Genomic DNA, 72,089 nt, shown 5'->3' on the forward strand with positions numbered 1-72,089 from the left:
GGTTCTGCCCTCCTTAGTAATCATAAGGGACTTTGAAATGGGTTGTAGTATTTTAAAATCTATTATGTGATGAGGTGAAAACCAAATAAACACCAAATTCGCATTCTTTCCTTTGGTTTCTTGCTCACTCCATCTCCTATTATCTTGCTTGGGGTCCAAGGTTTTTTTCGTGTTTTTTCAGTTATACTGCATTAGTTTATATACAGGTAAAAGCTTAGACTTAAAACAAGTTTCAAATTATTCGTGGCTGTCAGTATCAAGGGTAACTTTTACCTTCTTTTGTCCCTTTTTTAATTTATGTTTTTGGTCCTCCTTTTGTTGTTCTCCACCTGGACAATATTCTCAAGTTTTTAGGTTTCATTCTCTACTCATATAATTTCTATTGATTTTATGTCCTTTATTACAAAATTAAAGTTATCCAATTTTGGTCTTTCGAACACATTCTTCAGTCGGGATCAATGGTTGGGCAATTATTCGTGATTAAAGCATCGAAGAATCCTCTAATTCCTATCTATTATTTTCATTGAAATTTAATGTTGGTGCAAATGTTGTTAAACTATTTAGCTTGCTTATTGTTTCTTTGAAGTTAAAGTGCTATTTTTAATTTTTGTTCCGGGAAAGTGCTCTCATCATAATAATCCATGCTCTGTTGCAGTTCAATCTCATACCTTTTGGTGTATCTCTGATGCAATCAGTTGATGAATGAGAAGAGAAATTCGAAGCGTCCAAAATCACTACCTTACAACATGCCTGTGACAGACTCAAATGAGCCGCAGAATTTTGACGATAACATTCTTTTCCCCGTTGAAGAGATTGTACAATACCCATTGCCGGGATACGTGTCGCCAACTTCAATAAGTTTTAGTCCTGATGATAGTTTAATCTCTTACTTGTTTAGTCCTGATCACTCTTTAAACAGAAAGGTTTATGCTTTTGATCTGAAGACCAATGCACAAGAATTGTTATTCAGTCCCCCGGATGGTGGACTAGATGAAAGTAATATTTCTCCAGAAGAAAAGTTGAGGAGGGAGAGGTTGAGGGAGCGTGGTTTAGGCGTGACACGATATGAATGGGTGAAGACAAGCTCGAAAAGGAAAGCAGTCGTGGTGCCATTGCCTGCTGGGGTTTGTTTCTTTATCCTGACATGCAATTGGTTGAAATTTTGTCTTATGTATTCAGTAGAGAAAAAGTGGTAACAGTTTTTAAGCATACATGTTAAACTTTAATTCCTAATGCTGGTAGTCACATCTCCCAGAAACACATGGACACACAGGCTTACATTACTCTAATAATTTCATCTTGATGCCACCAGAATATTATTTCTGCCCTGAAGTGTAACACCTGCTTGGAACTAGCTGTCAGTATTTAGGTGTTCTATACGAATAAATTGACTGAAGAAGCTTAGAATGCTGATTTTTATATATTTATCTTTTTTTTTAGGGTGGCCTGTCATTCTGCATGTGCTAACATAGTTGAAAGGAAGTATCTGGAATTATTACTAACCTCTGCAATTTCTTGGTGTACCTGAGTTTGAAAGTTCTTTTAACTTGAATGATTACTGTTGCATCATTGTCATTGGTATTGAGTAGGCTTAGACAAGGCTGACCTGATACTAGTATGGTAATCTTGTTTACATAACAATGTTATATCAAGCTGTTTATACACTGTTGTGCTTTGTATAGGTGTGTTTTAATTTTCTCTCCTTTTGTATTTTATGTTGAATTTGATATTGATTATTAAATTCAAATAGTCAAGTGTCTAATGGTTATTTCTTTTTTCCATATGAGCAGATTTATATTCAGGACCTTTCCCTTTCAAAACCAGAGCTCAAGCTTCCAAGTGTATCAGGTTCACCCATTATTGACCCACATCTCTCACCAGATGGATCAATGCTTGCCTATGTGAGAGACTGTGAGTTGCATGTTCTGAATCTCTTGTCAAATGAATCAAAGCAGTTGACCCATGGGGCAAAGGAACATGGTTTGGTAAGTTCAACACTTGGTTGTTCTTTACTGTATGTTACTAAATGCATTTGAGTTCAATCAAAAGCCGTTGATGATTCTTATATATTGTCACCTGGCTAATTAACCCAACCCTTTTAGATAAAATGTCTTTAAAGAAAAAAAAATAGCATTAAAAGATTGTATGTATGGTAATGTTTATTTTTGAAACATTCCAAGGGTTTCCTGCTTTAGATCAACTGCACATATTATATTTAGTTTTTTTTAACTCTATCATATGCTTTTGACTTGACATTATTTATGAGGCATTTTACTGCTGAATTTGGTTAAGCCTGGTCCTTCTGTCTTTGCTGCCATTGATCGTCCTGGATGATGGTAGTTTAGTGTGTAGTGTTGATTCTCTTCTAGTTCAATCTAGTACAACTTCAATGTTTTTCTTTTCTTTTTTTTCTTATGAAAATAAGCTAGACTGAATTTGAAAATTGGAACTTCAGAACAGTCAATTATCTTGATGATCCAGTAGGATTTAGGTTTGGACTTGTACATTTGTCATTCATATGATTGCATAAAGTTTTTAGTTTGTTTTTTAGTAGAAGAAATGTTTTTGTTTGACTTTTACATTATTTCAGTATGAGAAAATTTGACATTGGGTGTGGGTTTTGCAGATTCATGGGCTTGCAGAATATATAGCTCAGGTGAGATTTGCTTTACACTTTTTTTTTGTGTATACATCTTTAGACTAAATATAATGCTTTGCATTCCTTGTACAAATTAGTCCTTCATTCTAGTTGTGACTGAGCAAGTTGCATAATAAATAGGTTTTGAAATGATGGTATTGTTTTCTATATCATTGTTAGCCTGTTAAAATTTTGATTACCTTTGAAGTGCCAAAAATAAACTCTTTTTAAAGCTTAATATGTTATGTCTTGTGGGAATCATTTTTATATTTAACAATAACATGTATTTTTTGGATTTCAGGAGGAGATGGATAGAAAAACTGGATATTGGTGGTCACTGGACAGTAAATACATTGCTTTCACCGAAGTTGATTCTTCTGAAATACCACTTTTTAGAATTATGCACCAAGGGAAGAGCTCAGTTGGTTTAGAGGCACAGGAAGATCACCCTTATCCTTTTGCAGGAGCTTCAAATGTTAAAGTGCGCCTTGGGGTTGTTTCGGTAGCTGGAAACTCCATTACTTGGATGGATCTTCAATGTGGGGGCACAGAACAGCAAAACAACGAGGAGGAATATTTGGCAAGAGTCAATTGGATGCATGGAAACATTCTCACTGCTCAGATCTTGAACAGACACCACACTAAAATAAAGATTGTTAAATTTGACATCAAAACAGGCCAAAAGAAAAATTTGCTAGTGGAAGAAAACGGCAATTGGATCAATATACATGACTGTTTCACACCTCTTGATAAAGGAGTTACCAAATTTTCAGGTGGATTTATCTGGGCTAGTGAAAAAACAGGATTTAGGCATCTTTATCTTCATGATGCAAACGGGGTTTGTTTAGGACCCATCACTGAAGGTGAATGGATGGTTGAGCAAATTGCTGGCGTGAATGAAGCTACAGGTCTGATATACTTTACTGGGACCTTAGATGGTCCCCTGGAGTCCAATTTGTATTGTACTAAACTTTTCATTGATGGAAGTCAACCACTTCAGGTCCCTGTCAGACTTACACACAGCAAGGGGAAGCACATTGTGGTCCTTGATCATCATATGCGAAACTTTGTTGATATTCATGATTCTCTTGGTTGTCCTCCTAGGGTGTTACTGTGCTCATTGGAAGATGGAAGTGTAATCAAGCCTTTATATGAGCAGTCATTTACAGTTCCAAGGTTCAAAAAGCTTCAACTTGAGGCGCCGGAGATCGTTGAGATACAGGCTAATGATGGCACTACACTGTATGGAGCTTTATATAAGCCTGATGCTTCAAGGTTTGGACCTCCACCTTACAAAACTATGATCAATGTTTATGGTGGTCCAAGTGTACAGCTTGTTAGTAACTCTTGGCTCAGTACGGTTGATCTGAGAGCACAATATTTGAGAAACCAAGGCATATTAGTTTGGAAGGTCAGTTCTCTGAATTTTACATGATTATGCTTCACCTTGATTTTGTTTTGCTTACTATTAAATCTTTATGCATACACATTTTGATAACAAATGCATGATGAAACTCAAATGTGAGACATAATTACAATATATTGAATGTAATTTATGAACCACACTAACAGTACACATCTTTAATTATGCAAATCTGAAAATGTTTTCAGCCTTGCATTTCATATTTCCATTTGTGGCAGTACTCTAATGTTCCAAATGTATAGGTTCTTGTCCCTGATGTAACAAACAGGGAAGTTTGCCATTATTGTTACATGTAACATCAAAATACATAGTTTTTGCCTCTATCTTGTGCTTAAACATTAATGTCCTTGTTTACAGTTAGACAATAGAGGAACTGCAAGACGGGGGTTGAAATTCGAAAGCTATCTAAAACACAAACTGGGTCAAATCGACGCTGATGATCAGCTTACTGGAGCAGAGTGGCTTGTGAAACAAGGGCTTGCAAAAGCTGGTCACATAGGGTTGTATGGTTGGAGCTATGGCGGGTATCTCTCTGCAATGACACTGTCAAGATATCCAGATTTCTTCAAGTGTGCAATAGCCGGCGCCCCTGTTACATCATGGGATGGATATGACACGTTTTACACAGAGAAGTACATGGGGTTGCCATCTGAAAACAAGTCAGGCTATGAAAGTGGTTCTGTTATGAACCAAGTGCACCAGTTGAAAGGGAGGTTGTTGCTTGTGCATGGCATGATTGATGAGAATGTTCACTTCAGGCACACTGCAAGGCTTATCAATGCTCTTGTGGCAGCTGGAAAACCATATGAGCTCATAGTTTTCCCAGATGAACGCCACATGCCACGGCGTCACAGTGATCGAGTTTACATGGAAGGGAGGATGTGGGACTTCATTCAGAGGAATCTGTAACATAACTTTTTCTTTCACCTCTACTTTTTGTGTCTAGTTGAATGGACAGAGTAGTTTCTGAAGTTTTTTTTACCCAATAATTGGTTTTATTTCTTCTTGCCTTATACCTGGTACTTTGATGGCTATTTTTGCCCACTTCCCACCTAAAAAAAAACTCTTCTGGTATCAAAGAACTGAACGAGTCTTTAAAATTCAGATACTGTAGATCTTATCTTATATCCGGATGAGATATTATCAACAGACTAGTTTGATCTAAATTCTGAAATAGGTTGCTTTTCCTAGGCACAAAGAGTTTGATCTAGTACCAAATGAATGCTGTGTGATACTTGTAGCTGTCTACTAAGTATATTTTTGTTGCAAAATTAATAGCCTTCACATATATTAATATCTTTCATCAACTTACCATAACATGCAGATGATCTTTTTCTTCTACTTGAGGTTTAATAATTTGAAACACACATATATATGTGATAATTTTAAATTAAATTGGATACAAATATAGATAAGGGTCATAAGTCTAAATTGTTTCTTAAAGATGTTGTATATACTCTTTTTTTTCTTGTTGAATCCTTTCGGTTGAGGATCCCATTCTTGATGTTTACCTTGTGAATTTGTTGGTTGAAGATCAGTATAAATATGATACACAAACACTGTCAAATAACATAGAATCTAGTACACTATAATCATGAGTTTGAAATGAAGAATAATTTTTAGTATTTTTTTTTTGTGTATATAAAAAAACAAACTTACACTACCAAACAAGTATATAATCACAAATACATCAATATTAATCACATCAAACATTCATACATTAACCATATCAATGAATTGGGTGCTAGAATGGAGATGCAAAAATGATGATAAGTTGAGGATTACAAAAGTGTATGAAACATGACTAATAATATGAATAGTGTCTTTTTAAGGAAGTGATGTTTTAAAGAACTTCTCTGTAGTAAAGCGATGTCATAAAACTGACAATAGCACAAAAAAAAAAAAAAAATAAGGAATCAGAAAAGAACATGACAAAAATTTGAACTAAACTGTGCTTAAAAGACTCTTTACACGTCTCAAATTCCTGTACCCAAACATTACTTCAAAATTACAAATAAAATGCTAATATGTAAACACTTAGAATATTATGAAAAAATTGCTTTCTCGCATAGTCTAATTTTGTTAGAAAATGAGCGTAAATGGTAATGTGGTTAAGAAACAAATTCCTTTATTACTATGGTTTAAGCTTTAGTCCATTTTATCCTAAAATCAAATTTTTCTTATTTTTATTGATGGTGTATTTTTTAAGGAATTGAATAAATTATTGTTATACAAATGAGTTCATTCTCTAATTTAGTAATATAGTTCTCTTAATTGGAGGCATACCACGTTGACAGAATAATATAATACATGGATCCTAACAAATTTGGGATCCAAGAATTTGCACTTAGCCCCAATTGAGATTCTCCATGAATGAACTTTATTAGACCCACTCCACTTTTCTCTGCATAAACCTTTTCCAAACTCAAAGCATTTGGCACTTTAATAACTAATAGTAAAAGGTTCCATTTAACTACTTCCAATGAGAAATTTACTTTGACGTATCTTTAAAATAATGTTTGGTATGGATACTTTCTATTTCAATTAAGCAATTGTTTTATTTTTGGAATGAAATTCTTGAATAAACTTAATAAATTTTGGTGGTCAAAATGACTAAGTACATGTTGTTAAAGTTTAAAGATTAAATTTGACCAAAATTTTGAAGATGAATAATTCCAATTTTTATAAGATAAAAGACAAAAAACATGTTTAACCCTTACTAAAAATACGAGTTTTAACAAATTTATAATTAAAATTAGTTTAAATAATTTTGTAATTATAATTAACTAGTTTAAATGAATTTTAGTTTACGTAAAAAGAACCAACCTCTCTCTGCATAAATCTTTATGAAACAGAAGATACTATTTATGTGAAATGATTCTAATTTCAAATTCAAATCTAAAACAAATCCCACATAAATAAAGGCACCACCATAGGAATTCTTCATTATCAAAATTAAAATTAGGTAAATTTATGGGATGGGAATTATTATGCTTAGATTCGACAGAAGAAACATATTTAAAAAAATTAATAGATTTTTTCGTCTCAATATATGAGAAATCTATTTAATGTTACTTTTTAATTTCAATTTAATTTTTATTTTATTTAAAAAAGTCAATGTGATTCAACTTAGGCTTCTTCATTTTCTGTATTATGTCCATCATACTTTTACGGTCACCTCCAAAAAAGATTCACGTTTGTTTATGTTGGGTTTATATTTTATCATATGGTTTGGTTATAGTCATTGAGAGATTGTGATTCTATATATATGACATTTGCACTACATATATAAGGCATTTGACACCACTTTTACCCCAAAACCTTAATGGTGTGTTTGGATAAGGCAATTCAAGAGGGTGATTCATTTATTTGGAGAATTTGAAATTCTTTGCAATGAAATGCTTTGTTTGAATAGAGAAATTAAAAAGCATTTAAAATGCATGCATTTTTTTTGAAGTATTTCAATTAGTTAAATTAGAAGAAATTCAAATACCTTAAAAAAAGGTGGAATTTGAAATTCTTCTCACTTACGGCTTCAGAAAGGAGTTTCCAGCGACAACAAAAATATACGAATGAAAAAGGAAAGTAAGGAAAGAGCAAAGAAGCGCCGCAACGATGTGAGCTTTTAGGGATCTCAGATTGATTTATATAGCCGAGTAAGAGAGTTGTAAAAATTCTATCATTATTTAATTATTTTTAATAAATAATACCAATAATTCAATTTCTTAAAATATAAAAATCGATATAAATTAATATGTGCCATACACACTTAACGAGGAAAACTAAATATATTAATTAAAACATAAGGCATCTACCATATAAAGTTGTAGTAGTTGTTCATCATATATACTAGATTTTCACCTTTAAAACATACCTATCTAAGACAGAAAAAAAGATAATATTAAAACTAATTGTCTCAAACACTTGCTTCCTATGCACTTGAAGATTAGTTTGATTGGTACAATGTTGATTGGACTCAACCCCAAACAGACACAACAAACCCGACAATAATGACAGGTTGGGTTGGCCAAACGATCCAAATGGATCAGACCAATTTGATGACACAAACAGGTCGAGTAGGCCCGATGACCCAAACGGGTCAAGCGAGCCCGACAACCCATACGGGTTGAGCAGGCCCGATGACCCAGACGGGCCCGACGACCTAGATGGGTCAGGTGGACTTAACGAGTTGACGGGCTTGACGACTCAGACGGACGAGGTGACTTAATGACACATATGGGTTGGGTGGGCTTGACAACTCAAACAGGTCGGTCAAGCCCGAGAACCCACACCTCCCAAGTAGACCCGGCGACCAAGATGTGTCGGACTAGCCCAACGACCCATATAGACCTCACTGGCCCTACGACATAAATGGGTTAGGCGGGCCTAACGACCCAAACAGGACTGACGACCCAGACTAGCCGAGTGGACTCGAAGACAGAGACAGGCTGAACCGACTTGACAACCAAGATGGGTCAACGGGTCTGATGGCCCAAGCAGGACAGGCGAGCCCGACGAACCACATGGGTTTGGCGGGCTAGACAACCTAGAGGTGTCGAGCGGGCCTGACGACCCAGACGTGTCGAGCAGGCCCAACGACCCGACCGACCCATGACCCAACAAGCCTGACCGACCCGTTTCCAAATTTATCATGAACTCAAAACATAATTAAGCCTAAAATAAGTATTGATAAAATGAAATTTTATCTCTTAAGAAATTCAATTATTTTATCCAAACAAGAAATTGAAATGTAAGATATTTTAATTTTTTTATCCAAACAAGATAACATGATTTCACTTGAACCCAAACAAAGTTGTCTTTAAGTAACATGACTTCTATGCAATGAAGTTGTGTATGCATGTTTAATTTTCTAAACATTATATAGTTGTGTCAAATTCATGTCATTCAAAGATGACTTTGTTTAGGCTAATTTATTTTGACTCTTGTGTTTTTTCATGCAAAGTAAAATTGTGTTAAGGTGACATAACTTTAGTTTTGTTAGGTGAGTGTTAAAGTAGTGCATGGGCCATGACTTTATTGTCAAAATGATTTGTACCAGGGTTGTGTAAGTGTGACATGACTTTAATATTACTTTGGTTTAAATTAAAGTCATATCGAATTGGTGTAACTTGAAAGTTATAATGGTTTCTACTAAAGTCGTTTAGGATTAGTACGAGTTCAAATTTTTTTATGATTGGAGTTTGCATTTGTTAGATTAAATATTAACTATTAATTATTTATATAATATTATTTATAGAGTACAAAATTATTAATTTTTTATTAAAAACATATAAAAATATTTAATAAAAAAATTGACAATGATCAAAATAATAACAAATATAATGTTTAATTTCTTAAATAATAAAAAAATGCAATTATTAGAAAAATAACATTTATTAAAATATGAAAATTAATAAGGTTTGTTTAGAGTTAGCAAGGAAATTAAATATAAGTAAGGCGTGTGTTTAGGGTTCCAATGGAAATTAAATGGTTAGTTGTATGCATTATTATATTTTTTTAATTATTTTGTAGGATAGTGAGAAAAGATTAGTTTATAATTTTGACTTGAAAAAATTAAAAGGAAAGTTAAGAATGAAAAGTAAAATAAAATTTCAAAAATAACATTTGTTACATTAGATAAACAAATTATTTATAAGATGGTGTGTCACAGTGAGATATTCTTCTTCATTTTTTAGGTCTTTTTGGAGGTCATAATGGGAAGTAGCGAATCTTGACCAACAATTATATATTTAATCATTGTCACTAGTATAACAAAAAGTACATAATTTAGTATTGAAATATCTTTGGATTGGTTATTCCCACATTAGAGGACGTTTTCCTAGATTAGTGGTATGAGAGTTATTGGTTCGTCTTAGTGACTAACTTAGATCGTTTTGATGACAACAACAACACCATAACCACAACAATAGGGGTATAAGTAAAGGTTGTTGGACACTAGGAGATATACATATGAAAATGACTTATCTTTGTGGGAAAATTGTTATAAATAGATCAAGTGTGATTCTAAATCCCACATTAGGTAGAAATGACAAAATCAAATACCACATTAGAAAAAAAATTAACATAATGTCTTGAGGTCTTGGATTAAAAGTGATGTTAATTCCTTATGTGAGTTAGGCTCAATGTGGCAGATATATAATCCCTCCCTAATAATAACCCCTTCGAAAGAGAAAAAAAAAAGGTCACATTCAAAAAAATTAATTTGAAACTCCTCATATGTTATTTTTTGAATTTTAAAAAGACATTCTTTCCGAGTGAACAATTAAATGGTTACTATCATTAGATAATTAGTATCATACTTTAAAATAGATAAAAAAGTTGAATTTGTGTTGTTTTTATATTCGCATGTAACTTCCATTTTATCATTATTAAAAATAAATTTTTCTTTTTTTCTTCATCAATATGCTTATTTAAAAAAAATATCAAGATTCAAAAAATAAATTAACAGAATTAAAAATGAATAACATTTAACTTTTCTTCTTATATTTATAAAAAAATTATTATACAAAAAATTCATGAGATAAAAAAAATTAGTACTATAAAATTAATATTTTGGACAAGAAAAAGTTACTTTTTCACTTTTTTTTTCCTTTAACAATCAAACATAACAATTAAGAAATAAAATGAGATTGAATTTAACATTCTTTTCTTAAAAAGAAGAGGATATATAAAAGAGTGTTCAATGATAATTTGTAAGAATTTCAAAAGACAAAAAAAAACTAACTATTTTATTCTTTATTATTTATTAATATTAAATGACGTAATTTATAAAAAATAAAAGTAAATCGAACTTAATTTCAATAAAGAAAGAAATAAAAATAAAATAAAAATAAAGGAAATTTTTTAAGATTTTAAAACTAATAAGTAAATAGAATATTAATTAATATAATTAATATAAAATAAAAATATGTTTTTTTACTTTTTTAAAATTTATCTTTACTGGACTAAAATCCGCTATGAACCCTTCTAAATTCTATTTTTATAAGTATCAGTTTGAAAAATTCTATACAACTGAAATTTATAACAAACTTTGAATTTTATTTGGTTGTAATTGAATATTAAACGTGTTTGATGTAACTGGATGACCAAAGTTTTATGACCTATCATTTTCCAAAAGTATCACAAAGAACTGTGGTAGAACTTTTACTCTTAATTTAAAAATCCATTAGCAATAAACATTATTATTAAAGCATTTTGTTTAATTTACTAGCTTCATTTATTAGAGTACACTTAAAAAACTATAAAGGAAATTGGATGGTTAATTTGTACATTGAGTTGGGATATGTAATTTGAATTTTAATTACATATAAAAAATAATTTTAATTCAAACTATTAAACATATATTAATTTGTTACATTTTTTTAATCAAAAGATCATAAATAATTTTATTATAAAAATAGTATTTGGACATAAGTCTATATTACTATTTCTAAACCTAAAAATTAGATCAAACAATATAATAATTACAAAACTTACTAATTGAAATCTTTGTCACATGAAAAAGAAAAACAGAAAGTCATGTTTTATAAAAAAATAAACTTTTAACGAAAAGCAAATAAATTTTATTTTTTCATAAACCTTAATCTAGATACTTCTAATGCGTAAGTTATGTACGCATTCAAGAGTTCTTTTCCTAACATTAAAAAGATGATAATGACAAATAATGTATCACTACTGTCTGTTTTAGACACACGTAAGAATAGTACATAAACGCGTAAATAATGACTGATACATTAAATTTGTTATATATAAAATCAAAATAACAAAATAAAAAACTTTTATAAATATTTATTAAAATAAAATGAAATATTATATTTATTGCGTTTTCTAGGAAAAATGTTAAAAGACATATAAGAAAACAATAAGCACAACTAAAAGAAGTAATTATTGATATAGAACCTCTCCTTGAAATAAATACTATACTAATTTTTACATGTAATTAATTCTTTATTCATTCCACCAAAGCAAAGTAATTAATATTTACCTAATCTACATGAAAATTATTGTTAATTATTTTTCAACTGTATTTTTTTTATCTCTTTATTACTTATTAATATTGATTTTTAAGAGATTAGTTATTAGACAGGAATTTGTTTTTAATTATTTATTTTTATAAATCACACAATCACCTTTCAAAATAGAATAAAATCTGATATTACTTACAATAACATTTTTATGATAATTAAAATAAGAAAATAAGGTTATTTAAAAATAAAATAGTGTTATCTGTTATGGTATCAAAATATAAATCCCTTAACTTTACAAGTTTTATTCATATCACGACTTTATTAATATTTTTCCTTGAATGGTAAGTAAATAGTTTCTTACAAAATCAGTAGAAGTATGTTTTTTTGTTATTAATTAAAGACCGAAACTCTCCTGATTTATAAAATTTATTGAAATTTTTTTAATAATATAAGATGTTAAAGGTAAAATTTCTTTTACCAAATAATATTAATATTAGTTCCATTATTCAGTGTTTTACTATAGAAATGTTAAATTTCTTATTTTATTTTAAATATTTATAAAAATATAAAAATATATTTAAAAATAAAAATATCATACAACTTCATAATTACATTTTGAAAATAAATCTCTTGCCTTTACATCTTCCTTCTGGTAGGTTTAATTAGCAAGTTTTTAAAATCTACCGATTACAATAAATAAATGTTAAGAGTATCATTATATATTTTAATAAAATTTATTATTAGTTTACAAAATTGACCCATCAAAATTTAAAATGTTGAGGTAAAATATATCCAATGTCTTAAATAAAATAGTAAGATACACTATATTATTTAAAACTTAAATATAAATAAATAATAATAATAATCACATGTATGGGAAAGAATTTTATCCTAGCAACAGTATTCTAGAAGTGTCCTTACACAATTAACTACGGTTTCGTATGTTTCAAATTAATTATTCATTTGGTGCTAGAATTGTTCAAAATCCTGCACTGATACATTACGTGGGGACAAGGCTAATGTCTTTAATTAATTATTAAAAAAAATAAAAAAAATGCAACGTGTTTTAAACTTCGGTCACAAGTCTATGTCTATAAATGGCACTCCCCTTTCGAAACCGTATTTCTGATACTGTCTGTCTCAATTTTCTGCACGACACTGACTCACTGAGTTGCGTTCTTCCTGGAAAATTAGGAATCTGAGAACATTAGAGCAATGGCGCTTAATTTCTCCTATCACAATCATCGCATATGAGTCTCCTCTTCCATCTCGCTTCACTCTCTGTAAGTCTTCTCTTCATTTATTTTTATTTCCTTTGGTTTCAGATATTTCTTTTTTCTTTTCTTCTAAGATTCGTCCCGTGGATTGTGTTTGTCAGCATATGTAGCTTTTTTTATAAGAAGCATATTTGAGAATTATGGAAAATATCTGTCTTATTTCACCTAATTCAAACAATTGTCTCGTTTCGTTGGCATGTTGTTGGAAATTGTTTCGTTTTTCTGTGCTTTTTGTATTTTTTCTGAGTTTCAACTGATTTTTATGTACGAATATTGGAATTCGAGAGTTATGTTTTTGTATTTAGTTCGTCCAGTTTGATTAGTTTGTCCGATTGAATGTTTCTTCTTTGTTTGGAAATTAAACCGGATGTTCTCCATTTCACTGATAGCTAGGTTTACGAGTGGATGAAGAGGTTCTTCTTCTGTTTTACTTTATTTTTCCTTTCCTTGACTATCATTTTCTCCTCATGAAGATCTTCTTCCCTTTTGTAGGGAAATTGGAGTCCAATTTGCAGGGAATCCCTCCTTCCTTTCTCAGGATCAACGAAATTTCCTAAGCATAGATTAAAAGACGACAGACATGAAAAAAATCATGTACATGTAATCAATTCACGGAGATATGTGATCAGCTGTTATTCATTTCTGTAGATTTGTGTTTTCTGAAAGTCTTGGTTTCTCGGGAAAGAAACTTAGATATAGATATACTAGGTATGTAGTTCTTGTTTGCTGCCTAGTTTCAGGCATGAAGAGAAAAAAGGCAGTTGAGGCTATCCTTTTTGTGATTTCCTGTTAAATATCTGATGGGAAACGGTTGAATTTTTCTATTGGTTTTGAGGTTCATAACTTGTTTATTTTTGAGCCAGCAAGATTCTGAACCTGTAAATTGATAATGGCTTGTGTGGCACTTCGTCCTGTGCGTGAAGAATCTTTCAACGCTGGTGGTAAATTCACCGGCTGTTTCAGTCCTCTTTTGAGGGACTCAATTTTGATTTACCTAACTGTTGGTGGATCTGTGATTCCTTTGCGTATTATGAAGACAGATTCAATTGCTTCGGTGAAGCTGAGAATTCAAACCTTCAAAGGATTTTTCGTAAAAAAACAGAAACTGGTTTTTGAAGGGAAGGAGTTGGCTCGTAACAAATCCTGTATCCGTGATTATGGGGTTGGTGATGGGAATATTCTGCACCTGGTGCTGAGGCTTTCTGATCTCAAAGCTATTACAGTTAAGACTGTGTGTGGAAAGGAGTTTGCGCTTTATGTTGAGAAGAGTAGGAGTGTCGGTTATGTAAAGCAGCAGATTGCAAAAAAAGGGCAAGGGTTAGTAGATCTCAAGGATCAAGAACTGATATGTGAGGGTGAGGCACTTGAAGACCAGAGGCTTATTGAGGATATATGTAAGGACAATGATGCTGTAATTCATTTTTTGGTCAGAATATCAGATGCCAAGGTAAGGACTAAACCAGTCGAGAAGGATTTTGAATTATCAATTGAGGCATCGTATGTACACAATCTGGTGTCAAATTTACATGCAGACCAGTTAGGGCCAGTCTCTGTAACAAATGAGATCCTGGAGAGGAATCAATTGTCAAGGGATTATCTTGTGGAGCCAATTATTATGAATTCCAACATGAAAATTCCACCAGTGATTCACAAGATAATTAAGATGACTTTAGAGGGGTTAGAAAATGGCTGTAAACCAATTCAATCTCCAGAGGGATCAGGAGGAGCGTATCTCATGCAAGATTCATCTGGCTTGAAGTATATTTCTGTTTTCAAACCCATTGATGAAGAGCCAATGGCAATTAATAACCCTCGAGGCTTACCTATTTCCGAGGATGGTGAAGGGCTAAAGAAAGGTACACGAGTAGGGCAAGGTGCGTTGAGAGAAGTTGCTGCTTACATTTTGGACCATCCTAGGAAAGGGCCACGCTCATATCATAACAATGATGAACCAGGATTTGCTGGAGTTCCACCCACAGTCTTGGTTAAATGCCTGCATAAAGGATTTCATAATGTTGAAGATTATCAAAATGTTTCAGGTAATGCTAAAATAGGATCGCTTCAGATGTTTATGAGGAATATTGGAAGTTGTGAAGACATAGGTCCTAGTGCTTTTCCAGTGGAAGAGGTACACAAGATCTCTGTACTGGATATCAGGTTGGTCAATGCTGATAGGCATGCTGGCAACATTTTGATTTCCAAGGATGGTGAAGACGGTCATACAATCCTCATTCCAATTGATCATGGCTATTGCTTGCCTGAGAGCGTAAGTCCTCGAACAATATAAATGCATCTGTACTATTTTGATCTGAACGGATATTTTAAGCTGTGGTGTCATCGGCAGCCATGTCGTGTCATTCTTAATTCTACTTCTAATGGGTGTCAAATTCAGAGTTATTGCTAAAAATGCTGTAAAATTCTGAGTGTAACTCTTGGATTATATTTGCCACTGATCTTAGTGTTATTTGCTTAACAGATTACTGTTACAATTATGCGTGAATATTTATTTTCTGAGATTTTCATTGGCATTATATTGCATGAGAAGTAAGTGTTGGCTCTTTAAATTCACTACACTTACGAACATCTTCTGATTTTTATTGGTTACTTCTACTCGTCCTGATTTCTTGTTATTGCTCAGTCATCCATTGTTGAAATTACTTTTCATAGCAAAAACATTACAATCATTTTCAGCAATGCCTATCATTCACACTTAAATTCTTTTCAATAATCTCAAATTGATTGGTTTCTATCTCCTTTTCATTGTCTCTATTCCCTTGGTTGGTTATTTGCAATCCTTGCCGATAATGTGTGAATATATAGTATGCAATATGTTGTCCTCTCATACTTAGTGTGCATCTGGTATTACCTTTTTAGGAAAATAATCGTTCCTTTTCTCCAAAAAACTCTCTCGTAAGTTAAAATACGAAAAATTCATCATAATATGTTGATAAAAAAAACATGCAATCTGGATTGTTAATGGTTTTCTGATGTTTTCTAAATCAGAATGTGATTATTCTACATGGCAAAGGCCTTGGCAGCGTACTGTATGTAGTTGTTATCAATTCCTCTTTGTCTGTAGTTATTCTTAAAAGGAGTTAAATTTTTTAGCATTTGTTAAAAGTTCGGCAACCGTCTTCTGTTTCCTCTACTCATTCAGTTGTTCTAATATATCCTCATTTGCAGTTTGAAGACTGCACTTTTGACTGGTTATACTGGCCACAAGCTAAGGAACCTTACTCTGCAGACACCATTGATTACATAAAATCTCTGGATGCTGAAGAAGATATAAAACTTTTGAAATTCCATGGATGGGATCTTCCTCCCAAGTGTGCCCAGATACTTCGTATATCAACCATGCTTCTTCAGAAAGGTGCAGAGAGAGGACTCACTCCTTTTGCCATAGGAAGCATCATGTGTAGAGAAACACTGAAGAAAAAATCTGTGATTGAAGAGATTGTGCAGGAAGCTGAGGAAGCTGCATTTCCTGGTGCAAGTGAAGCTGCATTTCTTGATCTCGTTTCAGTGATCATGGATTGTCATTTGGATGAGCTATTCCAGTGACTGAATAATACATAATAATTCCGATACTTATTCCTACTATATTCATAATATACTGACAAAGTGATCTTGCTTCTTCGTCATCCAAGAGGATCCCTCAAACCCGTTTAGTAGACTGTGGTTGAAACTTGCTTGATGACGGTGCTATTTGCAATATCCACTTCTCTTTATAATATATATATATATACATCTCAACATGGAAAATATCTGAAAGTTTATGAAGGTATGTACAATATTATCCCTTTGTTATTTATGAATATGGATTTGTTTAAATAAAGTTGTACTTTGTAAAAATAAATCTCTTGTGTTTTTTTTTCTCTTATTGAAAGGCCTAAACCCCAAAATCTGAAACTGAAGAAAAACCCAACCAAATGATAGAGATCAAGATAGACAAGTTTTAGTTGAATTAAAGTCTACATGCATTTTAAAACATGTTTTGAATTTAAAAAAAATGAAAATAAAAAGTGAAGTTGTATTTCGTATTTTATTTCAAAATTAAAACTCCATAAAATTGTAACAATATACGACAATATTTTTGTGATTAGAATTGTGAGTTGCTATTACTGTATAATTAATAGCACAATTATACACTTTAGCTTATAATTTATTTGAAAGTTCCTGTTATGGTGTAACAGCAGCTTTTTTTTTGGAACATATATTTTAATTTTCTTGTTTATTCAACCAAACTAATTAAGATTCAGTGTATGTAAATTTGTACCCAAATAATTGGAGGAGCGTTATGTTTATTTTTCCTGATACAGTTAAATTATGAAAATAACTTGAAGTATGCGCCTTGGTGGTATTATAAATCAAGAACTTGGGGATTTCAAACACATTTTCAATCATCGCTATTTCTATGACGGTAATGATTTGACTAGAAGTAGTACTCCTTTTGTTTTTTTAATTCTTGAGGTTTGGAACATTTTTATTTTTTATTTAACTATCATTTTGGAGATGACATTAATTATTTTTGTCAATTATATTTTTATACGTCTTATCTAATATTTAATAACTTTAAAATTATTAAAAATCTTATAAATTATAATCACAAACGTCACTAAAACTGAGGAATTGGCAAATTGACGATAGTAACAGAGAATTTCGTGAACATTTTTTCATCAAATAGGAATAAAATATTCCTTTGCATTGTCAAGTTGAAGTTAGAGAATATATTAATTTACGCGAAAATACCTTCCAATCGTGAGTATTCATTATGTAGAACACAGACGAAAATAAGTATTTTGTTTTCTTATATTTTTATCATATGTTATCTATTACATTAAAATTAATTTTATTTAACGTTGATTTGATCTACTGAATACGATGAAAACACTTGGTTGAAAAATCATTCCATTCTTTAAAGTAAGAAACGTAAATTGGTAGTGCCACTTTGATTTCAGTCAATTTCATTTCATAATACGTTCATTCATTTTTTATACTATGAAATCATCATTTTAACGAAGAAAAGTTGATGGTAGATTGAAACTTGTTAGTATAAGTGATTTACTATTTTGAATTTCTTAATCAAAATACGAGGTTGCATGTCCCACTTAAACATAAAATCCGAATTAAAATTATGACTTTATCTAAAAAGGTAAATGAACTAATTCAGTATTAGAAGGGATGTTATACCTCTGATTACATAAAAAAAAGGCTGATAATAGAATTTTGTTAGTATTTAATATTATTTTTACTCGTAAAAATGAAACACGTGTAAAAAAATTAGAATATTCCACGCACTTGATTAAAGAGCCTTATAAGAAAGTGTTAATATGAACATAAACATAAAAGTGGATGGGAGTGGGACAATAGAATCAATTATAAATCGAGAATGGACCCCTTGTGTTGTGAAAACTACATACCTTATCTAATATGTCTCCATTCATTTCATTAATCCCTTCGAATGCATCATGCATTCTCCTACGAAGTTTCTACGCAATTCCCCCACAAATAAGACAATCTAAACTTCCAACATTTAACATTAAATCACAAAAAAAATAATTAATTTTTCCCAGCTGTCATCTAACCTAGACATTTAACATTAAATCACAAAAAAAATATATATAATTAATTATTATATATATTTCTGAAATGTTGACAAGAAAGATTTATTTATAAGCTTTTAGGGATAATGAATCATGCATTTGATTTGTGAGAGTGAAATTCTGCTAAAAATAGTATAGCTTTTATTAGTCCGTTAAAAATTATAACATTTCTGAATATTAGATTTATATATTGGAGGAATCTAAGATCTCACATGAGAATTAAGACTTTGCGATTGTCTTAGTAAGTCTCATATTTCATATAGCTTTGTTTATTGAACACACAATGTATGTAGAGATTTAGCTGTAGACAAGTTGGGTAGGCAAAAATTTTTATCAATATCTGTTCGAAGTCCTACATCGACTAGAGATAAGACTAATTCACAATAGATAAGTGGGTGCAATCCTTACCTTACAAGTGGATTTTGTGGGGTTGAGTTAGGCTTAAAACGCACTTCGTATCAGAGCTAGGTTAGAACCCTATCCTAGCGAGTTTTCTTGGACACTCTGTTCTACCCGATATAACAACTTTACATTAAAATAAATTGAAGTCTTCATTCCTAATATGACTTTATTTTCAAAAGAAATTAAAAAAATATTGAAGCCTATGATTTATCTCATACAACATCACATTTGACTTTACCTTTTATTTTATCAAATGAGGTCAATTTATTTTGCATTTCCTCAATAAAGTTCAATATTTAAAATATTAACATATAGGGTGAAGTCGTGTAGATCCGTATGAATTTAAAGGGTGAAGTCATATCACCAACACAATTTCACTTTACGTGTAACACCTAGTTATGTAAAAGGTGAAGTTATATGAGTTAAATAAATTTTTTAACTTTTTTTTAAAGTAAAGTAGTCATAAGATTGAAGACTTCAGTATTCCTAAGTGGAGTTGTTAAGGGGTGACAACTTCAGTTGGATTTTTTTATTCTATTATGTCTTTTTATTTAATTGAATTAATATTTAAATTAATTTAATAAATTGAATATATTGCAAAGATAATAAAGCAAGTAAAACATCTAGTGATTTATATTAATAAGAACTTGAGAAGATTAAATATAATTAAAATAAAATAATTAAAATGAACATACATTATCAAATAATGATCCCAACATAAATATATATTTATTTATGTAAATCAATGTCGTAAGGTGACCTTCGTTGTCTTCTAAGTCTACCAAACATTATAGAATAAAAATTAAAAACAAATAAAAAAAAGAAGAAGTCCAACTGAAGTCGTCACCTCCATAACGACTTCACTTTTAAAAAAAGTGAAGCCTTCACTCTTATGACAACCTTATATTAAAAAGTTGAAGCCTATTTAGCTCATACAACTTCACTTTTGAAAAAATTGGGTGTCACAAGACATGCGATAAGACTTCACTTTTTAAATTCCTATGAGTCCACACAACTTCACCCTATATGGTAATATTTTTAAAAACTGAACCATATTGCATAAATACAAAAGTAAATTGACTCAATTTAGTAAATAAACCAACTTATCTTGGTCGTCCATGGAAACTTTACGCTAGAAGCACCTACATGCTATCCTACATAGAGGATCACGTGCGCCCACATGGGTAGCTAGAGTAGAACACACTGTCATTTGGTTTAGACACATTGTAGAATACACGAATTTTGGGTCAAGCGCGACCCTAGAGCAACAAGTGAAATGGGTCGGGTATCGGGCCACCGATTCCACTACTAAAGCTTCTAGATTCAAAGTAAGAAAATTCATTTGGTCTCATTGTGGTTGTCGTCTATCAGAGTTTCATTTGTAGTTGGGTTATCGACATGAAATAATGTTCCACTGTCACTTATTAGTGTAACTTAAGGATAAATCAAGTAAAAGATATGGAAAAGGTGATTTTATTCATTAAACTAAATATAAATAAAAGGTAGAAAATAATGTTATCACCACTGTAGATACCTTTTGTTATTGGTCTCCAATTTAAACCAAACCAATCTACCAATATAATTTTATAGATATTTTATTGTTGACTGTACTAAAGTACAATATAGTTTTTTATTTTTTTAACCCAATTATCATTACAAAGAATATAATCTAACAATGTTTTAATGTGATATATAGTTTTTTTTACCTCTCTTCACTCCATGTCTGAGCACAACTTCACTTTATGCATGGCACCCAATTTCTCCAAAGTGAAATTGTATGAGTTAAATAGAATTCAATTTTTTTTAAAGTAAAGTCGCCATAGGGGTGATGACATCAACATAATGTTTTTTGTGATTTTTTAAATTTTTATTTTATCATGTTTATATTTATTTTTAATTTATTTATTTAATAAATTTAAGATTTAAAATTAATTTAAATAATTGAATACATGACAAAAAGCAAGTAAAACTTGTAGTGATTAATATTAATAAGAACTTGAGCAAAATTAACAATAATCAAAATAAAAAAAATTGAAATAAATATACGTTATCAAATAATGATCCCAATATAAATATTTGTCTATGTAAATCAGTGTCACAATGTGAATATTGAGCTCATACAACTTAACCTTTGACCATAATTGGGTGACGTATAAACTGAAATCGTGCAGAGTGATACAACTTCACCTTTTAAATTCGTACGAGTTCGCACAACTTCACCTTGATGGTAATATTTTTGAAATCGAACCATATTGCATAAATACAAGGACACCATGTATGTCCAATCCAACAATCAATTTTTGCGCGAATGCGACATTTATGGGACCGTCGACTTCATATTCAGCAATTTGTCATTGTTTTCCAGAACTGTAGTCTTTGGGCCCGTAAGCCCATGGTAAAACAAAAGAACACCATTACGGCCTAGAATCACAAAGACTCAAATCAGCACACAGACATTTCCATCCACAATTGTCGGATCCTTGCCACATCGAATCTGGAAGCATCCAAGGGTAGCTATCCCAAATATTTGGGTCATCCATGAAAACTTTATGCTAGAACCGTCTACATGTTATCCTACATAAGGGATCACGTGCAAACACATGGGTGGCTAGAGTAGAACACATCATAGTTTGGTTTAGACACAATTTACTATGAGGAATACATGAATTTTGGGCCAAGTGTGGCCCCAGAGCAACAAGTGAAATGGTCAGATATCAAACCATCAATTCCACTCCTAAAGATCAATATTCATGGTAGGGCAATTCAATTAGCTTTGTTGTGATTGTCGTCTACTGTATAGTTGTTGACATGCATGAAATAATTTTCAACTACCAATGTAGACATCTTCTATTTGGTTAACAATTTAAACCAAGCCAAATTGCCAATATAATTTTATATATTTTTTATTGGTGATATAAGTATTTTTCCTTTTCTCACTCGATGTTGGTGTTGTCATCGTTGATGTTATTTATCAAAAGAGGTCAATTTATTTTTGCAATTCCTTAATGGGTTACGTTTTGAAAATATTACCATATAGGGTGAAGTCGTGCAAGTTCGTACGAATTTAAAAAATGAAGTCATATCATCCGCCACAACTTCAATTTATGCGTGACACTCAGTTTTGTAAAACGTGAAGTCATATGAGTTAATAGACTTCAACTTTTCTTTCTAAAGTAAAGTCATCATAGGAGTAATGACCTTTGTTGGATTTTTTTTGTGTGTTTTATTTTTAATTTTTATTATATTATGTTTATGATTATTTTATGTTTTTTATTTAAATAATTTAATTTTTAAATTTAATTTACTTAATTGAAAACATGACAAAAGTCTTCACTCCGATAAGGACTTTACTTTAAAAAGAAATTAAAAAGATTGTAGCCTACTTAGTTGAGACAACTTCACCTTAGATAGAATTGGGTGTCACGTGTAAAGTGAAGTTTTGATGAGTGATACCACTTCAACTTTTAAATTCGTATAGGTTAGCATGACTTCAATCTATATTGTAATATTTTTAAAATTGAACCCCATTTCATAAATACAAAAATAGATTGACCCATTTAGTAAATAAACCCACTTATATGGGTCGTCCATGAAAACTTAAGGCTAGAACCTTATACATGCTATACAACATAAGGGACCACGTGCACCCACCGTGGGTGGCTGGAGTGGAACGTACCATAGTTTGCTTTAGACACATTGTAATAGGGTGAATACATGAATTCTGGACCAGGTACAACCTTGGAGCAACATGGGAGAAATGAGTCTGGTATCAACCAACAATTCCACTATTGAAACTTCTAAATTCACGGTATGACAATTCATATCTCGCTCGTTGTGGCTGTTGTCTACCAGAGTTTCATTCGTAGTTAGGTTATCAACCTGAAATAATGCCACACTGCCACTCTACACACTTTCCATTTGTTCACAGTTTAAACTAAAGTAATTTGTCAATATAATTGTATAGATAATTTATTGGTGATTGTACTGAAATACAAAATAAATTTTAGTTTTTTTACCCGATAATGATAACAAGGAATATAATGTACAAAGCGTTTGAATGAGATATATAGTTTTTTTCCTCTCCTTGTTCCATATCAGAGCTGTTATAGTTGTCGTTATTTGCCAAATAATGTCAATTTAGTTTTGCATTTCCTTAATGGGGTTCAGTTTTTAAAACATTACTATATAGGATGAAGTTGTGCGGGTTCCTACGAATTTAAAAAGTGAAGTCATATTATCTGGTACAAGTTCACTTTATACTTGACACCCAATTTTTGTCTAAGGTGAAGTCATATGGGTTAAATAGACTCCAACTTTTTTTTAAGTAATGTCCTTATAGAACTTAAGACTTTAGTTTTTTTTTTAAATGAAGTCACATAGTGGTGATCACTTTAGTTGTTTTTTTTTATCTTTTAAAATTTTATTATATTATTTTATATTTATTTTATATTTAATTAATTTAATGTTTTAAATTAATTTAACTAATTTAATACATGACAAAAATAATAAAGCAAGTAAAACCTACAGTGATTCATATTAATAAAAACTTGAGGAAAATTATAAATAAATAAAACAAAATAATTTAAATGAATAAATAGTTATCCCAATATAACCATTTATTTATGTGAATAAGTTTTGCAAGATGATCTTCTTTATTGTCTTCTAGATCTTCAGGCTCATATTAGGCTCATATACCGAACATACTAAAATAAAAGTTAAAAAGAAATAACAAAAATAATAGTCGAACTAAAGTTAATCATGTCATATCTATGACAACTTCTCTTTAAAAAAAATTTGAATTTTTCACTCGTAGGACAACTTTACTTTAAAAAGAAATTAAAAAAAAAATTAAAGACTGTTTAGTTCATACAACTTAAAGTAAAGTACTCTTAGATACCACGACATCACCTTTTAAATTCGTACGAGTCCGCACGACATCCCCATATATGGTAATATTTTGAAAAACTGAACCTCATATTATAAATACAAAAGTAAATTGACTCAATTTAGTAAATAAACCCACTTATTTGGGTTGTCCATGGAAACTTTACACTATAACCATCTACATGTTATCCTATATATATAGGCGATTATGTACATCCACAGAGGCGGAACTTCAGCTTGACAAGGGGGAGCTGGCTCGCCCAAGATTTTTTTTTCTTTTATATATATATATATATATATATATATATATATATATATATATATATATATATATAAATTAGTTTTAAAAAGTTTTATTTAAATTTAAAAATCAAGTTTTCTTTCTCTTTTATAATTTATTTTATTTCTTTATTTGATTTCTTTCTTTTCAGTACTTCCGTCTATTTTTTTGTTCTTCTTTCTATTCCAATTTTTATCATCAATCTCTTATCATTTTCAAAATCAAACGACACCACAACAAAATTGAGAAGTTAAGGAATATTTTGGATCGAACAATTTTTTCTTTTGAGTAAGTTCATTTTTTGCCCTATTTCTTTGAAACAATATGTTTTCCTCTAGTACGTGGCTTTTCTATGCTCTAGGCATATTATGAACATAAAATCATGACAATATTTAGAAGGTGTTAATTTTCTTAAAATATTGAGTCTTGGTTTTGAGATTTAATTTGGGGTATTCATAATTTTATCTTTTGCTAAATAGGTAAGAGGGGACAAATTTATATTAGAAAAATTATGATAAAGAGTAGAAAAATTGATTCTTTTTATAAGAGGAATGTTTGTGATGAAGATGAAAAAAATGCATTTATGTCATCTAAACTTGAAAAACTTTACTATAAACCAAAAATTAAAGAAAATGAAAAACAACTTTATAAAGTTACTAGAGTTACATATAATGAATTTAAAAATACTTTCTCAAATTGGACAATACCCACCAAATCAAATTGATAAGGTACGAATGACTTATCTAAAATGGAGTCCATATCATATGGATCTAGAAAATTATTTATTGTCTAGTAAATATGGTTATCCAAAAAGATTTCAATACACATGGTTTAGCTTATTTTCTTTATGGTAAGAGTATTCGGTATTCGTCATTAAAAGATATTGCATATTGTTTACCATGTTATCTTTTTAGTAGAAAAACAAGCAGACGACATGACTCAAATGTTTTTATTGTTACATGCAATTGAGTTGATTTTCGTTGAATTCTAATTGACATTGAGTTGATTGTCATCAACATGTTTTATCTTTTTTTGAGTGTTTTTTTATAAGTTTTAAAAGTTTTTATAGCAAGCACAATGATAATCTATATTCCAAAGGATATTACAACAAACTTCATTTTTGATTATTATTCAAGTTTTTAAAAGTTACCTATAGTAACTTTTATTTTTTTTTAAATATGATTGTTGATAATAAATTATATGTTACACTTTCATAGATATTATTATCACATTTTTTGGATTCTATTATCGTATGTGCTTGTTTTGAATAGAGAAAATAATGTGAAAAAATAATTTTTTTTAATATAAAAAATATAATTTGGACCCCTTAAAATTTTGGTCTAAGTTCCGCCATTGTGCATCTACATAGGTGATTGGAGTGGAACACATCGTAGTTTAGTTTAGACACGTTCTACTATGGTAAATACATAAATTACGGGTCTGGTGCGGCCCTCGGGCAATGATTTTGAAAATATTACCATATAAGATGAAGTCGTACGGGTCCATACTAATTTAAAAGATGAAGTCTTATAAGTCAAATAGACTTCAACTTCTTTTGTGTTTTTATTTTAATTTTTATTCTATTATGTTTATATTTATTTAAATAATTTAATGTTTAAATTTAATTTAATTAATTAAAGACATGACAGACAATAAAACAAGTAAAACTTGTAGTGATTAGTATTAAGAAATTGAGAAAAATTAAAAATAATAAAAATAATATAATTGAAATGAATATACATTATCAAATAATGATCCCATTATAAGTATTTATCTATGTGAGTCAATGTCGCAAGGTCACCTTCAGTGGCAGAACTTGAATAAAAATTTTAGGGGTGTCAAATTTAATTTTTTTCTATATAAATTTTTTTAGTTAAATAAAAAACTCTTTATTTTTCCTGCTTAAATCATTTTCATATAGTGATTTACGTATGCACTTTTCAATTTCTAATATTTCTAATTCATTGAATTCACGCATTTTTTAATTTCTAATATTTCTAATTCATTGAATTCACGCGACAATGATATTTTAATTTCTATTCCAATTCAAGGTTATCCAATTAATTCATTATCTACAAAGGAATTTGTAATACAACCTAAGATATATCTATAAATTTTACCATATGCAACAGAAAACATAAAAATCATTAAATTTCATAATTTAGGGTTGTACTAATTTGGATTGTACTAATTTGGGTAAAAATATAATTAAGGTTCATGCCAATTTAATAACAGAATTTCTAAAATTATAATTAGGGTTCATACTAATTTGGATAAAACTTAATTTGGGAAAAACATTGTATGAGGAGATTATAAATTTAAGATACATAAACCATAATAGAATACTAAATTTTATTTATAATTTTGATAATTTTGATAGGTAGAGCAACCATAATTATTATTATTATTATTTTTCTATTATAGTATGTTCGTCTTTCTATTTTTCTTTTCTCTTTTTGCTTATTTGAGGAAGACTATAAATGAATTATATAACAATGATAAAGCGTTACTCACACGTCACATTGCGAATATAAACGGAGTCCTATCCTACCTTTATTTTCTGTCGGTAAGTTTTATCATCAATTTTTCTGTCGGTGAAATTAAAATGCTGTAGCAAACAATTATAACAGCTCTAACATAGAATGAGGTGTGAAAAAAAATTATATATTACATCAAAACACTCTTTACATTATGATCTTTATTATCATCAGGTTAAAAAAATAAAAACTATATTATATTTCAGTACAGTCATAAAGATCTATAAAATTATATTGGCAAATTGATTTAGTATAAACTTTGGACCAATGATAAAAAGTGTCAAACAGTAACCGTGTAACATTATTTTAAGTTGATAACCCAGCAAGGAATGAAACTCCAGTAGATGGTAACCACGAGGAGCCTGATATGAATTGTGCTACCGTGAATTTAGAAGCTTCATCGGTGGAATTGATGACCCGGTATCCAGACCATTTCACTCGTTGTCCCAAAGCTGCACTCGGTCCAAAATTCATGTATTCACCATAATACAACGTGTCTAAAGCAAACGACGATATATTCCACTCCAGCCATCCACGTGGGTGCACATGATCTCCTATGTAAGATAACATGTATACCGTTCTAGCATAAAGTTTCCATGGACGACCCAAATAAGTTGGATAACTACCCTTGGATGCTTCTAGATCCGATGCGGCAAGGATCCGACAGTTGTGGATGGAAATGCCTGTGTTCTGATTTGGGTCTTTGCGATTTTGGGCCGTAATAGTGTTCTTTTGTTGTGCCATGGGCTTGCGGGCCCAAAGACTACAATTCTGGAAGACCACGGCGGCATTGCCGAATATGAAATCGACAGTCCCATAAATGTCACATTCGCGGAAAAATTGACGGTTAGAATGGACATACATGGTGTCTTGGTATCCGATAACGTTGCAACGGTACACCACGGCGTGATCTGCTCCGATACGGAGAGCCACAGCTTGGTGCTTCTCCGGTCCGGCATAGTTTTCGAATGTCATGTCCTTGGCGATGAAACCAGAACCGCTAGCAGCTGCACCACAACATCAACATTTTACTATTGTTGTTAGTAAAAATAAGGTGAAAACTTTATTGTGTTGGTGGTTGATTTGAATTAATGTTGGTTGTGAACCAGTGGTCTTGTATTTAATCATTTTGAATATTCTGTCGCTGTTGGACACAATGTGACCTTGTTTATCAATTTCTCAAGCATTGCATGACCCACTAACAATAATTTGATTTCTCCACTTTAATCTGGTGCCTTTCGTTAGAGGATAAGATTAATATTTAGGAGTACTATGGTTTATGAGGTCAAGATGCGTGAAGCCAGAGGATCCCAATTTGCTATTTTTTTTTCTCTCTTGTTTCTTATGCCAGCATTAGAAAACAATGAAACGTAAAAAAAGTGTTGTTTTCTGATCATTAATAAATTTCAAATGTCTTCTCATTAAATAATTTAGAAAATATTAATTTTACAGAAAATCATGAAGACGACATAATTACATCTTTTTCAATTTTAATACAAAATTTCCAAAAACAAAAAATAAAATGTCACTTTTACAACTACTCATGGAAATGCAAAATGAAAAGGAATACGAGAAACATGCCTTTCAAAGTTTATCTAAAGATAGGAATTAGACGTACACAAAGCGCATTATATAATCAGCAATATATAATGCAAGCGACCAAGCACTGATATGCTGACGTCGATCAAACTTCAAATGCTATTTTGTTGTTTTATTTTTAAATCCGTAAGTTTTGGTTATGATGTAATACTAAGACTCAAGAAACAAAAGAACAACTAAACTATACTATATTAAAGCGTAGAGATTTTGATACAAATAGGAAAAAAAAGACATTTTACATTAAGGAAAGGGAAACTTCAAGGTTTGAAAGTTCAAACCTTTGACTAAACTGGATGAAAAACATCTTTCTCAGAATGTGAAAGAAAAAAAGTGTGTCTTTTTTGTTTAGGCATAAATGCGAGGGAAGTAACAGGAAAAATATTATGACCTTAGAAATTGGGTATATATGTAACTTCATTCTCTTAAACATTGACTTTGGTTATAATAACAAGTAAAACAAAACAATATAATCATCGGTGGTGGAGATCCAAGGCTCACTCAGTAGACAAACTATTAAACGGCAAGGAATCTTAAATATGCAAACCAAGAATAGCAGGCCACGTGCAACACATGTACTAGTTTTCCTCATCATCTCCTTCTTTTTGACCTTTTCTTTTCCTCTTTTCTCTCTCTTAAACACCCTATTTTATCAATTTTTACTTTTGCAATCTTTATGCGACTGATTAAAATGTGTTGATACTATTTATGACTATTTTTTAGCTTTGATTTAAATTTTGAAAAATTATAAAATACAGTAAGTAAAGATTAAACTGAGAAAATCATAGTAATAAGCACTGGGGAGAGGACAAAGAAGAGGCATTTACCAAAGGATGCCGTGTGGAACGTGGTGAGGTTGTTATAATAATTTTTTCCTCCTGTGATGACGGTTTTGCCCTTACCATCTCCTATGAACATCACATTTGTTTTCTTCCTCCCCAACTTTAAATTCTCTTCTTCATACCTGAAATTTGTATCACCAAACCAAAAAATATTAGAATTTCTCTTTCGTAACCTCCTCAACTACCATCACCAAACATCTTCTATCATATATACATGTTCTCATAAAATCAACACCGTTAATATTCATGCACATGCAGCTTTTTAAAAACATTACCACATCACTAACAATTTAATAATTATTTGCCTTAAAAAGACTATTTAATCATTTTTAATCTCCTCTGTTTAATTAATACTGTATTTTTAACGCACTTTTACCGTTAATATGTCAAGATCAATAAATGGGGATGGTGGCATCGGGACATTAGTAAATACTACGTTGTCCTACACCACATGCAAGTCATTATGATGACAAATATTTCATATTTACACCAAACAATGTTGTCAGCACACCTTTTTTTATCAGTGCAAGAGAGGGAAGAAAATGAAAAATAAAAATATTATTGCTAAAATTTGTTCACGTGACCACAGTGCCCGGTCCAAGCATGATGATTCGATACCAACAAGTCCACCACGCAATCACCCCCACAACCCACAGTGCACGGTTCACAGACCTCTTAAACAGTCACTCAGTACAGCAAAACATGGAAACAACAATAATTAAAAAAGTGATGGTTAACTAGTTACATGGTTAAAAAGAATCAGGAGAGTAAAATAAAATTAAAATAGTTATATTTTTGTTAGTTTGGTCTCAGAAATTTTACCTTCCTGCCCTGACGTAGATAATGAAGCGGCGTGAACTGTATTCCGGGACCTTCTTAATGGCATCGGCGATGGTCTTAACGGTTCCGTTACCGTCCTTGGAAACCACAATATCGGCTTGTATCGCGGACAGAGGCAAGGTCAGTAATCTTCTATCTCGTCGATTCAACCATCTGGGGAAATTATCAGCTCGCATTGTCATCAACCGTCTCCTGTTCTGAATGGGAACGCCGGCAAAGTCGTCGCCGTTGGCCGCAGCAGAGAAAATGGCGAGGCAATTGCTGACGAGCTCCGACAAGTCCTTGAGGTTGTTGTTCATCTGGTCCTTCACCGGACCGGCGGCGTCGGCAAAGCCCTCCGCACAGGTGTCCTGGTTGGTGAGCGCAGCGCTGAGCCATGTGAGTACATCTTCGCTGGCGGAGCCAACAGCACCAAGGGAGACAGTGCTGAGGGAGCGCGCAAGCGCGTCAACAGAATCGTCAAGGAGTTCGAGACAATCGTCGTAAGCGGCACGAACGCGGGGATCCATGGTGGCGTAGGAAATTGCAGCCGAAGTGTAGAGCGCCTTTGAGAAGTGCTGCAGCGTGACATTGAAGGAAATGTGAAGGAGGTCCTTCTCCGATGCGGCCTGGGATCCGGGAAAGTCGAGCAGCGAATTGACGCAAACAGTCTGAAATCGCGTTTTACTGCACGTGCGTGAAATGGCTTGCGTAGGCTTTCCACGAAGCCTTGAACGATCCGTTGTTGTTCTGGTTTGAGAGAGTAGCGCAACGGCCGTAACCGCCGATGCTGCTATGAGTATGACTCCAAAGAGTGACAGCAAGGCGATTTTCTTCTTCCCGGAAGATCTTGGATTGATGGGCTGAGAGGGTCCCAGTCTTCCGTAGTCCATTACCATAAGATGTGTGTTTGTGTGTTAAGAGGGAGAAAAAAAGAGGTGTAGAGTGTGGTGAAGGGTACGCAAGGAGTGGTCCTTTATATAAATGACGGTGCTTAGTTACTAGTTGTGAGAAGTGAGTGTGTGAAGGGGTTGGTTGGTGTGAAGTCGATGTCTGAGGGAATTAGCTGGCCGCTACTAAGCCAAGCCCACTCAACAATGTGTATAACACTGCCTCTCTTTTCTATTATTGCTTTCATAATTATTAACCTGAATTTGATAACTATGACATAAGAATCCACAGATTTCGATTAGCTTCGTTGAAACTTTAAAGCAGGGATTAAAGTACATCCCCGTTTAGAAGGATACATGATGTAAGAAACCGAGGAAATAAATAGACGGCATCCAACCATGTCTCAAAATAATTGAGTACAGAGAAGGTCAATAGCTATATCTATCTATCTATTCCACACTTTTCATTTTCTAATCCTTTCGTAACATTCAATCTCACTATATCTTAATTATCCACTTATTCTCTATTCTTACTTCAATGATCGATCCGAACATAGGTACCTTTTTCATGTGCTGCTTCAAAATCAACGTCAAAACTAGTCACCATCTTAAATCTGTGAAGTCTACATGTTAATCTCAACAACAAATCTTGATTATCAGGTGTCGGGGGATTAATAGAACAAATAATATAAATATCATTAATTAGAATGATGACATTTATTAGTTAATACAAATTTTTATATATCAAATATGAGACGATACAGTTAAATGTCATACTTGAAGACTTTAATAATGTAATAGTATTGATTAAAAAAAAGTAATTGAAAGGTTTAGTATAAAGTTTATTATAGACGTTTTTGATGACCTAGTGTTTGTATTTTAATAGATGGCTGACTCAGTCCTCTAAATCAATCATGCATACATATATGCTGCTTCACGATGTCATGATCTTAACTGTTCAGGGAATTCTCTTACGATCCAATCCTATCTTTTCCGACCTAATCTTTTTTCACCCAGTTTTCTGCATAATTTAATATGCTCTTTCTGCTTTCTGCAAATTTTTAATTTAATATTATCATAATTACTATTTTATATTTATAAGTATTTATATTAAAATATACTAAAAATATTACAATATTGTGGGTGACATATTTGCAGACGGTGGTGAGTTACTTTCGAGTTAGGAAAAAAATAGAATATCCATCCATACACACAGCTTTATCCCTTCGCGTTAAAATCCACAAATCACAAATTTATAACACTGATATATATATTTTAATTGAAATCTATGTTTTCCCCTTGTTTTTTCGTTTTTTTTCAACTTTGTTCTTTTTTTAGATTCCTAATGGTACACAGTTTTTTCGGTTTTTGTGAATTTGAGTTAAGATATGTTCTTTTAGCATTCCTTTCCTAGTTTAATGGTCATGTATTGTTGTGAATGTAAAAGAATTTTACAGTGACAGTGAACTAAAGTTACCTATTTTATTGCACCATATCATGTTATTTCATTTAAATTTGGAATAAACATTGTCGGAGAAACACTATTGTTAGTTATTGAGAAAGGAAGTTGGTAGAAAGAAAGATACGGAGTGAGTTTTGCGATTGAAACGTGACGACAGAGAGAGCTTTACAGAAAAAAAAAAAAAAAAAGTTTAGGTTTTGATATCAGAAAGTGTGATATATACAAGGGAAAAGAGACAAAATGGATGGAATTAACATTTTGAAACAGAAATTAGACAAGGGAAAGTGATTTAGGATGTATCAATTAAATGGAAAAAACAATCTACAATAATAGCTAAATTTTTATAATTAAAGAGTTTGATTTCTAATGAAATAATTTTTTCATAAAATAAAATTAGTTTATATATCAAACAACAATAATTAGAAGTTCTTTATTATAATTACTTTAAAATATTGTCAATTAACATGCAAAGTAATTTTAACTTATTAATTTTTTTTTCTTATGTCTTTCTCTGTTAAAAGTACTCATGACGAGAAACCCATTGCAAGCAAACATTATATTTTATTTTATCATAACATATATAAATACTTTTTTTATTTTTCCATAGTTGGTAGGGTGCTATTGTAGCAGTGAATAAACAAATCTCACTTAAACACTATATGCAATGAAGGAAAAACAGAGTTGCTCAACAACAAAACAATATTGTATATATATGAAGTATCCTAAGAATTCTAACATGGCGTAATCTATGTATTTTATTTTATATTACTACGTTTTAGTCTCTTCTTGTTTCTTATGATTAGACATGAAATAAAAGTCAGATTAAAAACCAAGCACAAATGGCACGGTTTATTACATAAATGTAGAGATTGCTTAAAATCATTTGAACTGAAACTTTATCAACATCTTATAATCTCTTTAACGTGAAACAGCTAAAATGATTTGAACTTTCATTTTTATTCAATTGATTTACTTATATACGGAAAATTTATGATATGTTTGAAGTTTTTTAAAAAAATATAAATAAATTTAACTTATAATTTTTTTAAAAAAATATTGAAAAAAAAAGATCATTCAATGAGTGACATTGAAGTATATTAAATTTTATGTGTATGACTACTATGTTTTTGCAATAAAGCACAAGTGAACATTTAATGTAGAAGCATTTAAAATACTAATATTCACTCCAAAAGAAAATGTAATTAGAGTGATAATAATAGCATTAATGGATAAGATAATGGAGAGTGATGGGATGTGATGATTTATAGGTTGTTTGGTTAGTAGTCTCCATTAAGAACCCTATCACTTTTTCGCTTTTCAATTGTTCCTTTCTTCCTTCAAACCTTTTCTTATGTTCCTTCATACCTCAGCTTTGCACTTACTAATTAACGTAATAATTCCGAAATGGTGCCTTCTTTTTCCTTCTTATCTCTCACTTTTCTTCCTAAGGGCCCAATTTTTGCCTTAGTCAAAATTGCTTCTCATTTCCTCTTTTCTATCAAATTATTGCAAATTTTTTCTTTAATTTTGAGTTTCACCCGATATCGAAAGACCCACATGAACTATAGATAAGACAATTTTATAGTATATAAGTAGGATGCAAACCTCATCTTCCAAATCGATTTTTTAGAGTTGAGTTAGACTTAAAATTCACTCATAACTCGTTTAGCCTACTTCTAATACTCAATTCTTCAAAAAAAAATTGAAAATAAATTTGAGTTTCTTCGTTCTTACTAATATGATAGCAACTTAACCAAAATTTTCATAGCATTTATTGTGTTTTGTTTTTGTGTGGTTCATTGGTGAATATATGAACCGGGCCTCATATTTAAGGGACAGCGAATCGATTGTTTCATATAAGCTGTCTTTATTTGAAAGAAAGTGTCATTAATTTATTAAAGAAAGTATGTATGCGTACACATACTAATCCGGCTTATCCAACTTCAAATTATCTTAATTAATGATTACGAATTTAAAATTTAAACATGTAACCATATTAAATACTTAGATATTATTTTGTCTTTAATAGTTTTATCTGATTTCAAAAAAATTCTTCGTAAAATAATGGTATCTTATCTCTACCATCTTCATTGTCTGTCCAAAAGGTAATTAAAGAAAAAAAAGTAAATATTTTAATGGTTTTGTTTATAGAGTACATTTCTTCGTAAAATATGCATGTTTTATATATTGATTAAAATAAATATTTAAAAATTTAATTTGAAATTTATTTTATACTGTTAATTAACGATTAACAAAAGTATAGGAAAAAGCTGCAAAAAAAAGAAGTGTTTGTTGTGGTAGTTATTCGGTTAATGCCTAATGATGAAGCTATTGTGATGAAATAAGTAATGTGTGAAAAAAGTAAGTGGAACTTCACCAACAGTAGATATAAATAATTTAAATGAAAACAGGAAAACCAAAAGCGCGTGAGGAGTCACCGACAAAAGCTGCGTGGGCCCAAGGAACCACAAATCATCAGACTCTTTTGACTACCACACATGTCACGTATTTTTCGTTTTACAACTTCAAACTAGGTTATAGTTTTATTCTTAAAAAAACATTTTAATCTCAATCCATAGAACACTGCATCTTCTACATTTAATCTTTGAACTAAATAGTAGAATCAACGATTTTTTTTAAAATATGTTTTTAGAATGATTTTTTTTAAATTTTGATATATTTTGTTTCAAATTTTAAAAATAAATAAATAAATAAAATTATTTTAATTTAACTAAATATATTTTATACTAACATTTAAATTATTTATATTGTTATTTTGATAATTTTTTATTTAATATTAATTAGAAAATCCATTTAACATGTCAAAAATTTTAATATAATTAAGTAAAAAATAATTTTATTTATTTATTTTTAAAATTTAAGAATTAAAATATATAAAAAATTTGAATAAAAATAAATTTTTAATTTATGTCAAATTAACCTACTTAAAATCATATTTAACTTTGTATTTTGTGGTTTATAAACTTTTTTAAGTCGAAGTTCAAGAATCGTAGAGCTTTTTGGTAAAATATTTAAATATATGTACCCATAATGTCTGTTTTAAGTTAAGACATTGGATAAACAGATGTTGTACTTTTGAAGTGTAGGTTGTATTGTTTGGTGTGTGGTTCTTGCTTTTGGCAGTGAATGTCGTACTGATTCAAAGTTCACAACAGAGACACTGCTTTATAGGATACCCTCTTTCTGTACTTATGTCCTTTCATATTAGTGTTGCCGTTGGACAAATATCTTAAGTATATGAAAAGTGTTTTTTTAACACAATACTTAAGTAAGATGTTATTCTTTAACTTCAAACATTTTTAAAGAAAATAATAAAAATAAAAAATGTATCCGTATGTATTATTTTCAAAAATAAAAATATAAGCGAAACCAAAGAAGGTTAGCTGCATAGTTTCTCTCTACTAAATTTAGATCTGTTCCTGTTTTCGTTTCCGCATGTACTGTTTCGCCATACTGAACGGCAAAATAATTGTAAGGGAATCGTTCAAATAAATACACGTTCGTGGACGTTGAAATTAGAAGTTTTAACGATTAAAAATTGTTATAAATAAAATTTTTGATGATTTAAAAAATGTCAAAATTATTCATGTAAAAAATAGGTGATAATAAAATTTTAACCATTAGTGTTGGTATCAAAAAAGAAAAAAAAATACAGCCTAAGTTGTTTTTTATTAATAACTCATTTTTTTATTGAAAATAACGTTATAATATATTACATTTTTTCTTAATTGTTAACCTGTATTTTGTTATTCATTATTTTTATTATTAAATTTTAATATAAATATAATACTTAATTTTATAAATCATATTTTAATAATAAATATCAATATAACATTTATAGAAATAATAAATTTTATTTTAAGAGAGACAATATTTTTTATTTTAAAAAAACAAATAGAGACTAAATTGAATCAAAAGTACATATATGTGGACTAAATTGAAACAAATAGACATATGTGAATACTCAATTGAAATCAAGATAAAAATAATGACACTTGATAGCAACACTAATATGTGAGACTATCTTACCACATGTCACACCGAATACCTGACACGTAGCAAAAAAATTAAAAAAATCATGTGACACTTTTTTTATGAAAGGATCTAATTGAGTTTCTTTTTCAAAAACGGAGATTAAACTGACACATTAAAATAAAATTAAATATCATCCAACTAATTAAACCAAAAGAAAACAAGTTTAAAATATTTGAGATCTTATAAATTGCTTTCAAAAAATCAGTTCTATTGAAGAAATATATATCACCAAATTCAGGCTAACGAATATCATAATTTCTCAATTAAGTATGCATACTTCAGATCTAAGTCTACATATACAAACAAAGAGAAGAAAGACTGAAAATTCAAATAAAATAGAAAAAAAAAAAACTTAATTGAAGTTTCTTATACGCGGACTAAGTTTGTACCCAAGTATCTTTTAAGTTATAGTCTAAGGAGAAAGGGGAAGAAAAACATCTAAAATTTCTAAAAAGAAGATATATGTTTTGGAAAAAAAAAAAGTTTTAGATGTAAACTATTTTACTTAGTTTCCATTTTCTGATCAATATAAGAAACTACTCTATTATAGAAGAGGAACATTTAGGAATTATGATTCTCACAATTATATTATTAGAAAAGTTTAAGAACTTACATGGATCCATTGTAAAGTTCTCTTAATCAATGTTTTTCCTTCTTTTACTTTTATGTAATGGCTTCTTGATGATATAGAATTATCAAGTACAAAGTTGTCTCCTGTCAAAGTCATTTTTTCTTTACGCTTTAAGTTCTCTTGAAACCTAAAAACTCTACCACTTCTCAGAAGAAACTATCATACTTTTTGTTTAGTATTTTAAAACTTTAGTAAAATACTATAATACCCCTATGAAATGAGAAGTGAGGGAATTAATTTAATAAATCTAAAATAATCGTCATAACTTTAATAACTTATATTTTAATAATCATCATATTAGAATCTTTACATTAAAATTATTTTTAAATTACATGAAACAAATATTAAATTAATATATAATTTAACATTAGATACATAAATAAGGAAATTGTTTGATTTTTTATTTATAACTTTGAAAATATAATTTTAAATATAATTACTAATTTTCTTTAAGTTCAAATATTTTTCTCAAATATTCATATAAAGAATTGTGAGCATTACATGTATATTATCCATGAACTAATTGCCAGCATCTATTATAACCTTAATAATATATCCCTCCAACAATGGAACTCCTTTCTGCATTATTATCCTACTCTATCCTCCTATTGAGATTATATGAATATACTCATATTTAACTTTCATCTAAAAACATCTCCCCATTTACAAATTTGCACCTTCCCATTTATTATAAAGTTTAAGTACTTAGTTGTCACAAAAATTAGTACTCTTCATCAGTTTATTATTAAAATATCTAATTTTAAATAATACTTCACACTAACTATTACTTTCATCTAAAAGCATCTCTCCATATTCAATTTTGCACATCCACATCTATTATAAAGTTTAAGTACTTAGTTTGTAACAAAAATTAATATTCTTCATTAGTTTATTATTAAAATATGTAATTTGTTATAGAAGAAGTGAATTTTAAGTCTAACTTAAACCCAAAAAATTGATTTATAAGATAAGGTTTGCATTACTTATACATTGTAAACTGGTCTTGTCTCTAGTTGACATGGAATTTTCAAGACACTCCCTATATCGAGGCATATACATCTTGAACGTGAATAAGTCGTCCGATAGCAACTTGAGAGCGAGCGAAAAAATAAATCCAACAAACAAAAAATTTCACTACTAAATAGACTCTAACCTATGATTTTAATATACCCAATGGCAGATCATCTTAGGGGTAGGGACAAGAGCGGACCTTTGACATGACATAAGGGAGCCACGGCTCCCCCAATTTTTTTTATTTAATTTGTTATATATATTTAAATTATTTATTTATATATTATTATATTATTTATTTATATATTTATATATTATTTATATTAATTTTTAAGTTTTTCTTAAAATATCATACATATTTTTTCTCTTTTTTTTTCATTTTTTTATTTTGTATCTTTGTCTCTTTTTTTTAAAATAAATCTGTAACACAGTAAAATTGATGAGTTAAAGAATATTTTAGATCAATTAATTTATTCTTTTGAATTGGTTTATTTTGTACTTTCAAGTATATGTTTTCCTCTTGCATGTGATAAATTTGCCTACTATGTATTAGGTGGTGACAAATTCATATTTTCCCTAAATAGGTGAGAGGTGGTAAATTTATATTAAAAAAATTATGATAAAGAGTAAAATAATTGATTTTTTCAAAAAGAAGATTTATTCATGTACATCAATCATACTTGAAAATTTTTATAAGAATCCAAAAATTAAAAACTACGAAAAACAATTATCTAAAACTCTCGGAGTTGCATATAATAAATTAAAAAAAATCTAATTTGGCACCCCTAAATCTTTTTTCCAAGTTCCACCACTAGGTAGGGAGGAGCCATGACCCCATCCGCAAATACTTTTGAATTTCTTAAATTATATATATATTGGAAAATTTTAAAATTTTTAATTTTTTTTAAAATTTATAGGTAGTATACTTTAGAAATTGATGAAAATTCAATTACGTGTCTTAATTTTAATAGATAATAAAACATAAAATTAAATATAATAAAAAATAAAAATATTTAGATTTAATTACTCTTTTGGTCTCTGTATTCGTCTACAAATGTTAAGTTGGTCCTCCAATTTTTTTTAGTCTCAATTTGGTTATGACTTTTGAAAACTTAAGGCAATTTGGGTCCTCTTCGTTTAATTTATTCAAGCAAATCAAAGATTTTTCATCAAAACTGATACTAGGATTATGATAATTAAACAAACAAAGAAAATTGGTTTATTAACAACTTCAATTTAAAAAAAAAAAATCATTGATCTGTTTCAACAAATTTAACGAATACGGCCAAATTGCATCAATTTTTCAAAAATCGGAACCAAATTGAGACTAAAAAAATTGAAGGACCAACCTAAAAATTTTGAATGAAAACAAGAGTCAAAAGAGTAATTAAACCAAATATTTATTAAGATATTTTTTATTTCCTTTCTAATTGTCTATTAAGTTTTTCACAAATTGTACTTATATTTCACTTTCATCTTTTTTTTCCTTTTGTTTTTTAAGAAAAAATGAAATTAAACACAAATTCATTATTTTTGTTCTCATTTTTCCTCTTTCTTTCTTGTCTCTTGTCTCACTTTGATAATGAAATATATTAGTTTAATAATTAACGTTATTTTTTCTCTCATGAGCCTTTTGTATATTCATTTTGCATGAATATAGAAGAAAAAATAATATATTATATTTCATAATCGATTTTTAATTGACTTGACTATAACATATTTTTCTTTTAATAATTACATCTCTCAATTTTTTATTATATTATGATAAATTATTTTTTAATATTATTTTAATATATATATATATATATATATATATTAATGAAGAATAAAATAATAGATTCAATGTTTAAAATGTTATAATTAATTGACTAATTAATTCTATTATGCAACTCATTTGAAATATTATGATGGCCCGATGTGATGGTTGGTTTATAAAATGGAAGTAAGGTTCTATGTATGGCCATGAGGAATTTTTCATAGTAAACTATCAAAAAAAGAGATTGTAAGAAGAGAAAGAAAGACAAAGAGATAGATTGAGAATAAGATGTTGAAGAGCAAAGGTGTGAAGAACGCATTCTCATTTGATCTTTCATAGTTCAAGGTTAGTATCCTATTATGAATTACATGTGTTAATGTGTGGGAATCATGAATCTTAAGATTCTATAGTTTTCTTGAACGAATTATGATAATATGAAATGCTACAATTTTCTTTACATAAAAGTTATAGATAGTAGGAAACTAATCGTGAAGATGAAAATAAGATAGATTTTATTTCTTTAAATATTTTGAAACATTATACTAATGATCAAATTGTTCAGTTAGAGAAGTCATTTTTTGAAATATTATATTAATGATCAAATAATTATATTATTTTAGTCCCTCCAAAAATTTTAGTCAAAATCTATCACCGGATATACCACATGTTAAGAAGTGGTTTTTAATCCCAACTCAATCTCATAAAACCAATTTCATAAAACCAATTTTATTTGTAGTGGTCTGGGAACTTCCAACATCATTTATAAAGAAAATAATAAAAAATATATATCACAGGATATATAAATATATATTATAACATTACCTTAAAAAATGCTTTAAGACAATATATATATATATATATATATATATATATATATATATATATATAATGAAATAATGATTAAAAAGAAACTTTTAAATAATATATTACGAGTTTTTTTTATTTAGTGTAAGAAGTTTTGATTCATATTAATTTGACTCCATGGATAAAACATATTCTATGATTCGAACAAAAAAAGGTTGTTTGTCAAACGAATTCAAGAATACCATGTTAATATATTGATTTATTTCTTTGGGTACATTTCATTTTCTTCTATCATCCAAACAAACCTAAGAGACTTTACAATAGACTTATTAGTTATGACGCGATTTCATATAAGCCTTCAATCATGTTCCATTAAAATTGAAAAATTAATATTTACAGATTAGAGTTCTATTCGATCGCTTTCATAAGTAGGGATTAACGACAACTATTTGAATACATGAATTGGTCTGGAACGCGTTGAAAACTTGTGAAGCAGATCCAGCAAATTATCTTAATTTGAAAACGAAAGAAAGCGATTTTCAATGGTTTTGGAAAAATAGTTTTTAATTAATTCCTGTCAAATTAATTGATGAAAAATAGTTTAACCTTGCATTTATTTAAAAAAAAAAAAAAACACCAAAGAATTTCAAAGAGCATGGTTTGATTAGTGACATAACGAATCCAAAGAAATGGGATATTTTCTTAAACACTCAGTTTTATTCAAGATAAACTTAAACTTACAAATATAAGATGATGGAAATACCCTAATAATTAAAATGAAGAAGAATGATAGGGTTTGATAGCTAAAAACTATTACTATAACATTAAAACACCATGTACAAGATTGTATCAACCCAAACTCTATATTAACATTAGTGAAAAAAAAAAAAAGTTATTTACTACACAATTTAACGTTTGACATGAAGAATCAGACATGAAAGATATGATGTGGAATTTTTGTAATTAAATATAATTTTTTTACTTAGGACATCTTAAGGTTAGACATAAATGTCTTTAGTTGTAATTTCCTTTGTTCAACTTTCTCTTTGTCATTTTCTTCGCTCTACTTTAGGTTATATAAAATAAGGGACAAATTCCTCTTCGAACTTATATAGAATAGTTAAGTTATTTTCTTGATTAGCTTAGTTTTATTTTTATGTTATATTATATTTCTTTATTACAAAATTTACTTAAAAAATTTATCGTGTTGATTTTTTTATTTTTTTTATTTCGAGTTTTGGTTTGACTCAAAACCAAATGATTTTTTTAAAAGAAATTCAAAATTTACGTTATAACGTCGAAATTGGAATTTAATGTAAAGTTAGTAAATAGCGAAAGATATAAATTGTCCTTTATGTGATAGTAATCAATAGAAAATAAATATTAATTGGTCTATAACTATATAACACGTTGATATTAAATCATAATTTACATGTGGCGATCCACATAAGATATGGAATCGCTGATAAAAGAACATAAGATATGGAATCTATCGACTGCATTAATTGAATTACCGACATAAAATAAAGTATATAATCTTTTTTGTCACGGATAACTTTTCTATAAGTTGGTTCATATGAAATTTTTAAATCGAGGTTGAACTAAAAAACATAAAGTAAAATATTATATATTTTATTTTCATAATCGATATTAATAATCAAATTTATTTCAATAATAAATAATATTTGCTCACTAAATTCCAACAATATTTTACTTAAATATTAGTTTAATTATTGGAGAGAACAAAATATTAAAACTTAGTACGTCATACAGAAAATTATATCAATAAATGTAAACATCATACATGTCAATGATTTACATTCCATAAACACGAAAATATGGGTATGATTCACATTCCAAAAATATGTTCATATGAGTATATATCTGTTTACTTTTTGTAAAGACCAACGTAGGGAGAAATTGTGCTTTAAGTTATTGGGCGTTGCTTTGAAGCCTTTTCAAAATAAGGGATTTTGGCACCCTTCCACGTAGATATAATAAAAACATGTTATGTGGTATACTTTAGTTAATACTCAAATTGGAGATGAAGAAATTTGGTGCCACCATCCACCTCCGCCTTCATTTTACAACTATACTATGTGATCTACCGTTCAATCCACATACTGTAGTTACAGGATGGTGATCAGGTGTTGACACCTAGTCTCTTCATAATTGCTTAATGCTTGAAAGAATGGTATTCAGGTTTGGCATGAAGTACACCTGGTTAATTCCTTTATTCAGTAAGCATGGTATAAGAAGAGTATCAACCACTTATTTTTATGCAAATCACTCTATGAATGTAGAAGAATCAGTGGTGGTTGTCTAATAGATAGAGCAAGAAAGCTAAGAGCAACAAGGGCAGTGATTGGCGCATGGGGACTCAGACCGGGGCGCAGCGTAACTAAGAGAGCCATTCCATTTAGGGCGAGACAGAAGACAGGACGCACTCTTTAGGTAGATAGAAGGCATTTCTCTATAAAAGTATATCTCTATCAAAAGTATATCTCTATCAAAAGAGTGAACGTGGTTTGACTCTCAACTAAAACAACATGTATATTTTCATTAGATTTATGTGAAAGGATAGTGAAGCACTTTCTATTAAAAGTACACCAAAGAGACACCCTAAGTTCTTTGGACTAATTTAATGTTCTTATATTTTTTCAAATAAAATGTTAATTTATTGAAAATGGTAAGTAGTTTTCATATAATAATTTTTAAAATAGTATGTTGTAAACCGTCCAGGGAAGGACCAACCTCGACATGGTCATTTTGGTCTCTACCTAAGAAAAATTTATTGTAAAATGACGAGTTTCATTAAAGATCTATCTGGGCTGAGAAAACCTTATAGGATATAGGTCGAGCTATAGGTAAAGAATATGACGAATTAGAGAGCTATTATGTGGACTTCATAATAGACCATGGTGGGCGGAGTAATGTTGTTAATTTGTAGTCACAAGTGCCATCAAGCAAGCTTCGTGGTGAATGTTTTGTTTTTTATTTAGTTATGATTTGATAATTTTATTATTTTTTATCCTTGTACAACTAAAATATTTTTGAGATTGTAAAACGACTTTATAATTCTTTACTTATAAATAAAATTGTTAACTTCTTTGGTCAAAGGACAAAACTATTTTGACTTTAGTGTTCTCTACTTCACTTAAGGTCAAGAAAGTTCTTCGTTTTTTTATCTTTGATAATTTGATAATTGATAATTTTATTACTTTTTATCTTTGTAAAACTAAAATATTTTCAAGATTTTTGAGATTGTAAAACGACTTTATAATTTTTTACTTATAAATAAAAATGCTAACTTCTTTAGTCAAAGGACAAAACTATTTTAACCTTAGTATTCTCTACTTCACTTAAGGTCAAAAAAATTCTTCGTATTTTTGTCTTTGAAAAAAAAAACGTTTATTTTTTGGCAGGAACAATATCCATTAAAGATAAAATATTATAATTTATTAAGTTAAAACATTGTTTCAAATAACTTATGAACACTATTACTTTATGTTTGTTTCTAATAGTCATCTAAGGTTTTTTCACTCAAATAAAAGAAAATTTTTAATTTTTAATTCAATTTTAAGTGAGTTATCATTTATATATTTTTATAGTTTTTTATTTCAATATTTTTTTTATAAATAAAACATATTTATATATTTATATACTAAAGCACTTGAAATACTCCGATCCATATATAAAAATATATAAAAAGATATATACAATGATTCCTCAACATTAGGTCTCCATGGTGTATGATAAGACCTATACATTTGAAAAGAAAATATACTTGTCCATCCTTTTCAGTAATGACATTTTACATTTAACAATCATACAAAACATTTAACATTCAAACAATCATACAAAACAAGTGGACACTTTATTTTGTGGTGAGTTAGTGTAACATGCTAGACTAACCTGCTACTTCCTCTTCCATGTACTTCATACAGCCACAAATAAGTTTCAAAGAGAATGAATGATTAACACATTTGTGAGTTCACAGAACTTTCATCACTTCACACTGCACTGCATTACTTTCATTACAGTTGTTTCTTTTATGCAATCATAATTAAGTTTTTTTTCTTCTAAAAAAGAACCAAGTCAAGGATATAACTTCAAAAAAAAAAAAAAATACTATCTTGAAATTTAAATAATGATAGATAAAAAAGAACATTTTTATTTTTTTGTTAAGAAACCCACCACTAAAAGAACTGGAACAGTATAAGATAATAAGAAATTAAATAGTTCTACGTTAATAAACAAATTATTATTCGATTATTGAACAAGTTAATTAAAATGAGAAGTTAAATACACTATATTATACTATCCTTTTCATTCAATAGTTTTGAATTAAGGGAACATGCACATGCAGCTGGCTACAAACTTTAATAGTTTTGTTACAAAAATTTGATTCTTCTCACTTAAATAGTGTATTCGTCTTTATCACAATTCATATATATAAACATTTTTTAAACGTCACATGGATCCAGGTGCAATAGAACTTTCTTTAAATTGATTGTATATTGCAAATGGCAACCTAAGTTTTACTATTATAAAATCGCACTTTTATTCATTAATTGCATTAATTATGTTTTTGAAAAATTCTATCTGATTGCAAGGAAAATTGGTTGGTTAGCAAGGCCAATTAATTATAGAACAGTATGCCATATCAAACTGATATTATGTCAATTTGCATTAATAAGATAAATGGATTTAATGTAATGAAACATAAATGGTGCATTATTATTAAAAGAGTTAAATTGACGTTTTAAAAATAGGGTACAATTAAAATATATTGAGTAAAAGAAAACATTTTGAAGAGATTGTAATTAAAAGGATCGGTGCAAGAATAAGGGTGGAAATGATGCATGTGGGCAGTTCCAAGGTGGTAGGAGACAAAGTCTTATTCATATCACATGATTTGTTGCATAAATTATCATCATTTCTTCTTTTTCTGCGCCTTCGTTTCTCTGCAATGCCCACGCAGAGTCTGGAACATCTTCTTTAATGCTTTATTTTTAACTTCACCAAGATTATTACAATAAATAATATTTTTAACGTAAATCGAATTTTAAGCTCTAGATTGTTAGTTAGATTATGATAATATCATTTTTATAATAATTTCTATATATAGTGATACTAAAATCGTTTTGGTCATTGTCTACCTGTAAGAAACTTGACTTCTAGCGGGGTTCAGTATATCACATTCAGAATAAAAGAATAAAGGAATAATACATTATTTTATTTTTATATTAACATTAAAATCAATAAAATACTAATATTAAAATAAAATAATTTATTTTAATTTTTTTATATGTGTATTTATCATGCATGACAAGAACACATGTATTTATGTTTTCTACTTGAAAAATAATATTATGATTCTCATTTTTCACTTTCATATCTTATTTTCTGATGTGGTTTAGTGTGAATCATTGATTCTTTAAAAAAAAAAAAGATAGTGGCACATTAATCAATTATCCACACTAAATCATGTTAGGAAATAAAAGATGAGAGTGAAAAAAATGGAGTCATAGTATCATTTCTCCTTTTAATTTAGGTTAAATTACCCTTTTGGTCTTTTTATTTGTCATAAAATTTCATTTTGGTCATCGCGTTTTTCATTGTCTCAATTTGGTCCTCATTTTCTTCAAAATGACTCAATTTGGTTCTCACCGTTAACTTTGACCAGACGGGGTTAAGGTCAATGCCATGTGTCAATTTCTAGTTTTTTTGAATTTTTTTAATATTTTTTTTATTTTTTTATTTTTTTTATTTTTTATTTTTGACACGTGTCATTTCACCGTTGTGCCACGTGTCAAAGTGACTCAATTTGGTTCCTATATTTATTTTTAGTTTCAATTTAGTCCCAATTTTTGTAAAAAATGAAGCAATATTGTCTCTCCTTAGATTGAGACTCAATTTAATCTTTGTATACAACTTATGATGATATTCTTAATAAAATTGAAATTTTTATTAAATATTTATAGAAATATTTTTAAATAATTTTTTTTTAGTTTTATTATTAAACAAAGTTAAACCCCAAACTTAATTTTAAAAATTAACAATTTTGTCATCATATATAAAGGCATCAAGTGTATCATATTATACAAACTTGGTAAAGATTAAAAGTCAAATAACTTGTCACACATAAATTTAGGAACTAAATTTCAAGTTCAAAACAAAATCAAAGTCTAATGTTTTGTGTAGAATTTAAAGTTAATTTAAAATATTTAATAAAAACGTTAATTTTAATAAGAATATCACCATAAAATTTATAAAAAAGTAAATTTAGTGTCAATTTTTGACACATGGCACGATTGTGAAGTGACACGTGTCAAAATAAAAAAAAATTTAAAAAATAAAAAAAAATATATATATATATAAAAATAATCAAAAAAACCAGAAATTGACACGTGGCGTTGACTTTAACACTGTCTGGTCAAAGTTAACGGTGAGGACCAAATTGAGTCATTTTTAAGAAAATGAGGACCAAATTGAGACAACGAAAAATGCGAGGACCAAAATGAAATTTTATGACAAATAGAAGGACCAAAAGGATAATTTAACCTTTAATTTATGATGGATTTCTTAAAAAATTTCATCAAGAATTGAATAATAATAAACTTCAGTCAAATCCACGTAAGAAAATAATATATTCTGTAACCTAGAATTTCAAGGTAACGGATTTATTGATTTTATTTTATTTTAAGATGATCATCATTTACTGGTGCGAACTTAAATTCGTATTTGGATTATGAATTGAATAGGAAGTTTAGTTGATCAAAGATTTTAAAATAGGTAAGTAGTTCATCTCCTATTAAGAATTTTTGACTTTTTTTCATAGGGTGTTTTATAAAGGGAAGATGTTGTTGCGTAAGATTTGATATTTGGAAATCCATTGGTAGCTGATTTCTTGATAGTGCTAAAGGAAGGTTTTGCCAATTGACACATTACCTTTAAGTAAAAGGGTTAATGCTAGTTTATTCAGCTGTATACTCTTTAGATGCGACAAGAACGTGCATTTATGTAAAACTGGATTGTTTAAATATTCATATGCTTGTTAAGGAATTGAGCATGTTCTTTGCAATTAGTGTTTGCAAGTGTTTGAGAGAGGAAGAAAACAAAATCAATTATACTCTATGAAGTTGTCTTGGAAAAAATATTTCTTAATTATAGAGGATAAGGGCACTTAATTAAAATGAGATCGTTGAAGCAATTGATAGTGATAAGTATATTTTGTAAGTAATTGCATTATAAATAATTGATATAAGTTTGGTGATGTTTGTTTATATTGTTAGTGAAAGTCACGTCGCGTGGTTCCTTCCTGCAGAAACTGAGAATCCCATGCTACGAGATAATGGAAGAGAAAAGAAGAAATGACAAGGATAGGAAATGAATGATTTTGTAAGAGGACTTTCGTGCACTCAACCCATTACCTCAGTGGATCATGTTAGGTACCGTGTGTGCGCCAGATCCTATCCTATTAACGCAAAATTAAATTTAAAACTCGGAAAAACAAAGTCACAAACAATTTTCGAGAACACATGTTCTTTTTAGATCCAACATTTCACTAATTAAATCAAAAATTATAACTATTAATCAGGATATAATTTTTTATTTAAAAATAAAACGGTCTAATATTATGATTCACGAAACAATTGATGTCATTTACAACAATCTCTCAACAATTATTTTACTTAAAATCTGTGACTTGATCCATTCAGTTTTATCATATAACAATATAACAATTGTGTAACTTGCAACAATTTTCTCATTAATAATTATTCACCATCAATCAAACTTGTGACCAATTTTATCCCGCTGTTAACTTGCAACACTGAAGCTAGCACACAAGTTTCATCCCGCTGTTAACATTAATTAACAAAAGAGACCAATTTTACAGTTAGAAAAAATCAGTGAAAGAGTCATGTTAGATTTTCAGAATGTTCCGTAATCAGTGAAAAAATTGTTTATACATTGTAAATGTAATAATCTATTTGAAGTAGAAATCCATACATCATATGACTCTATCGTTCGACATTCTAAATGATCCTAACAAAAATAAACTTTGGTATTATAAAGTATAAGAAAAATTAAAAGTAGTGAAAGGTAGTGTTAATGGAAGTAAAAGTTGTTTTTGTGTGAAAGTATTATTATCCTGTGTGAGTATTGTTTTTTCATGAGTATGCAGTGATCAACTCTTCCACATTAATTTTTTATTGAATATTTTTTAGAAGACATACAAGAAGATCATCATTACATTTAAGATTTAGAAGTTTCTGAGTATAATAAGAAGAATAATTTTAATCTACCGTAGGATCAAGATGATAAATTATTGAAGGAATAAAGAGTTTGAGCACCACTATCGAATATCTTACATTGAAAAAGTTGTTATGAATGTATAAGAAAATATGCATTTAATAATTCTTCTATCATTATCAAACTTTTAAGAAGTTGTTAAAAAAGCACTTCATATGTGTTTTAGTTAAAGGTGGAGAAATTTTTGATCACAAAATCCATTTATTGAAATTGTTGAATAGGCAACTTTTTTGAGTGCATATGAAAAGTACACCCGTGACAACTTATCTTCATGAAAGTCCATTGCGAGAAATACTCCATATTTATATAAAAGACTAACTTTGTACCTTATTTTTGACACACTTTGGAAAGAGGAAAATTAATTATTCATGGTGAAGTCTCTAAACAATAAATACTTACAAATATTACAAATGTCCCAGCTAGAACTATGATGACATGACAAAGATCATTTTGAAATAATGCGATTGTCACCAATATTTACTTCTTCTTTTTTAAATATCGAAAAAAAAAATTTGAAAAAAAAAATTATATGTGAAACCAAATTTTATATCCAAAGTAGTTTACGTACTATACATTTGCCCAAATACTTTATTATTTATATAATATAGTCTTTTTAATAAATGATAAAATCAATTATATGTTTTTTATTATTAACAAAAGAGAAACTATGTTTTTTATTGTTTTAGGTCGATAGAGATGAAAAAAAAGAATAGAATTATCTAAATTTTTATAGCATTTGTTTGGAAGTAAGTCTATATAGTTCTATTCTAATATAATAGCCTATGTTATTGTTAAAATTGTTATGTGTGTGTGTGTATTAATTATAAGATGGTTTGTAGACGTTAGAAAGTTTAATATAAATAGATAACTAGTTAAGCGGAAAAAAAAATGTCTTAACGTGAAACTATTATATCTAATCTGTTAATAAGTGTAGATACATCCCTTGTAACATTCAAACGGTGAGAAATAGAAAATATTATATAAAAACATTAAAACAAGAAATACGAAATATTATATAAACAGCTGAAAAATACTCACCTTAAAAAATTATTTATAATCTCTACGAAAAAAGGAGAAATTTTTGTGAAAGTGAAGCTTTTCTTCAAGAGGAAAAAGGAAAGAAGGACTTTTCTTCCTGAACTCCCATAATCTTTAAATGAACATATAATTTTATAATAACTATTTTACCTTTTTTAGAAATGTGTATTCCGGATTCGCTATTAAAGAAATCTTATCGAGCAATTTTATTTTTTTTCAGAATATGATTTTTAGAACAGAGCTTTTGGAAACAGGGTTTCTTGAGTAATTTTTCAAGAACATATTAAATGCATTTGAAAACAAAAATTTTAAAATATATGAGATGTTTTTTAAAATTATTTTTCTAGAAAGTTCTCCCCAAAACATATATGAGATACATTATAAAATAAAATTTCTTGTTTTCAAAATATATATGATATCTTTCCGAGCAAAGTTTCGAGAACAAGCGTTCGAATAATTTAACTTGAAGTGCAGAAGTGCATGTAGTAATCATTAGGCGCAGGAAGAAAAAGGTAATAACTAAGCTAATCATGGTGGGCAGCGATGAGCCCATTACAATCCATCCCAACACAATTTTACGGCAATTGCTTCTTGTATCCCATCAATTTCTACTTCCACCCCATCATTTTTGAAATTTCACTTTTACCATTGATTGATTTATATAAAAGTTTTCTCCTTCCCAGAGACAGTGGTGACTGGTTTATTGTATGTTCTTGTGGTGGTTTATCGGGAAGCTTTGTTAGAGATGCGTAATGAGTTAAGGTCTCTCTGAAAATTAAAATTCGAAAATAAATTTCCGAAAAGTGTGATCCGGAATAGATAGATATATGGGAGGTGAGAAATGATTTCCGGATTCTTCCGAAAGAATAAAGTATGGTTTGGGAAAAATCAAACCAAAAATAATTGAGGTTATTATGCTTCCGGTAAATAAATTGCATATTGTATTGTTAAATATGTATTTTGGAAAAAAAAATCGGAAGTATAGGCGTGATTTCTGGAAAAGTTATTTTAACAGGGTAGATATATTTTTAATGCATCAGTTATATTTAAAATATTAAATAAATTTAACAAAATTTATTTAAAATAATTAAATTTATACATTTATAAAAATTATAGTCTAAATTAATTTAAAGTTTTAAAGAAAATTACTTCCAATTTTTTTCAAAAGTTGAGTAATTAAAAATATATTTAAAGAAATATTCATTCCAAAATTTCTTATTCAGAAGTAAAGTTAACAATTTTGAAATATATTTGTGCACATACATATTGGAATTGTAATAGACGGTAAGCAAGAAGGGAGAATATGTGCAATCCATAGATCTTGAAGCCAAAAGTGGATGTTGAGTTCAAATCCAAATACCTCTAAAACATATGATTATTGCTGCAAAATATGGGTTAACGTGAACGATTTTTTAACCGTTATTGCAAACTATGTAATTTTTTTTAATTTTATTTTAGTTTAATTCTCAGAAAAAATAAAATATATTTACAACATAGATATTCTGATAACTTTGCGAACAAGATAATGACAAATTAAATAGTCATGTTTATTGTAATTTGGATAATCCATGTCATTAATTTTCTTTCCCAATTTCTTTTCTATCCTTTTATTTTTCAGCAATTTACATTTTTTCATTTTAAGTTTCTTCTTTCGGGTTCACTCCAATCATCTTCATTTTTGTCATTTCTCTTAACTACATTTAATTCTTATTTGCACCATTCCATTGTTATCTAAAAACACACAAAAAATACGATTATTGAAATGAAATGCATGATTTTTTCATTAATATTCACATAAAAAGATAATCAATGAATTAAATATATTTGTGGAAATTATTCACAACATAAACGAGTTATAGATCAACTTTGTGTTAATTACGGAAAATTGAATTAAAACACTATAATTTAGATTAAAAAACAATTATTTGTAAGTTCAACCGAAAAAGAATTCACGTCAAGTTAATTTGATTCACCAATAATATATTTAATTTGGCTCATCAGAAACATATCGAACAATATTAAACCAAAATCCTCGAAAAAACATTATCATAATTTATAAATAACGCATGAACATTAAGATTTTTTTTAATAATAATGTTCCCTAATTTACTTGCAACGAGTAATAGATACATGGATCACGTATAAGGGATCTCACACCATGATATTTGTCATAACACTATCACACAACACATGCTTTTATCTGATAACATTAACAAATAATCATATGTAAATCTTTGTTTTACCCGACACTCCTCTGTTTCTTCAAATATTATTTTGACCTCCTCTCAAATTTGTCAAATAATAAAATTCATACAATAATTTTATCCAGTCATGAAATTGCAACAACAACATAGCTCAGGAACAATGTCCAACCAACAAATCATACACATGACTGGGAAACTAAGAAGACAAAAACAACATAATAGAAAAATATGACAGCAAAAAACAAAATCATGTCTGAAATATTTACCTACTACAGTACCTTCATCTTCCACGGGCTTCAAAATGGAAAACTCTTCCAAGTAACAATAGTTATAAGTTTAGAAACTCATGTTTAATAAACAAAGCAATAAATAGTTAAGTTTAGGAACATTATCAGTTTATCATCACTCAGAACACACCATTAACATCAACCACACCATAACCTTAAACTGGTTTAGTTTAGTTTAGTTTCACCCTGTGTTGTTCGAAAAACTGGTACAGATAGATTATGCTATGATTGTTGAGCATTAATTAAGGCGAATCTCATCCAATCTACTTTTATCATTTAACCGTGACCTCTGCTGAAATTGGAAGTAATCCTGGTATTTCATGCTTTCGAACAATGGTTTTTCCTTCTCCAATAGCTCCGCCAGAGGCCCAATTTCCTTATCTAGCGCAGGTCCATTCGCCAACACAACACTAATCCTAGTCTCTTCGTTGTTCAGGATTGCTCGGTGCAACACGCTCTCGTACCTCCCGTTACTCATAACCTATATTCCAAGGATTTCATACTTTAATTACATCAAACCAAATACAACATTTCTACAACATCACTAAAAGTATGCTTTTTGAAGATGTTTAACATGGCATACCTCGAGTTGATCTGAAAGCAAGACGGTTATGGAGTTAAGAAGAGGATTCACTTTGACCCATTTGCCATGGTGCTTAACCTGAAGCCCTCCGATTCCATTCTGCGTCAGCAAGGTCAATAAGCCTATGTCGGAATGTGGAGGCAACCCTAGAGCAAGGTGTGGTTGTGGACATGGTGGATACAGGTTAACAACGAAGAGTTGATGCCCAGAGTCAAACTCGGTGGACTCAACAATGGAATTGGATCCTAATCCCAGACTCTCCGATATTCCTTCTAGCAACTTCCTAGCCAATCCTCTGATTTTCTGGCTATACTCATAAGCAACCTCCCTACAGTAACAGCAGCAAAAAGCTCAAGAACACAGTGCATAACATAATGTTAGAAAGTTTCACATCGATCAGAATTAGTTCAATTACCTGTAACCGGGTGGTTTGTGGGGGAAGTTGAATTGAGGAAACGTGGTGGCCTTGAGATAATCTCTCCAATAGTGAACCTGCTCTACTTGAGGACAAAAGCTGGTGCCATGTCTGATGGGTTGAAAAGGGCTCTTGTTGTCACCATACTCATTCTTTTCCTCTATCGGCAAATCATGAAACTCGCGGGATTTTTTCATCAACTTCTCCACCAGGTTCTCGGGAATTCCATGATTTGTGAGCTGAGTGAGAGTGATAATGAATAAGATGACTGAGTTGGGAGTTTTTGTAATAAGATTTAGAAAGAGAAAGTTTCCAAGTTTCTTACCATGAAGACACCCCACTCAGCACAGGCCTCGCCGAGTAGGTGCACCGCTTTGGCGTGAGTCTGAGGGTGGTGCGAAGTGAGGTGAGAAAAATCAATGACTGGGATGGAAGATGCAAGGTCTTCTGCAACATCATCATCATCATCGTGGATTTGTGAGATGGAGTGGTAGGTGGAAGGGATGAGAGAAAAATCTCCGTTTGATTTTGCAAATTCTTTGATGCTGAAAATGTTAGGTTCTGGTTGTGATGATGAGGGAATGGAAGCAGCAGAGGCCATGGATCTTTTTGTGAGTCTTGAACAATGTCACAAAATTATTGGATGTTCATTCTTATCTGGTAATACAAATCCACAAAACGAAAAATAATAAACATAAATGTTAAATATGGCTTCGTCAAAATGTTAGGATCAGTTATTTTTTTAAACTTTATATCAATTTAATTATTTATTTTTTAAAATATATAAATTTAATTATTTTTACAAAATTTTATTAAATTTATTTAACTTTTTAAACATATTTTATAATAATATTTAAATTAAAGTTAAAACAAAAATATATTAAATAATGTAAATAATTTGAATATTATCTATCATAAATTTGAAACGTGAAATAAATTTAAAAGAAAAATATGAAAAAGGTTCAAGTATTTAAAGAAAACATTCCATTACGTAATTGTCGAGAACGTGAGATAATGAAATTCTTGTAAGATCTATTTCCATCTATTTTAAGTGGATTTTATTATTATTAATTATATTTTTAAATAGTAATAGGTTTCTGTAAAATTAAAATTTTATAGTTGTTGATTTATACTATTTTTATTTTATAATTTAAAAAATTATAAAATATAATTTGCTGTACATGGATTGGAGTATCAAATATTCCATTATATTTATAAATACTTATCCTATACTATAAAAACAAATATAATTTAAAAAATAAAAAATTGATAGCGAAGAACTTTATCGTACCATATCAATGTATTTTAATTAATTTTAATTTATAAAATTTAAATCTTAAATGTTTATGATTTTAACTAAAATCATACGTGGAAATACCTAAAGTGAAGAAAACTTAAAATACTGACATAAAAATAGTGGTATTATTAAAGAGAAATGTTTTTTACACTTATTATAACCATTTGACACTCACTTTAAAGATATATAATCATTTAAAAAGGTGAAAATTAGTATTAATAAAGAAGAAAAGAAATAAAAAATAAAAAGTAAATATAAGATGAGTGTAAAAGATTGACAAAGTAATGAAACTCATTATTAAATCATGTTGTGTAATGTATAATTCAGCTAAATAAATATCTATGAAATATAGAAAAACAAAAAAAAAATAGTAACAAAATTCTTAATGAATAAAAATATAAAGCATAGTAAGTGTTCAAAAGGTTGAAAAACAAATAAAAACAACAGAAAGAGAAAATTGGAGTTGCGGGGAATCGAACCCCGTGCCTCTCGCATGCGAAGCGAGCACTCTACCATATGAGCTACAACCCCGTTGATGTTTTTAACCCACTTTCTTATTAAGTTATTAATACATCATGAATAAGACTTCTCCACACAATCTAACACAGCATGACAATGGTTTTCATTTTAGTTTCTTTGTAATACATTTTTTTTTTCTGTGAATACCTACTATTTTTAAATATTTTATATTTTAGTTAAAAACTAAACACTAATTTTAATATACTGAAATTCTTTAAATAATTTACTCTTCTCAACAAATGTTTCTTTGTAAAAAAATCAAATCAAATGAAAATTCTTATGTTATTTTTTATTATAAGTTTTATTTTAATTTTTAACATGAAAATGTGATTAAGTGATCAAATTTGTAAGTTCTTTATATGAAATTGAAGCATATAAATCAATTATTAAATATTATGGACTCTATCAAATGGTTTATCATTCTTAGCAGCACATCATGATTTAAGATTAAATACTATGTTTTTTATAATGTAAATAAAATTTACTCAAAAACAATTATTTGCTATAAATTGTTGTCATATAAAATAAATTATATATATATATATATTAAAATACAAATATTAAACTTGTAGTTTTAATAAAACAATACTAAAATATGTAAAAAAAGTTAGTTGATAAACAAGAGAAAAATATTAGTTTATTTATATAAAAATATAAAAAAAATTAAGACCATTACCAACATGTGAATAAATATATTTTAAGGCACTAAATAAACAGTGGTTTAAATGTTAAGATTGGAATTCAATGGTTTAAATGTTTGATTAATATAATAATAATATTTTAAATGTTAATATATATATATATAGTCATTTTTAATTTTACTTTTAAATAAATAATTGTTTTTTTAAATTAAAATATTTATTTTTATTTTTTATATATAAAAAACTACCTCGTGCTTATGTATATTTTTTTTTCTTTTTTACCTTTAATAAATAACTGTTTTTTAAATTAAAATACGTGTTTGATTATTTTTAAATTAACCGTTTTATTAGATTTATTTTTTTTATTTAATTATTATTGATTAATCATTTTTTAATAAAAATATTAACAAAATAAAAAAATATTTAAAACAAAATTTTATAAAATATTTATATTTATTTTCAAAGTAAAAAAAAAAGTAAAAATGTGCATCTGTTTTCTTGAATATACTTAAGCATAATATAATCCAAGGTCTCACGAAACTAAATATATATAAACTCATGAAATTAATAAGATAGTGAGATTCAACATTTTCTTAATCTCATTAAATATATTATTAATATTATTATTATATGTTGTTTTCTTTGAAAGCTAAAAAAAAATGTAACTTGCTAAAACAAAGACAAAATGTTGGATAGAGATTATCAGCACAGCATCGTAAGTAGTAAAACGAGAGATTTAAAAATGGTTTCCAATAAATTATTTACATCATGCAAATCAAAGAAATCATACCAAATATATCTAAATATGAAAATTGTTTTATCTTTTAAAAGACAAGTTGGTAAAATTTATTAAATGACATTTAACACATATTTATAATTTTTTGTACTTTGAAAAACTCAAACCAAAGTCACCGTAAAGGATTTACAATGTCTAAAATAATTTTCAAACATGGTTAGGGTTTATTATAATGAAAGTGTATTACTTATATTGATTATCATTATTTATATTATGGTAAACATAGGCGTTATCGTGCCTGTGTGTTTACGGTTTATGATTTAGGATTTAGAGTTTAGGAAAGAATAATTATTGATAATTAAAGAAGAAGTATAAACATCCGAGATTTTATAAAAAAATTATAGAAGTAACGGTTAATTTTTAAAAATTTAATAAATTATTATATTTAAAGGGTAAAATTAGTATTTTGAAATGTGAATACAAAAATGAAATTCCTTTATATATTGTTATAGATATCTCTCGAAGTCGATATGAAAGTTGGTACATGTATATTATAGATTCTCAGACAAGTAAATAGAGTTTATATAATGAACCAAACTGGAACTTTTATATATTTTATACATAAATATTAACACATATCTTTTTTGGTGGTGTGATTTGGAAGAGAAATATCAAATATACACGCACAATAAATTTAACTTACAACAGGATTATTAATCACACTCTTTTTTTATCTGAACACTATTTGAAAGAAGATATGAAAATTTAAAATCCTGAAAATTTTTTGATATTTTAAGTGACAGAGTGTTAAAAGTGTTGATCATTGTTTACCAAAATATATAATTTGTATTAGGTTTAATAACTAATTTAGTGCTCTAATTTCATTCGATTTTTTTAAAAGATTCTTATTTGTTCAATTTAGTCTTTTAATTTTTTAAAAATCTCAATTTAGTCATTTATGTTAAATTGACGTTAACACCGTATTCATACAGTATCACGTGTCATGATATCGTCACACGACAGTGTTTGTTTTCAATTTAGTTTACTTATTTATAATTTTGATCCAATATGGTGCTCTCTTTATTTAAAATTAAGCAATTTGGTCCTTCTCCCATTTGAGACCAAGTTTGTAATTAAACTTAATTACAATTTATATAAACATGTTAAATTATTTTTTAAACATTTATATATCAAATTATTCACCTAAATATTCATTTTTTTTACATTTTTACATAAGAAATTCCTATTTAAACTTATATTTTTTTAAAAATATTAAAAAATGTAAATGTAAAGTGACACTTGTAATTTTTAAATGTTTAATGTGACAAATATTTTTAACGTGACAAGTGTCACTTTATATTTACATTTTTAATATTTTTAAAATATTATAAGTTTAAATGAAATTATTTTTATGTAAAAATATAAAAATAAAATAATTTGAATATTTAGATGGAGTGATTTGATATATGATTTTTTTTTCTAAAGATTTAATATGTATATATAAATTGTAATTAAGTTTAATTATTAATTTGGTTTCAAATTTGAGAAGGATCAAATTGTTTCATTTTAAAAAAGAAAATAAAGAACTTAGATCAAAATTATAAATAAGGAGATAAAATTGAAAACAAACATAATCAACTATACAAAACGTTAATATCAATTTAACTAAATTGAACATTTTTAACATATCGAAAGACTAGATCGAACAAATAAAAAATTAAGAATCTTTATAAAAATTCAAATAAAATTAGATGATCAAATTAAATATCAAACATTTTGTATTACGCCATAGAATTATCTGAAGAATGGAAAAATCATCTATTCCCATGTGCCATTATATATATATATATATATATATATATATATATATATATATATATATATATATATATTTACATATGTATTTATTTTATATTCTCAAAAAGAACATAAATAGTAAACAAGAAAGAAAGTGAGAACGAGAAACGGGTAACGGAGGCATCAAAACTGGATAACGGAGGCCTCAAAAAATGAACTCTCCCTGATAAAATTTCCTCATCCTTCCCCAATTCCACACACGCCGTTAAACCTTAAGTCGAGTGGCCTCACTGATTCGAGCAAATCCCCTTCGTAGGGTCATCGCGTGTTCGCCGCAGCTGGACAGGTACACACGGTGGTTCTGTGACGAGAACTTGACCAGGTTCCTGCTGGTTTTCCACTGACGGCAGCGTTGCCATTTCCGGCGAGCTTCTCGCCTTCGCTCAACCTCTGCATCACCGGTTTTGTCGCCGGACCGAGCCATAACGGATCATCCCATCTGAACCCTAATTCGTGATAGATTTCAGAGGTGCAGCAGTGAAGGATTTGTCTCCTTTCAAGGTTCAAATTTACCTGACTTTGTTTGCAATTGATATGATGTATAATCAGATCAATGTGTTTGCTCTGTTCTTGCTTTTCTGTTGAGTCGCTGTTATCGTGCCTGTGCCTATTTGAGCAATCTGGTTTTCCCGAGTTAATTTTTCTTTTGGCCTTCATGTTTGTTGGTGTGTGTGGTTGTCTCGGTGTGCGTTGTGCTGTATCTGCTATTTTAATTATTTGTGCTTGCTGCATTACGGTGGCATTTGGCATTTAGGTTGCTACTTGTTGCTTGTTTTCTCGGTTGAAGAATGCGCTACAATGGGCCATTCTTGTTACTGAAAATGTGGGATTTAGTGGTTTAACTGCAATGCCCTCAATCTATTTGGCAAAATGTCAGCTCCATTCTGCAAAAAACTCGACCAATGGTTTAATACAAACATGCCTTGAAAGATAGCACTAGTGATTTTAATTTTGAAAATTGTGGCATGGACCGCCTAGGATTATATTTATTTTTATTTATTTCTTCCTATTTAAGTGTTGCCAAATGTCGTGGTCTGAAGAAAAAAAAATATTAATGACAGATCAACTAGTTCTTCCTGATGGGATGTAGGTCATTCTCCTACAATAGTCTCTTTCCATCTCTTCTAAGGGTTGCAAAGTCACATTGGTTACCACTCTCTCAAAGGTTAGGATTATTTTCCCTTCTATTCCTATTTGGTGATTTATATTTTGTTGAAATACTAGTTTTAGATAATCTTTTTGTCGCAATAGCTGAATTAACTCATCTCTGTTGCTGCTTCAGGTCAAAAGTATTTTATTTTTATGATTCAGGTCCAAGCGTACTACAACATTGTTGCAAAAGTGGTTCTCTGATGAACTTTCAAGGTAATCTTTGCTTTAAAAATCTTTTAACCGGTGCTGGCTTGAACTGTTTGTAGTAGTGTGGTAATTCATAGAAGACAGCATTCCTGTTTTAATTTAATAACTGAAACCATTTGTTGATTTTTATGCACTAAATAAAATGTATCTATATATTTCCTTTAGGTCAGGAGGACTTTGGAATGTATCTTTATTATTTCCCATGTAAAATCTTGGATCAGTTGTCATTTAACGTTATCCATTGGTGAAGTATTTGGAACGGAATTCATGTCTTCTTTAAACGTAGCAAATGAAAAGGAAAACAACTTTCTTTTTCATTCATTTCTCTAGATCTTAGTTTCATTTATTGCTTTGATCTTATGGACATTGTTTTAAGTAAAACATAGAATTTAATCTTTTGTAGGCTTCCCACACTCATAGTATCGGTTATATAATATCAGTTCTTTTGAGCTAATGAATTGGAATTGTGTAGCATTGAGATCATATGCACGTGACTCACGTAGAGGCTATGATCTCTTTGGGCGTGGAAGACCAGGAGATGAAGAATTCAAGAAAGCCTGGGCAAAGGAGATGGGTGAAGATAACACGCTATGGACAGGAAGTGAGGATGAAAGTGATGAAGAAACGGGTTCTAAGAGTAATCTAGATAAGGAGATAAAGAAAGCAAGACTGGAAGCTAAAAAGCATTCTGACTTGATTGATGCCGATGACAGTGATGAGTTAAGAAGTGTCTGGTCTGGCAGTGATGAAGAGAAGACACTGTGGACTGGTGATGAAATGGATAGTGATGAGGATATTCCTACAGAAGCTTACCCAAATGAAAGTAGTGACAAGTACATAGATAAATTGTTTGAGTTTGATGAAGTTCCTAAATACAGAACCATCTCAGAGATGTTGAAAGCTGAACAAGAACCTGAGGAGTTGTCACCAGGAAAGCAAGCTAGGAAGATTGCTGTTGAGAATGCCTTGAAGAAATTAAAGAAAGGTCCAGATGGAAGGTACACTAATGCGTGGGAGGTTATGAGTGATATAGATATTCTAATAGGAGCATTTGAAAATGTTGTTTCAGGACCAGAATATGAAGAGCTTAGACAAGGAGGACCTAAACAACTAAATATTCAGTTTTTCAAGGACATACAAGCACGTATGAGAGATCCAAATTACAAGTTCTCGCCTGAGTTAAAATTGAAACCAAAGAGTAAACTGGTTCCCACAAAGAAATGGCAAAAGGCAGAGTCAAGAAGAAGGAAAGCAAGAAAGAGATAAATATATAATTTTTTTCTCAGTCATGCAGAAGTTAGGCTTATGATTTTCTTTAATCTTTGTACAGTACATGCTACTTAATGCATTACAATAATTTATATATTGATTGGTATTTTTTTTTTCAATTGTTAGCCAAGTAAACGCTGACTGCAGGTTTTGTGGCTGTCTTAAATGGTAGTTCCTTTTTAGATCATAAACTCATTAATATTTGTACTTTTTGTTTTTTTGGACTGAGGAAATATTTTTGTTCTTCATAATATACGACATTAAAGAGGGTGTTATTTTATTTATTTATTTATTTGGATTAATAGTCTTTTTATCCTTTTATTTGTTATTTATTTTTTAAATTTAATTCTATTAAAAAAAAATTAATTTGATCTCAATTTCTTTTAAATACACAATGTAGTTATTTTTGTTATTAAATTGATGTTAACGATGTTTAATCAGTGAAATGTGACCTAGTAACGTGACAGGTTATTTCTAGAAAAGAATATTTCTAAACAACCATTCCATTTGCTCTAATTTAAATGGGATAAGATGAAAAGGTAACAAACATTAAATTTCAGAAATATCCGGTGAAAGTAAAGGGTGGGTTCTAGGTTGCAAAAGTCAATTTTACTCGCTTACTTGTTTGGGTATTTCCGTGTTGTCCAAGCTACCCAATGGTATGGTTAGCCATGGAGGGAGGAATGGGAGTTCAATGGAGAAGACTGTTTAAAATATATTATGAGTTAAACAGAGAAGAGGATGAGAAAAGTTGTAATTTGGATATTGAAGAGGTTGGGAAACAGAAAAAATCACAGCTGAGGAAATTATAGACTTGAAGCATATGAGAAATATATAAAAGTAAATATAAATAGATAATAAAAAATAAAACTAGAAAAGATAAATAATAAATGTCTATTTCCTTATTTTAGTAAAAGTAGAAGATACACCAATTCTTCATCGATACATTTTTACACGACTTATTTTTATTAGGAATTTAAAAAAAAAATTACACCAGTTTGAAAAATAACGTTTAAATTATCCTACGGGAAATAAACCTTTTATCTTTCTTCTCCCCTTTCTCTTGTCTGTTTCTTCTATCTTCACTTCTCTCTCCACCTTTCCTTCTTCTGTTCCTCTGTAAATTCTGGTTTCACCTTATCTTATATATACACTAAAATCTTATCTTTCTCCTTACTCTCTTCCCCCATTTTCTTTCTCGTTTTTTTTTCCTTTCTTTTCTTTTCCTTTTTCTTCTTTCTCCACTTTTCCTTCTTTTTCACTATAAATTCTGGTTTTCACCGCCCTTTTATTCCCCCTCGTGCATTTATATAGGTTATTTTTTGATTTATTTTGAAATCTATTATTGATTACTAAATAAGGTGTATGTCTCTTTTAGGTACGAAATAAACTATGTGGTTCTTATGTACTTCCTTTGTTTTTTTTATTTAATTTCCATCCTGTTAGTTTGTTATTTATTTATTTATTTTCATACTAAAAAATAACAATCTTAATATGTTTTCTTTTTGAATTAGTATTATTACTTTGATTATTTAATTAATAATTATATATATATATATATAATTGTAATGTGTATATATTTATAATTTATAATAACTAAACCTTCATTTAATTTATAAATGAATATGACAAAACTAATCAAATTGATGTGACAAAATAACCGTCACATAATACATTATTTAGTCGATAGAAAAATTTAACTAAATACCTCAATTAAAGTTATAAAATTTTTTAGGACTTAATCAACTAAACAAGTTAAATAGAAACTGAGTAAAAATTCTCAAATTTATCATAAATTTAAAACTTAATTAAGCCAGAAGGAATTATCATAATCCATTTTAAAATGTTCATAATACGTTATAACTTTATTATGTAATTTAAAAAATGTTACAAAAGTCTACTAAATTATGTTGGATAATATATGTGATATCATCTTTCTTTGCTTTTCTGTTTATTTGAATGAATAAACAATGTAAAAAACCTTACCTAAAATTCACTTTTCTTTCTTCGTAAATTAAACATACCAAACTCACCCCCTCTCTCCTTTCTTTACTTTTTTTTTTCTTGTTTTCTACCCTTCATGCATACCAACCCAAGCATAAAATGGGTGGATAAATTAAATATTCAACATAATACTTATATATGAAAAATAAATACTCATTCTCTTTACTTTATTACACAAATAGTAGTTTTAATTTCCATAACTAATACTTATATTTTTCTACTTTAAGAAAAAATCTTTTACAAAGTTATGTCAACATATTGTGACAAATCTTATATTATAGAAGATTTTCTTTGCTATCCACTTTCATTTTCTAATTTTACTCTTAAAATTAAAGCTATTTTAAATTAAAACAATTATTTCATTAATTATATTCTTTAAATGATTATTATTTTTAAAAAATTTAACAATTTTTTTCTAAAAAAATAATTACAAAATAAATCAAATTACTTAAATAAAATTATAAAAATGATTTATATGTAATTTTATAGTCACAATAATAAAAATAATAATAATTTTATTATTTTTTATTATTATAAAAAAAAGTGAAATACCCTACACGTTTTCACTAATTATAATAACATTAATTATATTCACTCTCCATTTCTAATTTTTTTAGAATATATCAAATGTATATGGTCAAGAATTTTAAATTATATAATAAAAAAAAATTTGAGTCGAAATTATTAAATAAAGAATAAAATAATTATATGTTAACTAATAGCTTTATCTTCTAAATTTCAATACAGTGAAATTTGATTTCTACATTGTTGGTAAGGGGCCCAAGAAAGGCCCATATTTTAAAAGTGTATAAATACTTGGGGCACTGGAATGTTCGAGTTCAAAGTTCCAGAATAAAGAGGGGATCCATTCAACAGCGGCAAACACTCTTCTCTCAACTCACCAATGGCTATCATCTCCGATTTCAACGAAGAGGAGCAGAAACCCACCCGCTCCTCGCAATCCCAATCCTCATCTTCTTCTTCTTCATCCTTCACTGCCCCTTTCGACCGATCAAACCCCATCGCTTTCCTCCAGAAAGTATTTGAATTCGTCTCCGAACAGAGTGACTTTCTGGCCACGGAGACCGCCGAGAAGCAGGTGGTGTCGCTGCTGCGCTCCGCCGGGAAGAAGCGGAGAGACCAGCTCAAGGCCTCCGAAGAGAGGGAGAAGCTCAAGGCCTCCGAAGAGAGGGAGAAGGCGGAGAAGAAGAAGAGGGAGGAACTCAAAGCCTCGGAGGAGAGGAAAAAGGCCGAGAAGAGATTGAAGGAGGAGAAGGAACACAAAGCGGATGAAGACAGCGGCGCCTCCAATGGTAAACTAACGGAAACCGTTTCGTTCTTTTCCAATGTGTGATTATTATGTCTTGCCCTAACAGTTCTTTAATTGCCCTAACAGTTCTTTAATTGACGGTGTCGGTGAGAGTAAGGGCTTGCTTTGTTGCGAGTTATGACGGAATGTAATGTCCTTGTTTAAACAAGAATTTATCGTTTGCAGATCGTTTATTTGTCTTCTGTTTAATTTATGTGTACAGTGGCAACGCATGCAATGACCATTGCATATGATAGGTTGTGTGTCAATTTACGGTTTGCTATAATTTGGGGGTGAAATTGGGGGTTGATACCTAAAGGCACACTATCTAGCGATAGTGCATGGGTCCGGCATGTTGGACAATTCCAGGGGAAGAAAATCAGAGGGAAGATTTCACCCGTGGGCCATGAGCCAAGAACATGACAATAACTTCCACCCAAAACTGAATAGGTTTGTTGATCTTTCTCATTTATATGGTGTTGAACTTCCACTTACGTGTCAATTTCAACACCCCTCACCAGTGTCTCTTAAGGGATTAGTTCAGCAACCACTGGATAGAAATTTTTTATTAGGAGAGTTCACTTGAGATCATGGTAGAGTATACTTTTGCACCTCCCAATATAAGAATTTTCACTTTTGATCGGCATTCTGTCCAAAAGTGCACTGATTGGCGTTTTAGACAAGGGTCCTGCTGACCAGATACCTTAGTTAAATCATCAGTGAATAGAAAGTTTTCATCGGGAAGAATATATTGTCATTCAATTTGCTAGGAAGAGAAAGGGCTAGCACAAAATTACTTGTTCCATGCATTCTATCCTACTGTTGCATTGACAGAGTACTTATGAATTTGGAACAAATGGTTTTATTGTGATTCAACTGTTTGTTTAATGTATACACGTGCTGACCTTCGTTGTTCATTAAACACACATACCTGTTTTTGCTGCCGATATTTTCTTGATTTTTTTTTTCTTTCAATACTTAATCAGTTCCAAACAAGGGTAATGGCATGGATCTAGAGCAATACTCTTGGACTCAGACTCTTCAAGAAGTTAATGTGAATGTTCCAGTGCCTAATGGAACCAAATCAAGGTTTGTCGTCTGTGAGATAAAGAAGAACCATCTAAAAGTTGGACTCAAAGGCCAACCTCCAATTATTGAGGTAAGTTTTTCCTTTTATAGCATTCATTACTGATGGTATGATTACTTAGTTGAAATTTATTATCTATGTGCGTGCTATTTTTAGTGATGGCTATGCTTATAAATGACTTTAAAAATTTCAGGGGGAGTTGTATCGGTCTGTCAAGCCTGATGATTGTTATTGGAGTATAGGTATTTTACTACTTACAGCGATAGATGAACCTTTGAAGTTACATTATGTGCATGCATGAGCTAATAATGTTGGGGGTGTGGTTTTGGATTTTTTTATTGGTATTGGAATCATGACCATTTCATATCTTACACTTTACATAAAACCCTATTTTTCAGAGGATCAATGTGCACTTTCTATTCTTTTGACGAAGCATGATCAAATGGAATGGTGGAAATGTCTAGTGAAAGGTGATCCTGAAATTGATACCCAAAAGGTTGAACCTGAGAACAGCAAACTTTCTGACCTAGATCCAGAGACTCGTCAGACTGTTGAAAAAATGATGGTAATCATTGATGATATTTACACTTATTGATCGTATTAGTTGCGGTTGTTTAGTCTCTGTTATCATCATCATCATCATCATCATCATTTCCTAATATCCCTTTGATGTTAAGAAACCACCTATTCATTATTGATACTGTTAAAATATAAACCATATAAATTTTCTGATGTTTTTGCGTGTGGTTATGTATCTTATAATTTGATGAATATATCTTAGTTTATTGAAGTTTGTGAAACCATAATTTGATCTTTCTAGTATAGCTGTAAGATATATGCATCTCCGCATTTTGCTTAAATCTGAAAGACGTATACTTGCTAATTGGATTACAATTCTCTTGTACTGTTTTGCAGTTTGACCAGAGGCAGAAGTCTATGGGTCTTCCAACCAGTGAAGAGCTCCAGAAGCAGGAACTCATGAAGAAATTTATGGCTGAGGTGATTCTTTACTCTCTTGTTGACTTCTCTCCTCTTGGATTAATTTTCACTTTATCAGTTGCTTTAATGATCTTCTGTTTATGTTTTGGCCATTTTTTGCAGCATCCGGAGATGGACTTCTCAAGGGCTAAGATATCATAAACGGTCCATCATTCTTGATATGTATTTTTGGGCCTGGCTTCATTGCTTACAAGCTGCTCCTGCTCTCTTATATTATAATAGTTATACCGTTGGTCGATGCTTAGTATCTCGTAACCTATTTTGGGCTGTGAACACAATGAACTTTGTTCATGATAGTTTGTTCTTTGGACGGAGAATTTGTTGCTAGATATTTTATTTAACTGCTTGGAGATGATCAAGTATGTGTTCAATTTAGGGTTTGGTGTTAGAGTTGTTATGTATGCTTTACATAATTTGAATCGCTTATTCACATTGAAACGTGTCTTTCAGAATTGTCTTTCTAACGTTAGAACAAACAGGTTTATTGTATCAATTTTCATGATACAAGTTCTTCTATAATTTTTATTAATTGTTTCCAATTCGTTGAAATTTAGAAAGGAAAAGGGTTGTCTTCAATATATGAAAAGCGTAATAGCAGCTTATTATTATTTATTCTAGTCAATATTTTAATGGCAATGGTTTATTCCGACGTTTAAAATGTTAAGTAATTAAGATATTATTTTCACCAAGATTAAAGTGATAATATTAAATCTTGGATGGTAGACAAGAAAATTGGTAACTTAAACATTTAAAATATTGTGAATAACATTTCAAGCAGCTATTTTAGAATATAGAAAAAAATGAAAAAAAAAGGTCAATTAAGATGAATGTAAGAAAAAATCATCAAAATTAAATTGTTAAAAAAATATTTATTTATTTTTCTTACAAAATAGTGTGTAGATTAGTATTCGGCTATTTCTCGTGTACCTCCATAAATTCTCCATCTGCTCAAATGGAATGACCAAAATACCCTGTAAGTTAAGAAATTATTAAAATTAAAAAAAATAAATATGAGAGTTACTTTTCTTGACTATTTTTTTAACCTAGTTGCCGCACACCTCTTGCACCTCCATCCATAGCACTTTTTCCACCTTCATAGCTCATTTTTGAAGGAAGGCGAGACGTACGGACTGAACCTATCACAACGAATCACTACTCACAACGCTGCAATGGAGGAGTGGGAGGTACCGGGATTAGTTAAATTCTAAGGAAGAAAGATAAGTTTTATATTTACTTTTCTATTTTTTAATAAATTTTTAACTTAAGTATGTTTGGATAGAGTTTTTTAATGAAGCAATTCATTTTTTTTTTAAAGAATTTAGATTTTTTGTAACAAAATGTTTTGTTTGGATAGAGAAATTAAAAAGTATTTCAAATGCAAGCATTTTTTTAAAGGATTTTAATTAGCTAAATTAGTAGAAATTCAAATACCCTCAAAATAGGTGGAATTTGAAATTCTTCTTACTCAACCTCACATTCTAGACGATCCGGACGGGCACGACGACTCGGACATACTCGACGATCCGGACGGGCCCGATGACCCAAACGTGCCCGACGACCCGGACGGGCCCGACGACTGGGACGAGCCTGACGACCCGGACAGGCCCGACCGGATAAGCCTGACAACCCGGACTTGCCCGACGACCTAGACGAGCCCGAAGACCCAAACATGTCTGATGACCCAGACAGGTTTGACGACCCAAATGGGCCCGACGATCCAAACAGGCTCGATGACCCGGACGGGCCTGACCTAGACGGGCCAGACACCCAGATGAGCCCAACGACCTAGACGGACCCGACGACCCAAACGAACTTGACGACCCAAACTAGCCCTTCCAAATCATTGAGCCCAACAACCCAGACGAGCCCGACAACCCAAACGGGCCCGATGACCCAGACAGGTTTGACGACCCAAACGGGCACGATGATCCAAACGGGCCCGACGACTCGTACGGGCCAGACTATCCGGACGGTCTCGACGACCCGGATGGACTTGACGATTTGAAGGGGTCCGTACGAGTTGTCGGGCATGTTCGAGTCTTGGGCCCGTCTAGGTCATCGGGCCTATCCAGGTCGTCGGACGTGTCCAAGTCATTGGGCCCATCCGAGTTGTCGGGCTCGTCTGGGTCCTCGGGCCCATCCTAGTCGTTGGACCCGTCCAGGTCTTCGGGCCCGTCCGGGTCGTCGAACCCGTCTGGGTATTCGGCCCCGTCCGGATTGTCGGGCTCGTCCATCTCATCGGGCCCGTACATGTCTTCGGGCTCGTCCAGGTCATCGGACCCATCTTGATCGTCGAGCCCGTTCGGGTCGTCGGACCCGTCTGGAGCATTACGCCAATGACCTAGACGGGTTGGACCGGGCCATATTGACAAACTTGACGACACAATCGTGTAGTATGGGCCGTCAGGCCTCTAGATCATCGGGCCACCAAGCCTGTTTGGGCTTCCTAGTCGATCCAGCTCGGGTGGGTCGTCAGGTCTAACCAATCCGGTTGCGTAGTTGGGTTTGCCCGACCCATCTGGGTTGTCGAGCATGTTTCCAAATTTATCATGAACTCAAAACATAATTAAGCGTAAAATAAATATTGTTAAAATTAAATTTCATCTCACAATAAATTCAATTTTTTTCCAAACAATAAATTGAAATTTCAGGTATTTTAATTTCCTTATCCAAACAAGTTATTTAAAAAATGAATGGAATTTAATTACAAGCAATTCAAATACAAAGCATTTCAATTTTTAAGCATTGTTGAAATGCTCCATCCAATCACAAGGTAAGGGTATTTTGGTCATTTAAATTGAGATATGGAGGTGCAAGAAAATATTACGGAGGTGTAGGAAGAACTAGCGTTATATTTTTGGTCCAGGTGTAAAGTGGCCTTATCCTAGGCCAGCCCTGCTGATGAATTTACTGATTATCACACACACACACAAAATAGTCACACTATTTGAGCATTAAGTTGATACGTTATAAATGTCATATTCTTTTTATATGTATACATTTCTTAAATATTCAAAGATTCATTCAAGTTGATAAAGTTTAAAATAGATAAAAAAGAGGTTGATTGTTTTAAGTTGAGCGATATTTATATTGAAAAGTTAATTTCTTTTTCATTTACTCGAAAACTTTATCGTTGTAAATTTTGTTCTCTCTTTTTTTTTTTTTAATTTCCAAGTGGGATACTTTATATATATATATATATATATATATATATATATATATATATATATATATATATATATATATATATACCTAGGTTGTATATCTATTGATGTTAAATTTATTATATTTTACTACGAATGTTTTAAGTGAATTAAGATGACATATTGAAACCCTTTAGTTTGATAAGTTAAATTTGATATATTGTACTCATGTCGATGAATATTTACACATCTTTGTATTTTTCATATGAATTATATATTTGATAGTTTTAAGAAGATTACTTTATATAAATGTTTTGTAATGATGAATTTTTCATATGAATTATGTATTTGATAGTTTTAAGAAGATTACTTCATATAAATGTTTGTAATGATGATTAAATACGTTTATATGACCTTTTGATATTGAATTTGTGTGCGAATGATTAGTAGAGATCATATAAAATGTTGCACTTGTATTGATGAATGGGTTTGATGTTTATTTTTTCTTTAATTGAGGAAAAAAATTAAAATGGACTCATGAAAAAATATTTTAAAATAGGTATATTTGATGTTTATTTGATAAAAGTAGGTATATTTAATAAAATTTAATATTTGATGTTGGAAGTTCAACATCAACTAGAAATAGATAATTTCTTAATATATAAATGAGTGCAAACCTGATTTTATAATTTAATTTTGTGAGATTGAAGTTTAAAATTCATTTCTAATATACATTCCCATAAAAATGTGAAATAATTAATAAATCAACTCTAAAAATGATAAATATCGCGAATAATAATTTTTATCCAACATGTTCGGTACTAAGTTATGGAAGCTAAAAAAAAATTTACATTAAATTTTGTTAAGCACATGATTCATCTCAACTTTATTAAACTACTAAAATGCAATAACATACTTTGATGTAAGTTAATTATTATTATTTAATGAAATTTACTCGATATATATTTATCTTTAAAAAGATTGTAATATCTTTAACTTTCGACAGAAAATATAAATCTGCGTGTTATTATTTCTCTGATATTATGAAAAATAAATTTGTATTTGTTTTTAGTATCATATATTTAGAAAATATATATACTAATATGGAAACAAAAAATAGAGAAAGTTATTATGTTTTAAGAGATGATAGTTTTTTGTTATAGTTTGTAAAATCCCTAAATATATATATATATATATATATATATATATATATATATATATATATATATATATATAATTTTATTTTTGTTTGAAGTCCCACATCATAGTATATAAGTAGGATGTAAATTTCATCTCATAAATCAGTTTTGTGAAATTGAGTTAGACTTAAATTTTACTTCTAATATGGTATCCCACGGTGGTATATACCTCGACATGAGGAAGTGTATTGAAAGCCCACATCGACTAGAGATAAAATCATTTCATAGTATATAAGTGGAGTACAAATCTCAAATCTCACTTTATAAACTGGTTTTATAAGATTGATTTAGGCTTAAAGTTCACTTCTAATTATTTATATGTTTTTATTTAATGATAATGAGTGATTTTGAAATTTGTTCTTTGTATTATTTTTTATTTTTTGTCTATTTAAAATTAAAAACTTAAACAAAACTAAAATTAAAATTTATTTATTTTACATAAATGAAAAGGTTATTTAAATCTGAAAAAAATAAATATTTATAAATTGCGTAATGACCTTCAAATAAATCCTTTCTTACTTGTAAACGGGAATTTTGATCTGAACATCTATAATCATCAATCAATGGTTGGGTTGTTAGAATAACTCCATGGATGGTTCTTCATTTCCTATTTTTTTACTAAGAAAAAACAAAACCATTTTCCTTATAATATCATTACTTTACTTCCATTGCAGAAGCAACATCCTTACACTAATTCCCAAGTAAAAATGCAACAAACAAAAATCAAACTTAAAAAATGGAGCCTACGATAACAAAAGGTATCTATAGGCCATGTGTCACTGTACTATTGAATCTTCATTTATCATTATAATAAACCAACATCTTTTCCTCTACCTTCTTTATTACGATAAAAACAAAAACTAACTTGTCCATTTTTTAACCCAATCATAATAATATTTCGTGCCGAGTTAGTGTTAGAAAATTT

General features: G+C 29.7%; 6 protein-coding genes, 1 non-coding gene and 1 pseudogene across 10 annotated transcripts in view; 5 read left to right on the forward strand and 3 right to left on the reverse strand.

Annotated features, from left to right (window-relative positions):
- Nucleotides 1-5,188, forward strand: part of LOC114162883 (dipeptidyl aminopeptidase 4) — a 5,711-nt gene extending 523 nt beyond the window's left edge. For all 4 annotated transcript variants that reach the window (XM_028046875.1, XM_028046876.1, XM_028046873.1 and 1 more), the window contains 5 exons: nt 656-1,124; nt 1,791-1,985; nt 2,627-2,656; nt 2,940-4,049; nt 4,419-5,188. In XM_028046875.1, the coding sequence (XP_027902676.1) occupies nt 699-1,124; nt 1,791-1,985; nt 2,627-2,656; nt 2,940-4,049; nt 4,419-4,970 (2,313 nt within the window). In that variant the 5' untranslated portion in view covers nt 656-698 and the 3' untranslated portion in view covers nt 4,971-5,188. The remainder of the gene's footprint in view (nt 1-655; nt 1,125-1,790; nt 1,986-2,626; nt 2,657-2,939; nt 4,050-4,418) is intronic.
- A 7,949-nt stretch (nt 5,189-13,137) lies between these two features.
- On the forward strand, nt 13,138-17,182 carry LOC114163189 (phosphatidylinositol 4-kinase gamma 3). The gene is made up of 3 exons (XM_028047341.1): nt 13,138-13,332; nt 13,819-15,592; nt 16,510-17,182. The coding sequence occupies exons 2-3, from the start codon at nt 14,216-14,218 to the stop codon at nt 16,885-16,887; spliced, it is 1,755 nt and encodes a 584-aa protein (XP_027903142.1). The 5' UTR covers nt 13,138-13,332; nt 13,819-14,215; the 3' UTR covers nt 16,888-17,182.
- Nucleotides 17,183-20,789: 3,607 nt separating this feature from the next.
- Nucleotides 20,790-23,214, forward strand: LOC114163664 (annotated as a pseudogene).
- A 3,948-nt stretch (nt 23,215-27,162) lies between these two features.
- Nucleotides 27,163-31,313, reverse strand: LOC114163815 (probable pectinesterase/pectinesterase inhibitor 34). The gene is made up of 3 exons (XM_028048164.1): nt 30,293-31,313; nt 29,456-29,592; nt 27,163-28,039 (listed from the first exon to the last, which is right to left on the reverse strand). Exons 1-3 carry the CDS (start codon nt 31,186-31,188, stop codon nt 27,339-27,341), a joined length of 1,734 nt encoding a protein of 577 aa, XP_027903965.1. The 5' UTR covers nt 31,189-31,313; the 3' UTR covers nt 27,163-27,338.
- Nucleotides 31,314-52,649: 21,336 nt separating this feature from the next.
- Nucleotides 52,650-54,401, reverse strand: LOC114196315 (protein DMR6-LIKE OXYGENASE 2-like). The gene is made up of 4 exons (XM_028086917.1): nt 54,071-54,401; nt 53,746-53,984; nt 53,331-53,658; nt 52,650-53,228 (listed from the first exon to the last, which is right to left on the reverse strand). Exons 1-4 carry the CDS (start codon nt 54,344-54,346, stop codon nt 52,986-52,988), a joined length of 1,086 nt encoding a protein of 361 aa, XP_027942718.1. The 5' UTR covers nt 54,347-54,401; the 3' UTR covers nt 52,650-52,985.
- A 1,099-nt stretch (nt 54,402-55,500) lies between these two features.
- TRNAA-CGC lies at nt 55,501-55,573 on the reverse strand. The gene has a single exon. It is a non-coding gene; the product is annotated as a tRNA-Ala (tRNA).
- Nucleotides 55,574-58,887: 3,314 nt separating this feature from the next.
- Nucleotides 58,888-61,542, forward strand: LOC114196133. Its single transcript, XM_028086668.1, has 4 exons — nt 58,888-59,296; nt 59,857-59,960; nt 60,078-60,160; nt 60,627-61,542. The coding sequence occupies exons 2-4, from the start codon at nt 59,875-59,877 to the stop codon at nt 61,418-61,420; spliced, it is 963 nt and encodes a 320-aa protein (XP_027942469.1). The 5' UTR covers nt 58,888-59,296; nt 59,857-59,874; the 3' UTR covers nt 61,421-61,542.
- Nucleotides 61,543-64,256: 2,714 nt separating this feature from the next.
- Nucleotides 64,257-67,315, forward strand: LOC114164866 (protein BOBBER 1). The gene is made up of 6 exons (XM_028049640.1): nt 64,257-64,740; nt 65,723-65,895; nt 66,017-66,065; nt 66,222-66,388; nt 66,739-66,822; nt 66,925-67,315. Exons 1-6 carry the CDS (start codon nt 64,332-64,334, stop codon nt 66,961-66,963), a joined length of 921 nt encoding a protein of 306 aa, XP_027905441.1. The 5' UTR covers nt 64,257-64,331; the 3' UTR covers nt 66,964-67,315.
- Nucleotides 67,316-72,089: the final 4,774 nt, after the last annotated feature.

The sequence above is a fragment of the Vigna unguiculata genome, chromosome 9 (assembly GCF_004118075.2).
Source record: "Vigna unguiculata cultivar IT97K-499-35 chromosome 9, ASM411807v1, whole genome shotgun sequence".
NCBI classification, from domain to species: Eukaryota; Viridiplantae; Streptophyta; class Magnoliopsida; order Fabales; family Fabaceae; genus Vigna; species Vigna unguiculata.

Coding starts and splice junctions, on each gene's coding strand:
- LOC114163815 (XM_028048164.1), bottom strand. CDS start 31,188: ATGGTAATGGACTACGGAAGACTGGGACCCTCTCAGCCCATCAATCCA. Junction 29,593..30,292: donor ATCTACGTCAGGGCAGGAAG/GTAAAATTTCTG, acceptor TACAAATTTCAG/GTATGAAGAAGAGAATTTAA. Junction 28,040..29,455: donor GTTCCACACGGCATCCTTTG/GTAAATGCCTCT, acceptor GTTGTGGTGCAG/CTGCTAGCGGTTCTGGTTTC.
- LOC114164866 (XM_028049640.1), top strand. CDS start 64,332: ATGGCTATCATCTCCGATTTCAACGAAGAGGAGCAGAAACCCACCCGC. Junction 66,066..66,221: donor TGATTGTTATTGGAGTATAG/GTATTTTACTAC, acceptor CCTATTTTTCAG/AGGATCAATGTGCACTTTCT. Junction 66,389..66,738: donor AGACTGTTGAAAAAATGATG/GTAATCATTGAT, acceptor ACTGTTTTGCAG/TTTGACCAGAGGCAGAAGTC.
- LOC114196133 (XM_028086668.1), top strand. CDS start 59,875: ATGGGATGTAGGTCATTCTCCTACAATAGTCTCTTTCCATCTCTTCTA. Junction 59,961..60,077: donor TGGTTACCACTCTCTCAAAG/GTTAGGATTATT, acceptor TTGCTGCTTCAG/GTCAAAAGTATTTTATTTTT. Junction 60,161..60,626: donor TTCTCTGATGAACTTTCAAG/GTAATCTTTGCT, acceptor GGAATTGTGTAG/CATTGAGATCATATGCACGT.
- LOC114163189 (XM_028047341.1), top strand. CDS start 14,216: ATGGCTTGTGTGGCACTTCGTCCTGTGCGTGAAGAATCTTTCAACGCT. Junction 15,593..16,509: donor GCTATTGCTTGCCTGAGAGC/GTAAGTCCTCGA, acceptor CCTCATTTGCAG/TTTGAAGACTGCACTTTTGA.
- LOC114196315 (XM_028086917.1), bottom strand. CDS start 54,346: ATGGCCTCTGCTGCTTCCATTCCCTCATCATCACAACCAGAACCTAAC. Junction 53,985..54,070: donor CTGAGTGGGGTGTCTTCATG/GTAAGAAACTTG, acceptor ACTCTCACTCAG/CTCACAAATCATGGAATTCC. Junction 53,229..53,330: donor TGCTTTCAGATCAACTCGAG/GTATGCCATGTT, acceptor CTTGGAATATAG/GTTATGAGTAACGGGAGGTA.